Genomic DNA, 62,315 nt, shown 5'->3' with positions numbered 1-62,315 from the left:
GTAACCTGAGAGAATATCTGAGGCAAGACCCAAACTTGTAGCTCTTGCCTTGCTGTGTCCTCCAAATACTGTATGCAGCTTTTAAGCTTGGCTGCCACCTCCTGCCAAGCTTGTGGTTAGTGCCCTGGAGCCCCAAACAGGGCAAATACTCCTTGTACCCACCTCAAGCAGCATGTCTACTTTGCTAGCCATCAGATGCCACTATCATGTGCCTACAAACTTTAGTATTTTGGCATTGGGTTTTACTTCTCTTGCTTGTGATCTGTACCACTTGCTCTCACCCCATACAGCTGACATATTGCTATTTTCAGCTTTCTAAAGGCCCTGAAGAATCTTAGCCCCTTTTTCATTTTCTGTTTGTTGAAGCAACAACTTGCATTTTTACTGTAATAAAAGACTCACATGATTCTAAGTACTTCATTGGGTGTAAAGCGTTTTGAGATGTCTGGTGGTCGTGAAAGGCGCTATATAAATCCAAGTCTTTTTATGGGACTTCAGAGGATTAAAGAAAAAATTGAATGCCAAGCTGCATGAGGTTTTAGGAGTGTCTTAAAGGAGAATTGGAAGTGGAGGGGTAAAAGTGCAGCTGGGAAGACCAATTTGCAGTGCCCATTTTGATGTTTTGCTTGCACTAATTTTGGGCCTCTGGATTCTGTCAAAGTAACAGGTATCTGACATTCAATCTACAGTAAAGCCACCATTTCCTCCAATTAAATACTGGGAAAACTGAAGCCATAATCTCCAGTCTTTACCACTGACTCCATCTCCTTCCCAAGCCCCCGTCTCAGGCTGAACCAGATGGTTTTGCAACCTCAACTGAACTTCCAACCCGATATCCTCTCCTCCATAAATCAGGACGTTTATTTCTCAGCACACCAACTGGCAGTTAGTAATTCTAGTGCAAACAATCCCACTCATTTTCTCTTCAGAAGTAGTTTAGAAACATCTAACCGTATAATCACAATTAAAGAATACATTTGAGACTGTGCATGCTACTAGAAACAAATATTGTAGCAATCAAATATTCCTACCACAAGCTGGCAATTTAGATAAGAATAATTCATTATAGCTACCACAAAAACAGCTGAACATAATTGTTCTAAACTGTGTATGTACTGATCTAACACTTCCAGCATATCAGTGAAAGGCTGGTGGAAGCAGATAGTAACTTTTTCAAAATGGAATTGGATAAATACTTAAAGTAAATATTTGCAGGGCTATGGGGAAAGAGCAGGGGAGTGGGAGTTAATGGACAGATCTTTCAAAGAGCCGGCAGTATGATGGGCCAAATGGCTGCCTTCTGTTGTGTCTGATTCTATGATCAGTGTATAGTAAACTATTACCATATCCAGCAGACAACTTATGTAGTATTCACCAGATCATCTCTACTGCCATCCATTGTTAGCTTGTAGAAAAACACTTCAAATTCATGGCCACATGAATGAATTTGTAAGTGTACAACCACTGCTTGAAAAGGAGGTGGGGTAGCATTGCTGGTTAAGGAGGAAATTAAGGCAATAGTTCGGAAGGACATTAGCTTGGATGATGTGGAATCTATATGGGTAGAGCTGCAGAATACCAAAGGGCAAAAAACGTTAGTGGGAGTTGTGTACAGACCTCCAAACAGTAGTATTGATGTTGGGGAGGGCATCAAACATGAAATTAGGGGTGCGTGCAATAAAGGTGCAGCAGTTATAATGGGTGACTTTAATATGCACATAGATTGGGTTAACCAAACTGGAAGCAATACGGTGGGGGAGGATTTCCTGGAGTGCATAAGGGATGGTTTTTTTAGACCAATATGTCGTGGAACCAACTAGGGGGGAGGCCATCTTAGACTGGGTGTTGTGTAATGAGAGAGGATTAATTAGCAATCTCGTTGTGCGAGACCCCTTCGGGAAGAGTAACCATAATATGGTGGAATTCTGCATTAGGATGGAGAATGAAACAGTTAATTCAGAGACCATGGTCCAGAACTTAAAGAAGGGTAACTTTGAAGGTATGAGGCGTGAATTGGCTAGGATAGATTGGCAAATGATACTGAAGGGGTTGACTGTGGATGGGCAATGGCAGACATTTAGAGACCGCATGGATGAACTACAACAATTGTACATTCCTGTCTGGCGTAAAAATAAAGGGAAGGTGGCTCAACCGTGGCTATCAAGGGAAATCAGGGATAGTATTAAAGCCAAGGAAGTGGCATACAAATTGGCCAGAAATAGCAGCGAACCCAGGGACTGGGAGAAATTTAGAACTCAGCAGAGGAGGACAAAGGGTTTGATTAGGGCAGGGAAAATGGAGTACGAGAAGAAGCTTGCAGGGAACATTAAGACGGATTGCAAAAGTTTCTATAGATATGTAAAGAGAAAAAGGTTAGTAAAGACAAACGTAGGTCCCCTGCAGTCAGAATCAGGGGAAGTCATAACGGGGAACAAAGAAATGGCAGACCAATTGAACAAGTACTTTGGTTCGGTATTCACTGAGGAGGACAAACAACCTTCCGGATATAAAAGGGGTCGGAGGGTCTAGTAAGGAGGAGGAACTGAGGGAAATCCTTATTAGTCGGGAAATTGTGTTGGGGAAATTGATGGGATTGAAGGCCGATAAATCCCCAGGGCCTGATGGACTGCATCCCAGAGTACTTAAGGAGTTGGCCTTGGAAATAGTGGATGCATTGACAGTCATTTTCCAACATTCCATTGACTCTGGATCAGTTCCTATGGAGTGGAGGGTAGCCAATGTAACCCCACTTTTTAAAAAAGGAGGGAGAGAGATAACAGGGAATTATAGACCGGTCAGCCTGACATCGGTAGTGGGTAAAATGATGGAATCAATTATTAAGGATGTCATAGTAATGCATTTGGAAAGAGGTGAATTGATAGGTCCAAGTCAGCATGGATTTGTGAAAGGGAAATCATGCTTGGGAAATCATGCTTGACAAATCTTCTGGAAACATCCTCAAAAAATTCCAGTAGAGTGGACAAGGGAGAACCAGTTGATGTGGTATATTTGGACTTTCAGAAGGCTTTCGACAAGGTCCCACACAAAAGTTAAAGCACATGGGATTGGGGGTAGTGTGCTGACATGGATTGAGAACTGGTTGTCAGACAGGAAGCAAAGAGTAGGAGTAAATGGGGACTTTTCAGAATGGCAGGCAGTGACTAGTGGGGTACCACAAGGTTCTGTGCTGGGGCCCCAGCTGGTTACACTGTATATTAATGATTTAGACGAGGGGATTAAATGTAGTATCTCCAAATTTGCAGATGACACTAAGTTGGGTGACAGTGTGAGCTGCGAGGAGGATGCTATGAAGCTGCAGAGCGACTTGGATAGGTTAGGTGAGTGGGCAAATGCATGGCAGATGAAGTATAATGTGGATAAATGTGAGGTTATCCACTTTGGTGGTAAAAACAGAGAGACAGACTATTATCTGAATGGTGACAGATTAGGAAAAGGGGAGGTGCAATGAGACCTGGGTGTCATGGTACATCAGTCATTGAAGGTTGGCATGCAGGTACAGCAGGCGGTTAAGAAAGCAAATGGCATGTTGGCCTTCATAGCGAGGGGATTTGAGTACAGGGGCAGGGAGGTGTTGCTACAGTTGTACAGGGCCTTGGTGAGGCCACATCTGGAGTATTGTGTACAGTTTTGGTCTCCTAACCTGAGGAAGGACATTCTTGCTATTGAGGGAGTGCAGCGAAGGTTCACCAGACTGATTCCCGGGATGGTGGGACTGACCTATCAAGAAAGACTGGATCAACTGGGCTTGTATTCACTGGAGTTCAGAAGAATGAGAGGGGACCTCATAGAAACGTTTAAAATTCTGACGGGGTTAGACAGGTTAGATGCAAGAAGAATGTTCCCAATGTTGCGGAAGTCCAGAACCAGGGGACACAGTCTAAGGATAAGGGGTAAGCCATTTAGGACCGAGATGAGGAGGAATTTCTTCACCCAGAGAGTGGTGAACCTGTGGAATTCTCTACCACAGAAAGTTGTTGAGGCCAATTCACTAAATATATTCAAAAAGGAGTTAGATGGAGTCCTTACTACTAGGGGGATCAAGGGGTATGGTGAGAAAGCAGGAATGGGGTACTGAAGTTGCATGTTCAGCCATGAACTCATTGAATGGCAGTGCAGGCTAGAAGGGCCGAATGGCCTACTCCTGCACCTATTTTCTATGTTTCAAGTCGGTGTGAGTTCTCTAAACAAACAGACGAATATTTCCTACTTGTCATTTGATTTTTTTTCCCAATTTCCAGAATATTTACATTTGCTTACAATATTGTATGTAGATTAATGGGCATCTTAAATGAATGAGTTTAAAATCTTACATTTAACAACTCCTGTGACTCCTCTCACTTCCTCCAAATAAAAGTGTCACTGAACCCATATGGGTCCTGGCTGTGCCTGCCTTTCATGGGATACGTGGAACATTTTGTTCTGGTCCCCCTCCCTCATACCTTTTTCTGGTCCATTAATGGCTGTATCGGTACCACTTCCTGCTCTTGCCCCGAATTGGAAAATTTCATCAACTGTGCTTCAAATTTCCAACCCTCGCCTTCACATGGCCCATCCGGGACTCTTCCCTTCCTCGACGACTAACTCAATTTCTGAAGATAGGCTGTCAACCAATATCTACTATACGCCCACTGACTTTTCCTCCCATCCGGCTTCGTGTAATGACTATTCCAGTCTCCCAATTTCTCCGTCACATTTGCTCTGACGATCCCACATTCCACACAAGTACTTTCCGATATGTCTTCCTTTTTCCTCAACCGACTATTCCCCTCCACCATGGTTGACAGGGCCCTCGACCGTATCCATCGCATTTCCTGCACTTCTGTTCTCGTTCCCCTTGTACTGATCCTATTTTAAAGTTATAAACTAAGCAGATTTCCTGTTTTCAGAAGCCATCAATCCTTCAGAGGCTATACATTTCACTTCTATTTGGCTTGTTTACAGGGCTGGCAGACAAGAGCAGGCTTTGCTGATGTGAAATGAGAAATGTTCAATAATGGCAGCAAGCAAGACACCCACCATGCTTAAAAAAAATTAAAACCTACAGCGTGTTACATCACTGTTTACTGATTGAAAATCTCAAAGATTGACTACTGTACACAGTTTTCAGAAGCTGTTTTTTTAAAAAAAAGACAGTGAAGGACTTTAGTTTTTAACCAACTAAATGCTCCTCAAAATTTAAAAAAAAGGATGACAATCACCAGCAATACGAATCCTATTAAATAACCTATAAAATGCAAATGTACATCTTTTAAGGATACGGGAACCTAGGATTGTAGGACTCCAGAAGAAGTGGTTTCCAGGCAACCACCAGAGAGTGGGACACATCAGAAAAGGCAGACAAAATATAAACGGCAATTCCGAGGCACTGATCCTAGCGCTTCACTCAATTCCAGAATTTCAATATCCCTGAATCTTTAGGTTTCAAATCCCAGGATCAATAAAATAGCAGAGGGGTCCTCGTGGCATGGGATACCAGGACTGCAAACACTATCAGGAAAACCATTTACAATGATGGGTAATGAGAAACCATGTGTGACTGGAACCACAGTAATGAAGGAGTTTTGGACTGAACCCTGTGGGTCTGTTGGGGGGGAAGGGGGGAAATGGGATAGGTATACTTGTTGTAGCGATGTTTCCACGTTGTCGAGTGGAGAGATTGCACCGGTAACCTCACTCGTTATTACACATTGTGGTACACGGCAATTTCTCATCTGGGTTCCTTCAATATGAAAGCTAATAGTACGACATGCTTGATGGCTCCAGTGAGTATACAACTATTAAAAAAATATTTACATAGTGGGTTTAAACTGTCCCTAATTTAAAAAAAAGGCAAAGTAGCTTTAAGCACAATGATAGCATTAACATGAGATAAATGACTAGTTAGAAAAATTGATTATGTGTGTCTACAGGCTAAAGAAAATACAAGTGTCACTTGTGCCCCATAATGCCTAGATATTAAAGTCAAATTTAGTTGGATAATTCTCCTATAAAGCACCCTAGAACATTTTACTGCATTAAAGGCACTATAGAAATGCAAATTGTTTCTAGAAGAAGAAAATTAATTTGAAAGAGCCAGAGAGAAAAATAAGTAATCAATTTGTGACATTTTAGTAAAAATGCATCTTAAAACACTGATCATTCAAAAAGAACTTGCACCTTCCACATCTGCAGGATGTCCAAAGGTGCTTCAGACTGAATGAAATACTTTTGTAGTAACTGGTTTGTTATGCAAACAAACACAGCAGCCATTTTACACACAGCAAGGTCCCAAAACAGCAAAGGAGACAATTGACCATCGAGTCGGTTTTGGTGTTGTTGCTTGAGGGAGGAAGGTTGGCCAAGACTCTGCATCTCCTCAAATAATTCCATGGGATCTTTTACAACCACCTGAGCAGGCACCTCATTATAGTCCATCAGGACAGGACCTGCCTAGTAAAAAGCAAATGATCTGCCACAGATTTGTTCAACTTAATCAAAATAATCCTCAATGTCAATGTTGGGGTTGAGCAAGTCCTCGCCGTATGCAGAAAGGTCCATCTGATTTAAAATGAGGTTCTCAAAGGTCTCTTCCAAGTCAGCTTCACCAATAAGCACAGCTCCCTTCATTCTCCCATTCTGCATCACTGTTTTCACATACTCCTGGCCTCTGGTGCAGCGCAGTAACAGCTCATGATCTGTCCCCAGACCCTGGCCATTGTAATTTCCAAGCAACACCACCTATCAGATAAGAAAGGAATTAACAACCTGAAATGTTTCTGTCAAGTCAAGTTGAACAGTTATTATAACTGCACTGAGTCCTGACCAGTTAATATAACTGCACTGAGAGACCTGACCACTCCATTGCTATCTTCCTGCAGTCTACAGCTATCTTCCTCACTATCAACCACACACCCAATTTCTGTATCATCTGCCAATTTCTTAATCATGCCCCCTATATTGAAGTCTAAATCATTGATATATACGAGAAAAAGCAAGGGACCCAGTATTGAACCCTGCCGAAACCCCACTGGAAACAGCCTTCCAGTCACAAAAACACCTATCAACCATTACCCTTTGCTTCCTGCCACTGAGCCAATTTTGGATCCAACTTGCCACTTTCCCTTAGATCCTATGAGCTTTTACTTTTCTGACAGTCTGCCACGTGGGATCTTGTCAAAAACCTTGCTAAAATCCATGTAGATTACATCAAATGGGCTACCCTCATTGACCCTCATCGTTACCGCCTCAAAAAATTCAATCAAGTTACTCAGACACGACCCTTCCCTTAAATCCACGCTGACTGTCCTTGATTTATCAATGCCTTTCTAAATGACGATTTATCCTGTCCCTCAGAATCTTTTTCCAATAATTTTTCCATCACTGAGGTTAAGCTGACTGGCCTGTAATTACTCAGTCTATCCCTTTCTCAACAACATTAGCACCACACCTGTAGCCAGAGAGGATTGGAAAATTATGCTCAGAGCCTCCGCTACTTCCTCCCTTACTTCTCTTAACAGCCTGGGATACATTTCATCCGTGCCTGGTGATTTATCTACTTGTAAAGATTTTAAATCCCTTAATACTTTCTCACTATACATTTATATATCCCATTTAATATTTCACACCCTTCCTCCTTAACTACAATGTCTGCATTGTTCCTCTCGTGAAGACAGACACAATGGTTCTTACTGAATCCTTACCCATGACTTCCGCCTCCACACACAGGTTACCTTTTTGGTCTCTAATATGCCCTACTCTTTCCTTAGTTATCCTCTTGCTCGTAATGTATTTATAAAACATCTGACTTTTCCTTACCAATATTTTTTCATGCCCTCTCTTTACTTTCCTAATTTCCTTTTTAATTTCACCCGTGCACTTTATATACTTCTCTAGGCTTTCATGAAACTCTACTCATTTTGTAGCAACTGCTTTCAAGCTTACCTTATAATTGAAGAATTTGGTGACGTGGGCAAATGATTCGAAGCAGAAGTCCAATTCAATCGATTCCCCTGACATTTCTGCTGCTATACACTTTGCTGCATAATATCCCATCTGTCTAGCCTGGGTCCACAGTCGCATCTGTCAGGTCATGCAAACGAAAGAACAAACAATTGCAATCATTCAGGCAAATTGCATTTTCTAAGGTGAATGAAAAATACTGAGACAGATGGCATCTCCTGTACCTGTTGCCAAAGAGCCCGAGGCTCCCAAGATACAGTGCAGACGTCACCAGCAGCAAATATATCTGGGACCGAGGTATGCATCTGCTCATCCACTTTAAGGCCCCCATCTTCTGCCACGTCAAACTATATTAAAAAAGAGAAGTTATTAGAACAGTACCAGCAATATGTAAATGCTTCCAACTGTTTTGAATGAAATGTTTAATTCAGAAACGAGCTCTTAATTTTGAAGTTATTCGTTCTTTAGAACAGGAGGAGTTTATAGCACAGAAGGTGAGCACTTGGCCCATTGTGTCTGTGCTGGCTCTTTGCTAGAAGAATCCTAAACTAATCTCACTTCCCACTTCTCTCCCCGTAGTCCTGGATCTATATCATCTTCAAATATTTATCCACTTTTCCCTTAAAAGGTACAATAGTCTTTGCCTCGCCTACAGTCTAGTCTTAATTTCAAGTTGCTTAAAAAGAAACAAACTTTTTTTATTACACATTTCTGGGATGTGGGCGTCGCTGGCAAGGCCAGCATTTATTGCCCATTCCTAATTGCCCTCGAGAAAGTGGTGGTGAGCCAACTTCTTAAACTGCTGCAGCCATATGGTGAAGGTACCCGCAAGTGCTGGTAGGGAGGGAGTTCCGGGATTTTGACCAAGGAACGGTGATATATTTCCAAGTCAGGATGGTGTGTGACTTGGAGGCGAAGGTATTCCCATGTGCCTGCTGCCATTGTCCTTCTAGGCGCTAGAGATTGCGATTCCGCTGCTGTTGAAGAAGCCTTAGTGAGTTGCTGCATTGCATCTTGTAGATGGTACACATTGCAGCCACGGTGCAGCGGTGGTGGACGGAGTGAATGTTGAAGGTGGTGGATGGGGTGCCAATCAAACGGGCTGCTTTGTCCTGCTTGGTGTCGAGCTTATTGAGTGTTGTTGCAACTGCACTCATCCAGGCAACATAGAAAATAGGCGCTGGAGTAGGCCATTCGGCCCTTCGTGCCTGCACCACCATTCAATGATTTCATGGCTGAACATGCAACTTCAGTACCCCATTCCTACTTTCTCGCCATACCCCTTCATCCCTAAGTGGAAAGTATTCCATCACACTCCTGACGTGCCTTGTAGATGGTGGAAAGGCTTTTTGGGGGGTGGTGGGGGTCAAGAGGTGAGACATTTGATGCAGAATACTCAGCCTCTGACCTGCTCTTGCAGCCACAGTATTTGTGGCTGGTCCAGTTGCATTCATGTAACACCTTTCATGACCTCAGTAGATCCCAAATGCTTTACAGCCAATTAAGTACTTTTTAAGTGTAGTCACAGTTTCAATGTAGGGAAATGCAGCAGCCAATTTGCATATAGCAAACTACCACAAACAGCAATATGATAATGACCGGATATAAACTGATTTTTAATGATGTTGGTTGAGGAATAAATATTGGACACCTCAAGTCAAATTATCTAGTAATTCAAATGTTTTTGCACTAAATTCTCATTTTACATGTTATTTACATACCTTAATTTAAATTACAGGATAATTCAAATCTTTAGTGCAAAAAAGACTTTCAGAAACAGAGCATGGCAAAGCATTCCATGCTTTAACACTAAAGATATTCCTGCCAACTTCTCTCCTCACTCAGTGACCATTTTTAACTGACGACCCTTGGTCACGGACTCAATTAGAAGAGATACTGAAAAAAATTCGGGCCGGTATCACTCACGAGGCACAAGAATTTGCGCCAGAAATTGGGATTACTGCCCCGGAGAGGAAATGGGGCGCTCATTGAAGGGCTCCACTTCCTTTCTAGGGCGGTAGCAGGGCGCACAGCTCGGGAGTGCGGCGCAGCACTACGCACAGGGCCGCATAGATGGGGCTCTTCCCTGAATTAAAGGGAAGGGTCCAAGCTGCATACTCTGCAGCAAAAAAAGGGTCCAACCTCGACCGAGGAGTGGCGGTGCCGTGCCAACAACTCGGCACTCAAGCAGGTTCAGGGGCGTTGCGCATGGTGATAATGTCAGCATCTCTGGGCGCAGCGGAGTTCCACGAGTTTCTGCCGCCACTAAACTCCTGCCAAATTTAGCAATAGTCGTTAGCGGCGCCGCGCATAGTTGCAAAGTCGTTTGCGCCCTGTTACCTGGGGGCGCTAACGGTAGGCGCAAATAACCCAAATTTTGAGTCCATAGTCTTTTCCTACCAAAACCACTCTGAATTTTAGGAACCTACAGGCAATCTGTCTGGCTCTGAATATCCACAAGGTGGTGTGTGTGTGGCTTAACAATCCTTTTTCCCTCCTCTGCAATAGTTTGGATTGCAAATTTCTTGCGAGGAAGTACAAGCACAAACCCACATTGGATCAGTGCAAACTTCTGATCCATCAACGAACTACTTATTTAAATCATTCTCTTTGCTTCACTTCAAAGTCATCTTTATGTTTAGAAGGTAAAACTATAAGAAAAGTATGTGCAAATCCAAGAGGGTTTAAAACTGCACTTTGATATTTGGGATCCTTAAACAATCACTTTCTATATTTGAAAGTAAAAGTAAAAAATAATGCAGAAACACCAACTGACCAAAGTCAATGAGGAATACATGGCCTTCTCCTGTTTATTATGACAGATGCTTCTTGAAAAACAAAATGTTTCAAGATACGCTTCCTCATTATTACGAAGTATTTACAGCACAGAAACAGGCCAAAGCCAATGTTTCTGCTCCACATGAGCCTCCTCCCACATCAAGCAGTGAAAGCTGTTCAACAGTAGGGAGATAGATTCCACTTCTCCTAACTCAGACTGTGTCTGCAGAGAACGTTATGAGCTGTAGTCCTGGTGGGTACGGGTCTGTCACTAGGTGGAGGGGGGGGGGGGGCGGGAAATGAGAATTTCGGGATCATAAATATAATAAATAAATCCAATAGGGAATCTTTACTCAGAACAGTGAGAATTGCTACCACAGGGGAGTGGTTGAGTCAAATAGCAGATACATTTAAGGCGAAGCTAGATAAACACATGAGGGAGAAAGGAATAGAAGGATATGCTGATAGGGTGAGATGAAGTGGGGTGGGAGGAGGCGCGTGTGGAGCATAAACACCAAATGGCCTGTTTCTGTGCTATAAATTCTATGTATTTCATCTCACCCTAAACATATCTTTCCATTCCTTTCTCCCTCATGTACTTAGATACATTTAAGGGGAAGCTCTATGATATTTGATTGTTTGTTCTAAGAGTTAAGGGAGATTTTCACATAGTTTTGCAAGAAGCTGCAATGATGGCAACTGATGCACAAGACACATATTACTGAATATTCATCCGCCCCCCCAAAAAAAATCAATTTTCACTTGTAATATTATACACATTTTTTTTTTAAAAAGCTGCACCCATAATGATTTATGTATGCAACTGCAGCCAGATGGTCATTTCATTTTAGAGTGGAACATCCAAGTATAGCAAACACTCAGTACATCTCATTTGACATCAAGACACCACTCAAGGAAATAGGTAAGTTGGTATGCAATGAGCTACCAAATGGCAGGGTTTTTGTGTATACATGGGGTTGCATAACGGTGGAGTTGCTGGCAATTGGAATGCCTCAAAGATTCTCCCTCCAGTTTCTGAGGGCACAGATTTTTCTCTGACCCACAGCATGCTCTGATAACTAGTTCAGCAACGGATGGCTAACTTTTTTTATACAAATATGCAAAAGCAAAGTCCAACTAACTCGGTGAGAGACTGCATATCGGCAGTTGAAGCTATCTGTAAATCGCTGTCACTGGTATTCAATGGTTGGGAAAATCATGGAAAAGTAGCTAAAATGGCAGCAATGCTTACAGTATCTCCCAAGTTACTGCACTGGAGAGGATCAACACCCCAACTACACCTCTAAAAAGCAGTGCATTATCCACCCCCATCAGTTTTCATGGTTTTGGACTGGACAGAGTGCAGGAGCAACTGATCAGGTGCTCTCTGTAACTTGCTAAACAACAAATTTCACGCAAGATTGCTTTTAACATAGAAAATGTCCCAAAGCATTCCAGAGTGCAGGAGTGAAGAAAAAGACAAACAAAGAGAGGCATGATGGGTTTTCAGAAGGCTATAGCAACATTTGATACAGGACGTTGTACTAAGTTTCCTTGATTATACCGGCTTTCCAAACTCCACATAATTGCATAGCTTGGATGTGATTTCGAGACCAAGGAATTTTAAGAGAGAAAAAAATTGGACCAAGAAATACAACGGCTGCAGAAAATGCACAAGCCTGCTGTGGTGGGAAAAATGGTAAGACTGAAACAAGTTAAACATTCACTGATGCAATGTGACACACAAGAAAAATTGAACTAAACTGCTGAGAACTAAACAGGTTTAAATTACACAGCAGTTCAATATATGGCAAGAAATTTAATTTTGGAAAATGAGAAGTCCCAATTCTTTGTCAGCACTGGGATTCATCCAGTTTGATGAAAGACTGAAGAAATTCGGTTCTCGGCAATAATTATATTTTTTGCGCCAAAATTATCATTATGGCAACGCTATCACTAGGAGGCTGTAAATTCAAGCTCTAATTTGCATAGCGTTAAAATCGGCGTTGCACGAGGATTCGCGGCGCAAACCATGATCCTCACCAACTTTAGTCCAAGGCCAATACCGCTGGAAGTTGGGCCTAGGGAAGGTGGAAAAACACCTGAAAATAAATTGGAAGAAAAAAAAAAAATTCACAAAACATTTACAAGACACGTATCTAGTAAATCGCTGCAGAAGAATTAATAAAAACTTTAACTTACTTTTTTTTTTTGCAGGTCTTCATAGAAATAGAAGTAGAAAGTAATCAAAAGGTGACGTCACAGCCAATGGGGTAAGTGATTGGCTGGTGATTGGTGAGTAGCTTTTCTTTTCTTTTTCATATCAGTAAGTGAACTGTAACATTGTTATTACCAATTTAAGGGTATCTAAGGTTAAGACATGGCAGGAGAGCTCGGCCATGTGATATGCTCCTCCTGTACCATGTGGGAACTCGGGGACACTTCCGGTGTCCCTGGGCGCTACGTGTGTAGGAAGTGTATCCGCCTCGAGCTCTTGACGGTCCGCGTTGCAGAATTGGAGCTGAGGGTGGATTCACTCTGGAGCATCCACGATGCTGAGAATGACGTGAGTATCACGTGTAGTGAGTTGGTCTTACCGCAGGAGAAGGGTCCACAGCCAGATAGGGAATGGAAGACCAGCAGGAAGAGCAGTGCAAGAAAGATAGTGCAGGGGTCCCCTGTGGTCATCCCCCTGCAAAACAGATACACTGCTTTGAGTACTGTTGGGGAGGATGACTCATCAGGGGAGGGCAGCAGCAGCCAAGTTCATGGCACCGTAGGTGGCTCTGCTGCAAAGGAGGGCAGGAAAAAGAGTGGGAGCGCGATAGTGATAGGGGATTCGATGGTGAGGGGAATAGATAGGCGTTTCTGCGGACGCAACCGAGACTCCAGGATGGTATGTTGCCTCCCTGGTGCAAGGGTCAAGGATGTCTCGGAGCGGGTGCAGGACATTCTGAAATGGGAGGGAGAACAGCCAGTTGTCGTGGTGCACATTGGTACCAACGACATAGGTAAAAAAAAGGGATGAGGTCCTACGAAAAGAATTTAAGGAGCTAGGAGCTAAATTAAAAAGTCGGACCTCAAAAGTAGTAATCTCGGGATTGCTACCAGTGCCACGTGCTAGTCAGAATAGGAATCGCAGGATAGCGCAGATGAATACATGGCTTGAGCAGTGGTGCAGCAGGGAGGGATTCAAATTCTTGGGGCATTGGAACCGGTTCTGGGGGAGGTGGGACCAGTACAAACCGGACGGTCTGCACCTGGGCAGGTCCGGAACCAATGTCCTAGGGGGAGTGTTTGCTAGTGCTGTTGGGGAGGAGTTAAACTAATATTGCAGGGGGATGGGAACCTATACAGGGAGACAGAGGGAGACAAAAATGAGGCAAAAGCAAAAGACAGAAAGGAGATGAGGAAAAGTGGAGGGCAGAGAAACCCAAGGCAAAGAACAAAAAGGGCCACTGTACAGCAAAATTCTAAAAGGACAAAGGGTATTAAAAAAGCAAGCCTGAAGGCTTTGTGTCTTAATGCAAGGAGTATCCGCAATAAGGTGGATGAATTAACTGTGCAAATAGATGTTAATAAATATGATGTGATTGGGATTACGGAGACGTGGCTCCAGGATGATCAGGGCTGGGAACTCAACATCCAGGGGTATTCAACATTCAGGAAGGATAGAATAAAAGGAAAAGGAGGTGGGGTAGCATTGCTGGTTAAAGAGGAGATTAATGCAATAGTTAGGAAAGACATTAGCTTGGATGATGTGGAATCTATATGGGTAGAGCTGCAGAACACTAAAAGGCAAAAATCGTTAGTGGGAGTTGTGTACAGACCTCCAAACAGTAGTAGTGATGTTGGGGAGGGCATCAAACAGGAAATTAGGAGTGCATGCAATAAAGGTGCAGCAGTTATAATGGGTGACTTTAATATGCACATAGATTGGGCTAGCCAAACTGGAAGCAATACGGTGGAGGAGGATTTCCTGGAATGCATAAGGGATGGTTTTCTAGACCAATATGTCGAGGAACCAACTAGGGGGGAGGCCATCTTAGACTGGGTGTTGTGTAATGAGAGAGGATTAATTAGCAATCTCATTGTGCGAGGCCCCTTGGGGAAGAGTGACCATAATATGGTGGAATTCTGCATTAGGATGGAGAATGAAACAGTTAATTCAGAGACCATGGTCCAGAACTTAAAGAAGGGTAACTTTGAAGGTATGAGGCATGAATTGGCTAAGATAGATTGGCTAATGATACTTAAGGGGTTGACTGTGGATGGGCAATGGCAGACATTTAGAGACCGCATGGATGAATTACAACAATTGTACATTCCTGTCTGGCGTAAAAATAAAGGGAAGGTGGCTCAACCGTGGCTATCAAGGGAAATCAGGGATAGTATTAAAGCCAAGGAAATGGCATACAAATTGGCCAGAAATAGCAGCGAACCTGGGGACTGGGAGAAATTTAGAACTCAGCAGAGGAGGACAAAGGGTTTGATTAGGGCAGGGAAAATGGAGTACGAGAAGAAGCTTGCAGGGAACATTAAGGCGGATTGCAAAAGTTTCTATAGGTATGTAAAGAGAAAAAGGTTAGTAAAGACAAACGTAGGTCCCCTGCAGTCAGAATCAGGGGAAGTCATAACGGGGAACAAAGAAATGGCAGACCAATTGAACAAGTACTTTGGTTCAGTATTCACTAAGGAGGACACAAACAACCTTCCGGATATAAAAGTGGTCAGAGGGTCTATTAAGGAGGAGGAACTGAGGGAAATCTTTATTAGTCGGGAAATTGTGTTGGGGAAATTGATGGGATTGAAGGCCGATAAATCCCCAGGGCTTGATGGACTGCATCCCAGAGTACTTAAGGAGGTGGCCTTGGAAATAGCGGATGCATTGACAGTCATTTTCCAACATTCCATTGACTCTGGATCAGTTCCTATCGAGTGGAGGGTAGCCAATGTAACCCCACTTTTTAAAAAAGGAGGGAGAGAAAAAGCAGGGAATTATAGACCGGTCAGCCTGACCTCAGTAGTGGGTAAAATGATGGAATCAATTATTAAGGATGTCATAGCAGCGCATTTGGAAAATGGTGACATGATAGGTCCAAGTCAGCATGGATTTGTGAAAGGGAGATCATGCTTGACAAATCTTCTGGAATTTTTTGAGGATGTTTCCAATAAAGTGGACAAAGGAGTACCAGTTGATGTGGTATATTTGGACTTTCAGAAGGCTTTCGACAAGGTCCCACACAGGAGATTAATGTGCAAAGTTAAAGCACATGGGATTGGGGGTAGTGTGCTGACGTGGATTGAGAACTGGTTGTCAGACAGGAAGCAAAGAGTAGGAGTAAATGGGTACTTTTCGGAATGGCAGGCAGTGACTAGTGGGGTACCGCAGGGTTCTGTGCTGGGGCCCCAGCTGTTTACATTGTACATTAATGATTTAGACGAGGGGATTAAATGTAGTATCTCCAAATTTGCGGATGACACTAAGTTGGGTGGCAGTGTGAGCTGCGAGGAGGATGCTATAAGGCTACAGAGTGACTTGGATAGGTTAGGTGAGTGGGCAAATGCGTGGCAGATGAAGTATAATGTGGATAAATGTGAGGTTATCCATTTTGGTGGTAAAAACAGAGAGACAGACTATTATCTGAATGGTGACAGATTAGGAAAAGGGAAGGTGCAACGAGACCTGGGTGTCATGGTACATCAGTCATTGAAGGTTGGCATGCAGGTACAGCAGGCGGTTAAGAAAGCAAATGGCATGTTGGCCTTCATAGCGAGGGGATTTGAGTACAGGGGCAGGGAGGTGTTGCTACAGTTGTACAGGGCCTTGGTGAGGCCACACCTGGAGTATTGTGTACAGTTTTGGTCTCCTAACTTGAGGAAGGACATACTTGCTATTGAGGGAGTGCAGCGAAGATTCACCAGACTGATTCCCGGGATGGTGCGACTGACCTATCAAGAAAGACTGGATCAACTGGGCTTGTATTCACTGGAGTTCAGAAGAGTGAGAGGGGACCTCATAGAAACGTTTAAAATTCTGACGGGTTTGGACAGGTTGGATGCAGGAAGAATGTTCCCAATGTTGGGGAAGTCCAGAACCAGGGGTCACAGTCTAAGGATAAGGGGTAAGCCATTTAGGACCGAGATAAGGAGAAACTTCTTCACCCAGAGAGTGGTGAACCTGTGGAATTCTCTACCACAGGAAGTAGTTGAGGCCAATTCACTAAATATATTCAAAAGGGAGTTAGATGAAGTCCTTACTACTCGGGGGATCAAGGGGTATGGCGTGAAAGCAGGAAGTGGGTACTGAAGTTTCATGTTCAGCCATGAACTCATTGAATGGCGGTGCAGGCTAGAAGGGCTGAATGGCCTGCTCCTGCACCTATTTTCTATGTTTCTATGTTTCTATGTTTCATACTTATCGCTGATCCAAGGAATGCAGCACAGCTTTGTCCTTGCCGTTTTTTTCGTCCTAAATACGGGTGCCCTGAGCCAAGTTTTGCCGAAAGCAATTATTTCGAGTCTTGCATGGCGCTCCTCTTTCCAGCAGTATTTGAAAAGCACTGCCGCAAAACGTCTCTGAATATTCCGCCGACTGGGTTTGTGCCAAAAACGGTGTATTAGCACCAAAAACCTGATCGCAAAATCATCTAATTTCTAGCCTGAGTTTTTTTTTTATATTCCTCATTTCTGAATGTGAATTTTCAACATCAAGAATCTAGATTTGGAAGGGAAAGAGATCCCCTCGATTAAGATTGACGAAAGTTTGGCAACACAATTATTATAATTACAAACTAACCTTCCCAGTGCAAAAAAGCATCTTTATAAATCTGATGAAATACCATCAACCTGAAACGTTTACTCAGTTTCTCTCTCCACAGATGCTGCCTGACCTGCTGAGTATTTCATAAATCTAGTAGTGTGCGCAAGATGGCATAGAATGACAAGATTGATCATTTTCAGATTAGTATTCAGTACTTCACAATGGTTCAGTGAGTTTAGCCCATGAACAGTTGAATTATACAGCCAAGGTATGTGATATTCACTTTGGACAATTTGAGAGTGGCAAGATGTGGGAACTAACATGGTTCCTTTACCACAACCTCTGTCCACCGGTGCACCTGCAGCAGGTGCAAGTATGGGGCAAGCAAAGGCACGTGTCCTCCAAAAAAGGAGGGCAAGAAAAACTGCACAAGAACAAAATCTTTCCTAGAAATTCAAAATTTAATTCTGCAGTTCACATCTGTACATCACCACCAGCACTAATAGAATCTCTGCATTACATAGATTCCAACGGTCATTAGTCATGCAATATTTACTCTCTCCAACTGGAGGATACTACTAAGTTCACTTGTTTAGCATTCAGATTATCAAATATATACGAAGAATTATTATTGAGGTGTCATGCTGAACGTTTATAACATTTCAGTATGGGATTTACATGGAAGACTATCAAATGCAGATCCAGCTTTTCATTTTCCAGGTTATTGATAGGGGCAAGTGATCACACGTGGAAATCAGGGTTATATTATACAAGTCTGATCGCATTCTGCCAAATGATAAGCCCCGACGCGAAAAGGTCACAAACCCCTTCGATCAATTCTTATTCGTCAATGAGGGAAAGTCTCTCAAACGATGAGGACTTTAGCAATTCATTAACGTTTTTGATTATATTAAAACCACATCTGTTTCATTAACTGTGCTACAAAACTAGTTATTTATGAACAAAGTGAAAAATTCAATACCTTCCCACTGTCATTTCCCTGTGCTGACATCAGTATTTTAATGCTCATTTGCTTTTAATTACCAGTCGTCCTGGTTTATCCTTTCCACTGGATAAAGGCCTAGCTGTCAAGCCTGTGTGATGGCTGATGTGCAACGGTCACCACACGTTAAAAACGCACAGGCATCTTCCACGCCTGGAGTTCAGGACTGGAATATCGGCGAAGTCATGCCTTTTTGGTGTAGAAGCAAGTCATCCTTGTTCGAGGGACCACCTATGATGATGATTAATATGTCCTTACGATACAGTACAAATGCACACAATGCCCATACTAGAGAGGTGGTCACTCTGACCAGTAACCTTTATTAGCCAGCACTGAAGTGATGAAGGTGGGTAGAGCTTCCCCTTTTATACCTGAAAGCCCAGGTTAGGAGCGTCTCCCACAAGTTCACCACCTAGTGGTCAGTGTTCTCACAGTGTACAACTTAGGTCAGTTTATACATGGATTACAATGACAGTTGAATACATGACATCACCTCCCCCCCCCCCGCCCCCCCAAAGTCTTATTGGGATCACAAGTTAAGTCTCTCTGGTGGTTTACGCTCCCTTGTAGAGCGCCTGAGTTGGGGCTCCGGTTGTTGGGCGCTGGCCTGAGTGTCTGCAGTGTACGGTGCCTCAGGCCTGTCCGGACTGCCCAGTGACTGGGCTCTCTTCCACTTGGTTCCAGTGTTTGGTCACCTGTGGTGGAGTGAACTCTACATCGTGTTCTTCCTCTGCTTCTTCTATGGGGTTGCTGAACCTCCTTTTTGTTTGATCCACGTGTTTGCGGCAGATTTGTCCATTGGTATGTTTAACTACCAGAATCCCATTCCCCTCTTTGGAAATCACAGTGCCTGCGAGCCATTTGGGCCCTGCAGCGTAGGTGAGAACAAAGACAGGGTCATTGACATCAATACATCGCACCCTCGCATGATAGTCACATTGTGATCGGCGCCTGCTCTCAACAATTTCTTTCATGGTGGGGTGTTTGAGGGATAACCTGGTTTTGAGCGGCCTTTTCATTAGCAGCTCTGCAGGTGGAACCCCTGTGAGCGAGTGTGGTCGGGATCTATTGGCCAACAGGAGGCGTGATAAGCGGCTTTGTAGGGAACCCCCTTGGATTCTGAGCATCCCCTGTTTGATTATCTGCACTACACGTTCCACCTGGCCGTTTGAGGCCGGCTTGAACGGTGCCGTTCTGACATGGTTGATACCATTTCCTGCCATGAAGTCCTGGAATTCAATGCTTGTAAAGCACGGGCCATTGTCACTGACAATGACATCCGGTAGACCATGGACGGCGAACATTGCCCGTAGACTTTCTACCGTGGCAGAGGATGTGCTTGAATTGAGAATGTCACACTCGATCCATTTGGAGTTGGCGTCTACTACAACCATTTTTCCCATGAAAGGACCTGCGTAGTCCATATGTATGCGTGACCATGGCTTGGCGGGCCGGGGCTAAGGGGGGCTTCCCTGGATGCATTGCCCAGCTGGGCACATGTGTTGCACCTGCGAACACAAAGTTCCAGGTCTGCATCTATCCCTGGCTAACAAACATGTGACCTGGCAATTGCCTTCATCATGACAATGCCCGGGTGCTCATTATGGAGTTCCCTGATGAACATCTCTCTGCCCATCTGGGGCATGACTACTCAGTTTCCCCATAGCAGGCAATTGGCCTGAATCGAGTGTTCATCCATGCACCTGTGAAATAGTTTGAATTCCTCAGGGCATGCCCCATACGTGGCTGCCCAGTCCCCATTCAGGACACATTTCTTGACTAAAGACAGTAGCGGGTCTCTATTTGTCCAGACTTTGATCCGACAGGCTGTCACGGGTGAGCCTTCGCTTTCGAAAGCTTTAACAGCCATGACCATCTCAGCAGCATGCTCGGTTGCCCCCTCGGTGGTGGCTAGTGGGAACCTGCTGAGTGCATCGGCGCAGTTTTCAGTGCCCGGTCTGTGCCGAATTGTATAGTCATAGATGGCTAATGTGAGTGCCCACCTTTGTATGCGGGCCGATGCATTTGCATTTATGGCCTTGTTGTCGGCCAAAAGGGACGTTAGGGGTTTGTGATCTGTCTCCAGCTCAAACTTCCTGCCAAAAACAGGTACTGGTGCATTTAAATTTTTTACATTTTTTTTTTAAAAAACAGCATATACACATGTAAGCACTTCTTTTTCTACCATCCCGTAGCCCCGTTGTGCCTGGGACAGACTTCTGGAGGCATAAGCTACCGGCTGTAACTGACCCTTGGCATTAACATGCTGCAACACACACCCGACCCCATAGGACGACGCATCGCACGTTAAAACAAGTTTCTTACATGGGTCATATAGCGTTAACAGATTGTTGGAGCCTAACAAATTTCGTGCTCTATCAAAAGCCCTTTCCTGGCTGTCCCCCCAGACCCATTCGCGACCTTTGCGTAGGAGCACGTGTAGCGGCTCTAACAGCATGCTCAATTTGGGAAGAAAGTTACCAAAATAGTTCAGGAGCCCCAGGAACGAACGCAGCTCCGTCGTGTTACGGGGTCTGGGTGCTCTCTGGATCGCTTCTGTTTTGGATGCAGTAGGCCTGATCCCATCTGCTGCTACCCTCATCCCCCAGGAATTCTACTTTTGGAGCTAGGAAGACGCATTTTGCCTTTCAGTTGCAGAGCTACCTGGTCCAGTCTGCGTAGCACCTCCTCCAGGTTGCGGAGGTGTTCTTCAGTATCATAACCAGTGATGAGGATGTCGTCTTGGAAAACCACTGTCCTTGGAATCGACTTGAGGAGGCTTTCCATATTTCGTTGAAAGATCGCGGCGGCCGAGCAAATCCCAAACGGACATCTGTTGTACTCAAACAACCCCTTGTGTGTCGCAATGGTGGTCAGCTGCTTTGACTCACTCGCCAGCTCCTGGGTCATGTAAGCTGAGGTCAGGTCCAATTTTGAAAAAAGTTTGCCACCGGATAGCATCGCAAAGAGGTCCTCCGCTCTCGGTAGCGGGTATTGGTCTTGGAATGATACCCGATTGATGGTGGCCTTGTAATCGCCACATATCCTGACCGACCCATCCGCCTTGAGCACCGGCACAATCGGGCTCGCCCAGTCACTGAATTCGACTGGCGAGATGATGCCTTCCCTCGGCAGGCGGTCCAATTCGCCTTCTATCTTTTCCCGCATCACGTACGGCTCTGGCCTTGTGGTGTACTGGCCTGGCGTCCAGGTTTATGTGAATCACTACCTTGGTCCCCATGAAAGTGCCAATTCCGGATTGAAATAGTGAGCAAATTTGTCCAGGACCTGTGAGCATGATATTCGCTCCACAGAAGAAATTGCATTGACATCGCCCCATTTCCAGTTCATGACAGCAAGCCATCTCCTCCCCAGCAGTGCGGGACCGACCTCCGGACAATCCAGAGTGGCAACCTATTCTCCAAATCTTTGTGGGTCACGACTACCGTGGCGCTACCTAGCACCGGAATAATCTCCTTTGTATATGTCCGTAACTGTGTGTCAATCGGCAATAATTTTGGCCTCCTGGCCTTGGATGCCCACAACTTGCCGAACTGTTTGATACTCATCAGGGACTGGCTGGCCCCCGTGTCTAGCTCCGTTGATACCGGGATGCCAGTGAGGAGCACTTTCATCATTACCGGTGGCGTCCTGGTGTATGAACTGTATATGTGCTCCACATGAACGCGCTGAACTTCAGCTTCCAGCGATTTCCCCCAGTGTCTATTTGGCCTCGTAGGGCTTACATCGGGCCCATCCTCCTTGTACATCAACCTGGCTGCAGGCTTCCTGCATATACGCGCCAAGTGACCGCTGACGTTGCAATTTCTGCAGGTATATTGCTGATACCTGCAAGCTCTGGCTGTGTTTGCGCCTCCACACCTCCAACATGAGCCATTGTTGGAAACAAAAGGTCCATTACCAGTCAATCATCTCTGACTGTCTCTAACTGCACCATTGACAGGTGTTGATGGTTCCATTACTGGCCGCATTGTCCCGTTCAGCTAGCCATTCTCTGTTAAATTCCCCCTTTGGGTTCGACTACATGCTCGAGCATGTCCGATTGCCCCTGTCTGCCGGGAGAACTGTGTGCCGCATTAACAATGTTGACTTCCTGTCCATTTGCTGCATTTAAACCAAGATTTTTGTCAAACATCATTCTGGTCTCTTCCTCCCTAGAGATAAATGTCTGGGCCATCAAAGCCGCCATTTCCAGGGTCAAGTCTTTGGTCTCAATCAGTTTTCTGAAAACCCCAGCGTGCTTGATGCCCTCAATAAAAAAGTCTCGCAGCATCTCCACTTTGCATGCATCTGGGAACTTATAGGCTCGCCAGTCGCCGGAGGTCTGCCACAAAGTCTGGAACGCTTTGCTCTTCTCACCGTCGGTGCGAGTAAAACCGGTGTCTTGCCATGTACATGCTGCTCGCCGGTTTAAAGTGTTCCCCGATCAACTTACTGAGCTCTTCAAAAGTCTTGTCCGCCAGCTTCTCTGGTGCTAGAAGGTCCTTCATCAGGGAGTACGTCCTGGATCCATAAACCGTCAGGAGATGAGCCCTGCGTTTGTCGGCCGAATCCTGTCCCAGTGACGAAACTTTGCTGTAGCCTCTCAATAAAATCGTCCCAATCATCACCAACACAGTACCTCTCGTCTGTGCTGCTAGTGGCCATGCTTGCGTGCTTTAAATACCAGTTTCTCGTCGCCAATGTGTCCTTACTATACAGTACAAATGCACACGAGGCCCATACTTGAGAGAAGGTCACTCTGTGACCAGTCACCTTTATTAGCCAGCACTGAAGTGATGAAGGTGGGTGGAGCTTCCTCTTTTATACCTGAAAGTCCAGGTTAGGAGAGTCTCCCACAAGTTCACCACCTAGTGGTCAGTGTTCTCACGGTGTACAACTTAGGTCAGTTTATACATGGATTACAATGACAGTTGAATACATGACAATGAGAAACAGATTTTACCATCAGTCTTGAGGGGGAAGAGATGAATTAGTGGTTTCCTCTTAGTGTTCAAATTGAAGGTTAGAAGACTAGAGTACTTTTCACCCAGTGCTCCCATAGGCCAACAACAATACAGCTTGACATAGAATAAACTTCCTGCTCCTGCTACATGATATAATCCCAAATTCAAATGAGCAGGCCCGAATGGAACAAAGAGAAAGTTCCCATGGCGACCATCCTTGTGGCCCAGGTGAAACTAGTAATTCATTTGTCACTTGTAGACTTGTACCCACCAAGAACTGTGTATATACTCATGCGAGGGATGGAGAGGGCATTCTATATTATTGTTTCAAACCAGCCCATAAACCAATACATCTAGAAACAAATTTAAAAAGGATGGATATATGAAGCTGCAGTATTTGGTAAAGCAGCTACAATACGAAATCAGCATTCATAAGGAAGAAATTCCTGTGAAAACATGCCAAAGATAGCCAGCAGGGGGCAGCCTTTAATAAGTTGCCACGGCAAAATTGACCAAATTTGCAAGACAGTTTCCTCCTACCGTAGCTGGACACCAGCAGAGGTCCTGACTTTTTGGCACTACAAAGACTCATTTGTAACATATCAAAAGGCCTAAAACTATTGTTGCAAGTTAGGAAAAAAACAGAAGACAACTTTTGACAAACCAGGAATGATGGATGATTGCAGAGGATACTTGGAAGGCATAACCTTGATGTCATAACTAATCCATGCCAGGAGAAAAACAGAACCAGGGGATGGGTTCAACTTTAATACACCAACCACGACCAGGGCAAGGAAGTCACAAGCTTTTTTTAAAACCAAGACTTGGAGAGCATGTGATTTCTATTAGGTTATGCTGCCACACAATTGTATACATTAGTGTAATCTGTGAAACTGTAACTCTACTACTGAGCTACGGTATGTTATATTAAACTCCAAGTTTGCAATGCTGAGTTATGTCATACTCATTTTTAATCCAGTTAATACGATATTTCTGTAATGATAACTCCAAAAACCATGCGCAGAGTTAGAAAAACAGCGATAGAGGTACATCTCTGGGTTGCTGTTCATTTCTCTATTTCTGGTAAGCCATTTGATTATTTTTAACCAACGCTTCACTTTACTCACACTGCTCGCACTCTTTTATTTAACTATTCATTTTGAGGTTGGTTTAATATAGAGCTCAAACAACCCAAATATATTAGGCATGCTCCAGCAACCCTTCAAGAAATGTCTCCATCTTCTCTCCTCACTTACTAATTTTAAACCCACTGTCACTGAATCCCCAACCAGAAAAAACTGTTTTTTCCCTATTCACCATGTTAATTTTAAAACCGCTCAGCTCCTTGTAGCTGTCTCTGCTCCAGTGGAAATAGGCCAAGTCTTTCCTCATAACTATAGTTTCTCATCTCTAGTACCATTCTGGTGAATTTAAGCTCTGGAACTCCCTGCCTAAACCTCTCAGTCTCTCTACCTCTCTTTCCTCCTTCAAGATGCTCCTTAAAACCTACCTCTTTGACCAAGCTTTTGATCACCTGTCCTAATTTCTACTTATACAGCTCGGTGTCAAATTTTTACTGCATAACACTCCTGTGACGTGCCTTGGCATGTTTCACTACGTTAAAGGCGCTATATAAATACAAGTTGTTGTTGTTGTATGCACTTCAAATGTCCGTTCTATAACGGGACAGCCAAACCAAATGACTACTCCAACTGCAGTCTAACCACTGCGTTGCACAAATGTATCATAACGTTTTTACTCTTGTATCCCATTTATAAAACCCAAAATGCTATTGCACTTTTTCCCGTGGTCTATCTGCACTCACAGGTTGAAGGAATTCACTGTCTGGAGGTCACACTGCAGACATCACACTTTGTTACATGTGAAAACATTCATAAAATGCTGCGTGCTTTCCAACCTACAGTTCAAACCTGAAACTAATAAACACTTTCCAATCTCCCAAGTTGCCTGATAAAAGGATTAAGCTCTGAATGACCTGAATCTGCTCCTGGGAAATCTGCTAACATATGTATAAAACCAGATGCTTACAGTAAATTTTCTCCATCGAACTTCCGAGTGACTATAAAACTGGGGTCAAACTGGGACCCGATGGGCTCAAACCTCATCCACCAAACAGCAAACCACAACATATTAATCAGCAAGTAGGAATGAAAACTGCCAACCATTAAAGTTTAAATATTGACAAATCAAACTGGACAGTCGACAGCTGTCAATAAAATGAGAATGTAAACTAATTTTAAATTCTTCAAAATATTTTTGAATGTTTGTCACTGCAAGCTCACTGGAGTTATCAAATTAACAGTTTTCAAATAAGAAAAAACAAAAAATCTCATTCATCTTACCAATCGAGTTCACTTTGTGTGTCTAAAATGTCTTCATTCACATTTTAAATTATCTGGTCATTATCACATTGCTGTTTGTGAGAGTTGCTGTGGGCAAATTGGCTGCCGCTTTTCCCACATTACAACAGTGACTTCACTCCAAAAGTACTTCATTGACTGTAAAGTGCTTTGCGACATCCAGTGGTCATGAAAGGCACGATATAAATCCAAGTCTTTCTTTTCTTTCTTTTATTCACAGGTCTAATTATTTTGCAACATGCCTAGGGCTTAAATTTTGATTTGTGTCCTTCTTTGTGCCATTTCTTTCCCTCGGCCTTCCTGGACCAATTCTTCCAACAATATTACTACATACCCGTGGCCCTAACTGTACAGTCTGTGCATGTGCTCATTTAATACGGAGTATTTAGGAGAACCTTATTGTGAAAAGCCATATTCTATGTCTCCAATAAAGAAGTTGTGCTGTACCCGATTCTGTGCAGGTGTATGGATAACATAAAGGGACCTGAACACAAAAAAATCCAGACTGACACTCTAGTGCAGTGCTGAGGGAGCACTGCACTGTCGGAGGTGCCGTCTTTCGGATGAGATGTTGAACCAAAGCTCCATCTGCTCTCTCAAGTGGATGTAAAAGATCCCACGGCACTATTTCGAAGAGCAGGGGAGTTATCCCTGGTGTCCTGGCCAATATTTATCCCTCAATCAACATTATCACATTGCTGTTTGTGAGAGCTTACGTGTGTGCAAATTGGCTGCCCGTTTCCTACATTACAACAGTGACTACACTTCAAAAGTACTTCATTGACTGTAAAGCGCTTTGAGACGCCCGGTGGTCGTGAAAGGCACTATATAAATGCAAGGCTTGCATTTTTCTTTCTTTAAACTGGTTCACCTAACCAAATTCTGAGAGCATGAGTTGCCGACAAAGACCTTATTATCCAAAACAAAAACAAAAAAATACTAATTCTAGTTGGATTTAAATTCACATTGAAGAGACCAAATTTTAGGTATTAAAATAGCAGTAATTCCTGTTACCACTAGGAGGAAATGACAATTAAGGTCTGCTCAGGAGGTGTGTGGACATCAAGCAGACTTTCAGTGTTAGCCCAATTGAACTGAATGGTGAAAATCAGGAACAATAAGTGGAAGATTTACTGGTTTTAGAAGTCAGTCATTATGGCACAGAAGGAAACCATTCGGCCCATCGAGTCCATGCCGGATCTCTGTAGAGAAATCCAGTCAGTCCCATTCCCCCCCGCTCTATCCCTGTAGCCCTGCAAGTTTATTTCCCTTAAGCGCCTATCCAATTTCCTTTTGAAATCATTAATCGCCTCCGCTTCCACCACCCTCGTCGGCAGCGAGTTCCAGGTCATTACCACTCGCTGCGTAAAGAAGGTCTTCCTCACATCCCCCCGTATCTCTTGCCCAAAACCTTAAATCTGTGTCCCCTAGTCCTTGCACCTTATCTAAACCAGTCATAATCTTCTACACCTCTATCAAATCTCCCCTCAATCTCTTTTGCTCCGAGAACAACCCCAGCTTCTCCAACCTAACCTTGAAGCTAAAATCTCTCATCCCTGGAACCATTCTGGTAAATCTCCTCTGCACCCTCTCAAGGACCTTCACACCCTTCCTAAAGTGTGGTGACCAGAACAGGATGCAATACTCTAGTTGTGGTCTAACCAGAGCTTTAAAGGTTCAGCATAACTTCCCTGCTTTTGTACTCAATTTATGAAGCCCAAGATCCCATATGCTCTGCGAACTACCTTCAAAGATCTATGCGCATGAATCCCCAGGTCCCTCTGTCCCCGCACACTCTTTAGAACTATGCCATCAAGTCTATATTGCCTCTCTCTATCCCTTCTGCCAAAATGCATCACCTCACACTCGGCTGCATTAAATTCCATCTGCTACTGTCTGCCCATTCTGCTAGCCTATCTAGGTCTTGTTGCAGTTGATTGGTATCATCCTCACTGTTTGCCACACCTCCAAGTATGGTATCATCGGCAAATTTTGAAATTTACTCTGTATTCCAATATCCAAGTCATTTTGATAGATCAAAAAAATCAGTGGTCCCAGCACTGACCCTTGGGGAACACCACAGTCTACCGTCCTCCAGTCTGAAAAACAACCATTCACCACTACTCACTGTTTTCTGTCCTTAAGCCAATTTCTTATCCAAGCTAACACTGACCCTCAATTTTGTTAATCAGCCTTTTATGTGGTACTCTGTCAAACGCTTTCTTAAAATCCATACACAGACAACATCCACTGCACTCCCTTCATCAATCTTCTCTGTTACTTCATCAAAAAATTCAATTAGATTAGTTAAACACGATCTGCCTTTTACAAATCCGTGCTGGCTCTCCTTAATTAACTTAAACCTCTCCAAGTGCCTGTTAATTTTTTCCCTGATTATTGTTTCTAAAACCTTACCCACTACCCATGTTAAACTGACCAGCCTGTAGTTACTAGGGTGTCACATTTGCCATTTTCCAATCCTCTGGTACCTCCCCCGCATCTAGAGAAGATTGGAAGATTATGGCAAGCCCTTCCGCTATCTCCACTCCCACTTCCCTTAGCAACCTGGGATGCAAGCCATCTGGACCAGGCGAATTATCCACTCTAAGCATATCCAGTCTTTCCAGTACATCCTGCCCATCAACCTCTACCAATATTTTGTCAGCATCCTCTTCCTTAGTAAACACTGATACAAAGTACTCATTAAATATTCAGGGTTTGCTCTGTGCCTCTAAGCATATATCACCTTCTTTGTCCCTAATAGGCCCCACCCCGCCTCTTACTACCCGCTTACTATTTACATGTGGGTAGAAGATTTTTGGGTTCCTTTTATGTTAACTGACATTCGATTCTCATCTCTCTCTGCCAGTCTTATTTTCCTCTTCACTTCTCCTCTCAACGTATTGTATTTGGCCTGGTTCTCACTTGAAGAATTCACCTGACATGCATCATATACCCTCTTTTTTTGTTTCATCATATTCTCTATCGCACTCGTCATCCAAGAAGCTCTGGCTTTGGTTCCTTACCTTTTCCCTCTTGTTGAAATGTACCTAGCCTGTACCTGAAACATCTCCTCCTTAAAGATCACCCATTGTTCCGTTAACAGTTTTTCCTGTCAATCTTTGGTTCCACTTTACCCTGGCTAGATCCCCTCTCATCCCATTGAAGTTAGCCCCATTCCAATTTAGAAGTTCCACTTTGGATTGTTCCTTGCTCTTCTCCATTACTAATCTAAACCTTATGATACGATGATTACTCTTACCCAAGTGTACACCCACAGACATTTGGTCCACTTGCCCACCTCATTCCCCAGTACCAGATCCAGCAATGCCTCCTTTCTAGTTGGGCCAAGAACATACTGGTTAAGGAAGCTCTCCTGAACACATTTCAGAAATTCCTCCCCTTCCTTTCCCTTTACTCTAACATTATCCCAATTGAGATTTGGGTAATTAAAGTCTCCCAATATCACCACTCTTCAGTTCTTGCACATCTCTGTGATTTCCCTGCAGATTTGCTCTATCACTCTCTCACTATTTGGAGGTCTATAGAATAGCCCAATAGCGTGATCATACCCTTTTCGCTTCTCAACTCTAACCAAATGGATTCTGTCCTTGCCGCCTCAAGGGCATACTCTCTTTCCAATGTCTTCCCTAATCAGTATTGCCACCTCACACCTCTTTTTTCCTTCCCTATCTTTTCTGAACACCTTGTATCCGTGAATATTAAGTGCCCAGTCCCCATCATTTTTAAGCCACATTTCTGTTATTGCCACTACGTCATATTCCCACACAGCTAATTGTGCTTGTAGCTCACCAACCTTATTTACCACTTTGTGCGTTTACATACCGGCATTCTAAACCTGTCTTTGTATTCCTCATAGTCCTTCTTAGTCTGCTCCTATCGAATATGGTACTACTACTTTCTCTAGTACTATCAAAACACTCTCATTCCTTTATGCACCTTATTCCTCTTTTCTACTTCTATATGCTGGTGCTCACCCCCACTTGCCAATTTAATTTAAACCCTCCCCAACCACACTAGTGAACCTCCCTATGAGGACATTGGTCCCAGTCCTGTTGAGGTGCAACCCGTCCCTTTTGAATAGGTGCCTCCTGTCCCAGAACAGGTCCCAATGCCCCAAGAATCTGAAACCCTCCCTCCTGCACCATGCCTCTAGCCACGCGTTGATCCTCCCTATCGTTCTATTTCTACTCTCGCTGGCGCGTGACACTGGGAGTAATCCAGAGATTACTACCTTTGAGGTCCTTTTTCCCCCTAGCTTGCTCCCTAGCTCCTGAAAATTTAGCTGTAGGACCTCAATGCCCTCTCTATCGTTGGTACCGACATGTACAACTTCTGGCTCATTTCCTTACCCCTGCAGAATATTCTGCACCCTCTCAGTGATGTCCTTTACCCTGGCACCAGGGAGGCAACACACCATGCGGGACTCACCATGATGTTACAGAAACGCCTGTCTGTCCCTCTAACTATGGAATCTCCGATAATGATTGCATTTCTATATACATAGTACAGCAAGGAGGAAGCTTTGGTAGGGTATCAAATTTGAACAGATAGCCCAAGTGGGGGTAAAAAAAAAAATCCACACCTAATTTAACCATTTATACGTCAAGATTTTGACTTATTTCTTACAAAAAAAGTATCTCTGTGTAGAACCTTCTAAACCTAGTTAAAGTATATTTCTGGGTTACAGTTCGGATTTCTAACAGTACTCAAGTGGCTGGATAAACTTATATACTACAGTACTTACAGGATTGTTTGCGACGAATGGTTCAACATTTGGTATTACTCCAGTTGCACTCACTATTAAATCAGAGCCATAGATCTTTCCATTTGTCAACTGTACATAAACAGGCCAAGTTTCTGAAAGGAATGGAAAAGTAAATTCAAATGATCTCTTGTTTGTGAACTTAGATATACCTGGAACCTTCCTCACACAGTACTGCATGAGGCCATAGATGTATCCATTGTCCCATCAAGGGAATAGTCAACTGTCCTCTAATTCGAAGCAAAATTTTTTTAGAGTGTTTTCGGCTGATATTTGTACTGCCCTTTTTCTGTCCTTCTTCACCGGTGTCCTCTCGAGACTCCGCCCCCGATGCCCTCCCGCCCGGAACCGAAAATGGGGCCCTGCAATCAGTCCGACCACGCCTGTTCCCCCGCTTGTTCCCCCGACCGAGCCTGCTCCCCCGCTGGGACCCTGACCGAGCTCAGAGCCTCCCGCTGAGGCCCCGCCCAAGCCTGCTCCGCCCCCTGGGCCCCCGACCGAGCCCAGAGCCTCCCGCTGGGCCCCCTCCCAAGCCTGCTCCTCCCCCTGGGCCCCCGACCGAGCCCCGAGCCCCACGCTGAGCCTGACCGAGCCCCGAGCCTCCCACTGAACCCTGTGCGACCGCGTTTGCTTGTTTTGTAGTGTGATTTTTGCTTGTTTGAGCTACCGAGCCCCTAAGCCTCCGACCTACCGAGCTGCTGACCCTATGACCTATTTGGAGAGTTTTGTGCATTGTAACTGGTTTGTCTTTTGTCAATAAATTTAATTACATTTTTTTACATTATTTCCGTGTCATGTGGGTCGGTGGCTATTGGCAGCTACTAGGGCTGATGGGTTAGCTTTCAAAAAGCAATGAACTTCGGCTGCGGAAGGGATGCACTTGCACTGGGGCAAGGGACTTTAGGGAACCAATCAGCAATAGGTGCAGTGAAATTGGAGGGCCAGAGATAAGGCAGCCATTTTGGCAGTACAAACAGACACATGCTTTCTCCTATTGGTCCAAATACACTGTGCTGGGTTGATTCTGCCCAAACACAGAACCTTATAGTTGGCAGAGAGAGGGAACTTTGGTCAGTTTGGGCTGAATTTGACTGTAAATTCCAGTGGGGAAAGAATAATATACTAATCCACTGTCCTATATAGCTCCATAAATAAAGCATTTCTAACTTGCAATATCCATTATTACCATATTACACTCATTTTCTTTCATTGTTATCGCAGTCAAAACAGTCGGTCAATTTACATCCAGATGATAGTGTTTCATTCACATTTTATACTATTGGAAGACCTCATGCAGTACTAAATGAAGATTGAATACAGTTACGCACGGTTTTTTTATTTTTACACTCTTCAATTATTTATTTGTATCTGGTAGCTGAATGTTAAACACTGATGAACCTGTTTTCCAACTTAACCAAATACAGCATTCATAATCTATATTAGGAATCCTGTTTGTAGTGTCATGCAGTCAGCCAGGGTTGCATCATCACTGGCTCCCAAGACTATGGACTGGAAAATTATCAGAATTTTGAACTGTGATGCTTTCTGCAAGATAGCATCATTAAATACGGAAAACAGGAGTCTTTCTATAGATTACAATAGTTGTCATTCATCACAACAACGGTGCCGTTGTTTTGAAATTGGAAATGTTCTGACAAATACAGAATTACTAAACAGATACTACAAAGTATTTCAGTACTTCAGTGTTAATTTCAGCCTCACCTTTTCTTTATTTAATGACTGAAAAATTAGAACAGTGAACCATGTTTAGTAACCACTGCACATTGGTCTTCATAGTTGGGCTGTCTCTTAATTAGCCACACTTCGAAGTCAGGTTTTCTTTTATTCATTCATGGGATGTGGGCGTCGCTGGCAAGGCCAGCATTTATTGCCCATCCCTAATTGCCCTTGAGCAGATGGTGGTGAGCCATCTTCTTGACCGCTGTAGTCCTTGTGGTGAAGGTACTCCCAGTGCTGCTAGGGAAGGAGTTCCAGGAGTTTGACGCAGCGACGATGAAGGAACGGCGATGAATTTCCAAGTCAGGATGGTGTGTGACTTGGAGGGGAACTTTCAGGTGGTGGTGTTCCCCTGCGCCTGCTGCCCACTTCCTTTTGGTGGTAGAGGTCGCGGGTTTGGCAAGTGCTGTTAAAGAAGCCTTGGCGAGTTGCTGCAGTGCATCTTGTAAATGGTGAACACTGCAGCCACGATGTGCCGGTGGTGGAGGGAGTGAATGTTAAGGTAGTGGATGGGGTGGCGATCAAGCTGACTGCTTTGTCCTGGATGGTGCCGAGTTTCTTGAGTGTTGTTGGAGCTGCACTAATCCAGGCAAGTGGAGAGTATTCCATCACACTCCTGACTTGTGCTTTGTAAATGGTGGAAAGGCTTTGGGGAGTCAGGTGGTGAGTCACTCGCCACGAAATACAGGAGTCACAACATAAGAAAACTTGGGATTAAAACAAAATCAAACAAAACCTCTTCTCTAAATACCTTCATCTATTTTTCCTTTTATTTCTTCAGACACATTTTTAGGGAACGCCAACGATGTTTTCTGTGATGATACAAACTCTTCTTGTAGGTAAATCTTATCAATCGCACACTGGTATTCAACATGGACTCTATGGGATATCTGAAAGAAAGAAAAAGACTTGCATTTATATAGCGCCTTTCACAACGTCAGGACATCCCAAAGTGCTTTATAGCAAATGAAGTGTAGTCACTGTTGTAATGTAGGAAATGCGGCAATGAATTTGCACATAGCAAGGTCCCACAAAAAGCAATGTGAAAATGACCAAATAATTTGTTTTAGTGATGCCGGTTATGGGACAAATATTGGCCAGAACTTCCACATTCTTCTTCGAAATAGCGCCATGGGATATTTTACATCTATCCGAGAGGGCAGACAGGGCCTCAGTTTATCGTCGTCCGAAAGACGGCACCTCAGATAGTGTAGCACTCCCTCAGTACTGTACTGAAGTGTTAGCCTAGATTTTGTGCAAGATAGTGCACAGATTCTGATTTTAAAAACTTGATGATGCAAGAAAAGTCAATCCGCAAAAACAAAAGCATTAGAATCAGCATCGAAACAACGTATTACTTGTTTTGTTCCTTTCAGCTTCATGCCCTCATGCCAGTCCGGGCCCAATGCACTGCCAAGTGCTCCATCTTCAGCAGCACTTTCCTTTTCCTGTTCTAAACCTGCATTTGAAACAACCAGTTTGTAAATGAGCAGCTATCCATTGAGACCATTTACCAGAAAGCAACATTTTTTTTTAATTTAAAAATGATCTTTCAGATATTCTCAGTTTCACACAATGCATTAACTAGTGTTTAACATATTACATGGGGTTGCCAAAGATCAGATTTATTCCAGACATCTTAAAAAAAAAAGCACAGGTCGGTTTCAAGATACTTGGCAGCATTTTTTAAATGATTTCTAAAATAATATACAGAAGTACAGCCTGGGGGAGGGAATGGAACACTTAAGCTCGATATTTTGCTCATTCCTCAATGCACTGTGGTGCTGTAATCAATAAAATTTCTAATTGTTGAAAGTTATCAATGTTAAGCTGCAGGTGACTGCAAGAACAAATGGATTTTCTGTCTAGTTCAGGTGAATTTTATTCCGCAATGGGCTGGGAGAAGAGGAAGAGCAAATATTCTAAAATTAGATGCAAGTCAAATCCGGGATAATGCAGCTTTAACAATGGCTCATTTGCTCTGAAGTTATCTACACATCAGTCACTGTAAAGTGAATCATAAAAGCAGCATCTTTGCAATTACCTTCTGTCGTGTATTTTGTCCTTTTACAAGGGAGAGTAGCCTCAGGCTTATCAGCCTTGAGTTGAGGAATCAAAAATTCAGCCGCTCCTGCATCAAAGAAAGTATTTCCAATAGCTTCATCTTTTATTGCCCAAATTACTTCACATCCTTCGATTTCATAACTAGAAATACAAAGGAGCAATAATTTTAGAACACTCAAAATAAAAATCTTACTGTTGTGCACTGAGTGAGTTCATAAGCCGAGCCTGTTATAGGGTTGTTAAGCATGCACAATGGGCACATCAATGCACAGCATACAATACTTAGCATCCACTGACTAGCATTCAAGTTATCGAGTGGGTTCACTTGCTAAGCAGCATGGGTAAGCTCTGCCTCCATTTGTATGAAATGGACAGTCTCTCAACCAACCACAGCAATGGAAGAGAGATCACAAGACAGATGCATCTTAGTTCACCCATCCAGAAAGAGCCGACACCCCTCCCATCCAATAGTTCCAGGGTCTTGGCCTCCACTACTCTACTCTGAAGTCCATCCCATGTGTTGACCACTGTATTAAATTGCATTTATAAGAACATAAGAATTAGGAACAGGAGTAGGCCATCTAGCCCCTCGAGCCTGCTCCGCCATTCAACAAGATCATGGCTGATCTGGTCGTGGACTCAGCTCCACTTACCCGCCCTCTCCCCGTAACCCTTAATTGCCTTATTGCTTAAAAATCTATCTATCTTTGACTTGAAAACATTCAATGAGCCAGCCTCAACTGCTTCCTTGGGCAGAGAATTCCACAGATTCACAACCCTCTGGGAGAAGAAATTCTTTCTGAACTCGGTTTTAAATTGGCTCCTCCGTATTTTGAGGCTGTGCCCCCTAGTTCTAGTCTCCCCCACCAATGGAAACAACCTCTCTGCCTCTATCTTGTCTATCCCTTTCATGATTTTAAATGTTTCTATAAGATCACCCCTCATCCTTCTGAACTCCAAGGAGTAAAGACCCAGTCTACTCAATCTATCATCATAAGTTAACCCCCTCATTTCTCGAATCAGCCTAGTGAATCGTCTCTGTACCCCTTCCAAAGCTAGTATATCCTTCCTTAAGTAAGGTGACCAAAACTGCACGCAGTACTCCAGGTGCGGCCTTACCAATACCTTATACAGTTGCAGCAACACCTCCCTGCTTTTGTACTCCATCCCTTTCGCAATGAAGGCCAACATTCCATTCACCTGCAAACTAACCTTTTGGGTTTGGGATTCATGCACAAGGACCAAAAAGAGTTTCATATTTAAAAACCAAAAAGAGTTTCATGCACAAGGACCCCCAGGTCCCTCTGCACCGCAGCATGTTGTAATTTCTCCCCATTCAAATAATATTCCCTTTTACTGTTTTTTTTCCCCCAAGGTGGATGACCTCACACTTTCCAACATTGTATTCCATCTGCCAAACCTTAGCCCATTCGCTTAACCTATCCAAATCTCCTTGTAGCCTCTCTGAGTCCTCTACACAACCCGCTTTCCCACTAATCTTAGTGTCATCTGCAAATTTTGTTGCACTACACTCTGTCCCCTCCTCCAGGTCATCTATGTATATTGTAAACAGTTGTGGTCCCAGCACCGATCCCTGTGGCACACCACTAACCACTGATTTCCAACCGGAAAAGGACCCATTTATCCCGGATCTGCTTTCTGTTCGCCAGCCAATTCTCTATCCATGCTAATACATTTCCTCTGACTCCGCGTACCTTTATCTTCTGCAGTAACCTTTTGTGTGGCACCTTATCGAATGCCTTTTGGAAATCTAAATACACCACATCCATCGGTACACCTCTATCCACCATGCTCCTTATATCCTCAAAGAATTCCAGTAAGTTAGTTAAACATGATTTCCCTTAGTTAAACATGATTTCTCCACAAAAAAATTAACAAATTCAGAAGAATTTTGGCAAAAGATGTTAATGCAGAGTAATACAATACTTTCCATTCAGGCAACTTAGGGTCAACATCAAGTACCTCCAGGTCATATGCAACATGACAATGATTCCCTTAATCTACCCCAACAATGAGACTTGGTCTGAAGCTCACAAAAGCACCTTACTGCACCATTATGACCTTTCCCCATTTCCCACACCACCCATCCTGTGGTCTGTCTAAATGAGATTGCCAATTATGGATTGGAATTTGAAGCTGAAGCCCACTCAGAACTGCATAAACTAATTTCACATGGGGCCTTTACAGTCAGATCTAGGAGTCTTTCTGGGCTGAATTTGAGCCCAGAGGTGAAAGACTTGTGTCTAATGTACTATGTATGCCAGTCCTGAGCTTACGTTTCCCCCCACCCACCCATATTTCAAACATTTAAAACTGGCAAAACCAAATTAAAGTATTTTTGTCTACACTTAAACTTTCCACTGATAAGACATACTTACACCAGCTCCAGTGCTATCCCTCCATTCCCCACAACAGTAATCCTTTTGGCTCTAGCTAAACGACTTTGAAATTCCTGCAAAGACAAAAAGAGACTTCAAAATGCACCACCACACTGCAGCATGTTCTGTCCTTTTTCCCCCTCCTCTTTAGTATCAACACAGTAGTTAAAAAAGCAACCTATAATTAACACTTCTCTATCCCAGAGTAGGGTTTGTCTTAATCTGTTCTATATTCGTGCTTCATTTATAGACAGGGATTTCAGTAGGTTTCAGGCTCTGGGCCTGTAAATTTTCTGCTCTGTGCTGACACGAAGTGACTGCCTCCCCTCAGGTACTGTTCACCACCCTTTTGAAATCATTCCCCTCTTCAAAAAAAAATTCCCTCAACACCTCAGTCCTTGTACTCTATGTTTGAATCTCTCCAATCAGGTTTTAGTTCCTGCCACAGCACCAAAACAGTCCTTACCAAAATGACACATGACATCTCTGTGACTATGACCATGGTGCATTATCTCCCCTAGACCTCTTTATAATTGACCATACAAACCTCCTCCTCCAATGACCTTCTCATTTCCACAAGGAGACTTTCTTCACTTTGCTTCACTCTTAACCATCCAATTGTAGCCAGCGCATCTCCTGCATTGGCTTCTCCTCCCGCTCCATTACCTCCAGGGGTCCCAAGGCTCCACCTTCTGGAATTCCTCCACCTCTCGCCCCTTCGCAAAACCCACCCCTTTGACCAAAATTTTGGTTACCCTTCCAAATATCTCCTCCTTTGGCTCAGCGTTATCTTTAATTCCATCTCTGAAGCGCTTTGGGATGTTTAGCTATGATAAAGTCACTATATAAAAATCAGGTTGTTGCTGCAACTATAAAATGCATGAAGATGGTGATAGTGATGGTGGCAGGGGGTGGGGTAAACTGTTAAAAAAATGTGCCATTTTGGCTTATTGAACCGACAAGACTAAGTTTTTTTTTTAAAAAGAGTAGACGTGGACCAATTACACTGGTACTGGCATGACGGGTGAGTGGCCTCCTATTGTGCCTGAATTTCTGATTCTTAATTCCTTCTAATGAGATTTTACAAAAACAAATCTGCTAAGACAATGTTGAGCACTCATTGATGCTCAATACTTCCTGGCAGAGTCAATGATTAGGAACATATTCTTACATAGAATTTGCAGCACAGAAACAGGCCATTCGGCCCATCTGGTCTGTGCGGTCTTTCTGCTCCACACAAGCCTCCTCCCACCCTACTTCATCTAACCCTATCTGCATATCCTTCTATTCTTTTCTCCCTCATATACTTACCTAGCTTCCCCTTAAATGCGTCTATGCTATTTGCCTCAACTACTCCAGGGTTTCTCCTGAATTCTTTATTGGATTTATCAGTGACTATTTTATATTTATGGTCCCTAGTTTTGGACCCCCACAAGTGGAAGCATCTTCTCTACATCTACCCTATCAAACCTCTTCATAATTTTAAAGACCTCTATTCAGCCATGAACTCATTGAATGGCGGTGCAGGCTCGAAGGGCCGAATGGCCTACTCCTGCACCTATTTTCTATGTTTCTATTAAGTCACCGCTCAGCCTTCTCTTTTCCAGAGAAGAGAGCTGGAGCAATATTTCCTGACAGTTATAACCTCTCAGTTTTGATCTCATTCTTGTAAATCTGTGCCTCTGTATGCTTAAGGATTATCTAAATTAAATGTACTTTCTACTAAACCTCAGCATTTAAAAAAAAATTACCCGTGTACAGCATCAAAGTTTACAGAGTTGCTGCCTGATGTATTGCGATGCCAGCTTCCCAGGTGCCCCACACTGCACCACCAAATTTCACCTCCCAAGTCCAATACTGTGCTGCTGCCTTTCTCTGCCCAAGTCCCTGTAACAGCACGTCCCTCATCATGTTCCCAATGCTGAACCCCCGCCCCCCGATCCCCCAAGTCATTTACCCATTCTATACTGGGCCTTGACCCAGATCGAGATATCTGGGTATTCTCCAAGCCTAACCTTCCCTTTTAACACAATAAATAAATTAATTACATAATTACATAATAAACCCGTACTATAGCAGGTGACGGGTTCGAGTCACTTATTTTTAATTGCGTGAATCTTTTAAAATTAGTGCGAAATTTTTTTAAACACAGATTTTTGTTTAATTTTCAAGATAATATTCAATAGTTATGGGAAGTTAATACTAGGCATTTTTGTCAAATTTTGTTTTTAAACTTTATTTCTCAGTAATAAATAAAACAGATTTGAAAGAATAAAGGTCCATTTAAAAAAATATATAAAAGAATATAGGAACTGAAATCCTCTAGATACCAAAGACCAATAACTGAATACTCCATTTGTCATTAGGTATTTAAAATAAAACTATGTATTACATTAAAAAATAAACTTTTCCCCAGCAATAGGAGCCATATAAAAACCATCAAAAGCTATGGGCAAAGGCCTATGGCTAAGTCAAAGGCTCATGTCATTTGAACTCAATGCTTTATCATGTAACATACTATAGCTTAGTTATCAGCCGACATGTTATGCATCAGTAAAGTCACGTTAAAAAAAAAGTGAGGAAAAAAAAAGAACCTTTTCTTCTTTGAACATATTAGATTGTGAAAACTATGGTTTTATTAGAAGTTTGTTATTACCTTTGCACTGTCAGTATCCCGAATTCCTAATACATATGGATTGCCTTTGACTATCAGTTTCGGTCTCCCTCCGGCACATATGCACAGCTTCTCGTAAATATACTCTTTGCCTTCTTCTGTGTGAAGTTTCTGGAAGTAAGTTAAAAAAAATTGTCAAAAAGAAAATGGTAAAAGAGAATCATAGAATCTTACAGCACAGAAGGAGGCCATTCGGCCTGTTGTACACGTGCTGTGCAAGCATTAATTACTTGATTATAAATTTACAGTTGAGATCAGTGTGTTAGAGTGATAGAAATTGATAAGATTAATTTAGGATTCTTAGATAGCTGACAATTTATCAGCATTAGCAAGCCAGTCTGTTAAATAGATTAAAGTCTATGGCCTAGAAATTGACCTCCTTAGCGCCTCCCATTATCGCCTCGGGGGGTCTAACCACTTACCGACCTGACGCAGAGAGATCGATTTCCGCCATATTCGGCAAGGTTTGCAGCAGCGGTACGGTATTACATTACGATCTGCTTCATCCGAAGGTCATGAAGTCATTGCCGTGCAAATCGCCCCAGACCTTTGTTCCTCCCCCTGCAGCATCGCCAGGTGAAAACACCGTCAGCTGCAGGAGGCGTTCCTCGGGAAGCCAGACGCCAAGGAGGCAATGCTTAAAAGCGAGTTGGCCGAGGTAAGTGAAAAAAAATTTGCTATTGCTTGGTTTGATTTTTTTTGCAGCTTTCTCCCCCATGATCAATCAGCCCAGCACTGTGCTGAAGTGCATCAGGCTGATCGAGCCAGATCGCGGCTGCCGTAGGTGTCCAGGTTAAGTTCTTCTTTTGCAGAGCTTCCCTTTAAGGAGCTTTCCAACGCAACATCACTGCACAGCCCATTATGCAGCGCTACACAATTACCACCCCGCCTCCTGCCTCTTGCGCTCCAGGAAGGAAGTGTAGTGCTTGATTTAGTGCTCCACTTCCTACCTTTAGCACAAACGCCAAATTTTTTTAAAATTTGAAAACATTAGCACTTGACACTATGGCTCTAATTGCCAAGTATCTGTTCTTGGTGCATAAAATATTTTTAAATTAATTCTTTCTTACGTGTTGTGCTGCATCCAGTCCTCGAACTGCAGATTGTATCACTTTAACATTGGGATAGTGCTCTTCGAGCATGTGAGTTGGCCTTTCTTCAACCTCAAACTCTTCCAAAGTCCTTGAAACCTTCCAATGCAATAAAAAGGACACATTTTGCAACCCTTCTGATGATAAAGAAGCAAAGGCACAAATGGCTCACAAAAGCAAGCGTTGTTTTTCAGACACTAAATGATACGCACCTGTTTGAAGTTTATCACTGCTTTAATAAGTGGTGATGCTGTAATTAAAAGGATGTCATCTGATGGGAAGAGTCCAGCAAGCTACCAACACAAAAAGAAAACTTCCATCTGTTCAGAACTATTAAACACAGGTCAAAGAAGTGCAACTTCAGTGACTTTCAGCAACCATAACTGTTAGATATATTCACTTTAACAGTCTAAAATACACCTATAAACATGGCTTCATTTCAACAGGGTCTAAAATACACCTATAAATATGGCTTCATTTCCACATCACAGCATACCAGAATCATGTATGTGGTCTCCCACCCCTGCCCCGCCACCTCCCACGCAGCCCCCACCCCGTTTCCTTTCTGTTTCTTCTTAAAAGTTGTTTATCTGTAATATCAGTTCTGACGAATAGTTATGCATGAATGTTAACATTCTTCTTTTCTTTACAGATGGTCCCCAACTTGCCAAGTTTTTTTGAGCACAAATATTGACAGGGGCTCCCCGGGGGAGTGTGTCGATATGGACAGGGGCTCCCCGGGGGAGTGTGTCGATATGGACAGGGACTCCCCGGGGGAGTGTGTCGATATGGACAGGGGCTCCCCGGGGAAGTGTGTCGATATGGACACGGGCTCCCCGGGGGAGTGTGTCGATATGGACAGGGGCTCCCCGGGGGAGTGTGTCGATATGGACAGGGGCTCCCCGGGGGAGTGTGTCGATATGGACAGGGGCTCCCCGGGGGAGTGTGTCGATATGGACAGGGGCTCCCCGGGGGAGTGTGTCGATATGGACAGGGGCTCCCCGGGAGAGTGTGTCGATATGGACAGGGGCTCCCCGGGGGAGTGTGTCGATATGGACAGGGGCTCCCCGGGGGAGTGTGTCGATATGGACAGGGGCTCCCCGGGAGAGTGTGTCGATATGGACAGGGGCTCCCCGGGAGAGTGTGTCGATATGGACAGGGGCTCCCCGGGAGAGTGTGTCGATATGGACAGGGGCTCCCCGGGGGAGTGTGTCGATATGGACAGGGGCTCCCCGGGGGAGTGTGTCGATATGGACAGGGGCTCCCCGGGGGAGTGTGTCGATATGGACAGGGGCTCCCCGGGGGAGTGTGTCGATATGGACAGGGGCTCCCCGGGGGAGTGTGTCGATATGGACAGGGGCTCCCCGGGGGAGTGTGTCGATATGGACAGGGGCTCCCCGGGGGAGTGTGTCGATATGGACAGGGGCTCCCCGGGGGAGTGTGTCGATATGGACAGGGGCTCCCCGGGGGAATGTGTCGATATTGACAAGGACTTGAGAAGAATGAGACCGATGGACCGCAAGAACGTCCACATCACCCACGCCACGACAGGAGCCGACGACTGCTGAACCGACCGCAGCCTAAACCGCTGTCTCATTTCCATCAATGTAGCCTCAAAACAACGGTGGCAATAGAAACGCTGCCGCAGGAAAATCAACGCCGGAGCACTCAAAGACCCTGCTAAGAAAGCCCTATTCAGCCAGCTTTGACAACTTCCAGTGAACCGGAGACACAGAGAGTCCATAGTGCCTGGTCTGCCCTCAAGGCCTTCATAATTAGCACCTGTAAAGAAACGCTTGGTCACTCGACCAGGAAACATCAAGACTGGTTCGACAAGAACGACCAGGAGATCCAGGAGCTGATAAGCCGCAAGCGCAAGTTAATCTTGAACTGGAAACAGCAACACAACTCCAGAGCATAAAAGCAGCTCTATAAACGTCTGAAGGTTGAGGTTTAACATAAAACTCGTGACCTAAAGAACAGATGGTGGGTGGAGAAAGCGCAAGAGATCCAGCAACTAGCCGACAACCACGACGTGCGAGGATTCTTTAGTGTAGTCAAGACCACCTACGGCCCAAGCACCCAAGGTCCTACCCAACTGAGGGCCAAGAACGGAGAGGTACTCGTCAAGGACTGAGAGGCAGTCAGTGCCCGCTGGAAGGAGCACCTCGAAGATCTCCTTAACCGAGACTCTGTCTTCTACAAGAGTGTCCTCGACTCCATCTCGTAGCATGCTACCCACCACCACCTCAGCACAATCCCAGCCCAGCATGAGGTTGAAAAGGCCATCCGACAACTGAAGGCCTCTGGAGCAGATGGAATCCCCGCCAAAGCACTAAAGCATGGCAGAGAAGCACTATTGGCGCGAATCCATGAACTAATTTCTCTTATTTGAGAGGAGGGCATGCCAGGTGATCTCAGCTGTAATCGTGACCATCTTCAAGAAAGATGACAAGTCCAATTCTGTAATTACAGAGGAATTTCACTGCTGTCAGCCAAATGGAAAGTTATTGCAAGAATCCACCCCAATCGCTTTCTCCCAGTGGCTGAAAAGCTCCTTTTAGAGTTGCAATGCGCATTCCGCACCAACGCTCTTCTCGATCTTCCTTGTTGCAATGCTCCAACTCACCCTCAATAAGTTCCCCGCTGAAATGGAACTAATCTACAGAATGGGAAACTGTTCAACCTCCGCCGCCTCCAGTCCAGATCCAAGATAGTCCCATCCTGTGTCAGTGAATCTCAGTATGCAGACGACACTTGCGTTTGCGCACACTTGGAGGTCGAACTCCAAACCATGGTCAATACCTTCACCGAAGCGTACAAGAGCATGGGCCTTAAACTAAACATCTGTAAGACAAAGGTTCTCTACCAACCAACCCCCATCACACAGTACTGCCCTCCCCGGTTATCAAGATCTAGGACGAGGCCTTGGACAACGTGGACCATTTTCCATACCACAGGAGCCTACTGTCAAACAAGGGCAGACGTCAATGGCGAAGTCCAACATCGCCTTCAGTGTGAGGAAGAGGGTGTTTGAAGATCAGGACCTCAAACCTGGCACCAAGCTCATGGTCTACAGAGCAGTAGTGATATACACCCTCCTATATGCTTCAGAGACATGGACTATGCAGGCACCTCAAAGCACTGGAGAAGTACCACCAACGCTGCCTCCACAAGATCCTGGAAATCCATTACCAGAATAGGCACATCATCAGTGTCCTCGCTCAGGCCAACATCCCCAGCATCGAAGCATTGACCACGCTCGATCAGCTCCGATGGACGGGCCACATCATCCGCATGCCCGATATTAGACTCCCAAAACAGGTGCTCTACTCAGAGTTCCGACACAACAAGCGAGCCCCAAGTGGGCAGAGGAAACGCTTCAAGGACACCCTCAAAGGCTCCTTGAAAAATTGCAACATCCCCATCGACACCTGGGAATCCCTGGCCCAAGACCGCTCAAAATGGAGGAGATGTATCCGGGAAGGCACCGTACACCTCGAGTCTCTTTGCCAGGAGCATGCGGAAGCGAAGCACAAACAGCGGAAGGAGCACGCGGCACCCAAGCGCTGTCTGCCCCACCTGCGACAGAGACTCTTGGTCCCGCATTGGACGCATCAGTCACCTGAGAACTCATTAGTGTGGAAGCAAGTCATCCTCGACTCCGAGGGACTGGCTTAGAGATAATGAAAAGTGATCTCATTGAAACATACAAAATTCTTACAGGGTTTGACAGGGTAGAGGCAGGGAAGATGTTTCCCCTGGCTGGGGAGTCTAGAACCAGGGGTTACACTCTCAGAATAAGGGGTCGGCCATTTAGGACTGAGATGAGGAGAAATTTCTTCACTCAGAGGGTGGCGAATCTTTGAAATTCTCTACCCCAGAGGGATGTGGAGGCGCAGTCTTTGAGTATATTCAAGACAGTGATCGATAAATCTGCGCACATTAAGGGAATCAAGGGATATGGGGATAGTGTTGGAAAGTGGAGTTGAGGTAGATGATCAGCCACTCCTGCTCCTATTTCTTATGTTCTTATGTCCCCAGGTGACTGTGTCAATATTAATAGGGGGGCCTCAGGGGTGAGTGTCAATATTGACAGGGGGACCTGGGGGTGACAGTGTTGATATTGATAGGTGGTCAGGGTCATTATTGACAGTGGGTCCCCAGGGATGAGGGTTGATAGCGACAGGGGGTCCCCAGGGGTGAGGATCGATATTGACAGGGGGGCCCCCGGGGGTGAGGATCGATACTGACAGGGCGTGCCTGGGGGTGAGGGTGAATAATGACAGTATCGACCCCCCCGACAGGGGGTCCCCGGGAGAGTGTCGATATAAACAGGGGGTCCCCAGGAGAGTGTTGATATTAACAGGGGGACCCCGAGAGAGTGTATCGATAATGATGGGGGGCCCCGGGGGTCAGTGTCGATATTGACAGGGGGTCACCGGGGGAATGTCTCAATAATGACAGGGGTCCGCCGGAATAATGTCGATAATGACAGGGGGTCCCTGAGATAATGTCAATAATGACAGAGGGTCCCCAGGATAGTGTCGATATTGACAGGAGGGTCCAAGGGGGTAAGGGTCAATAGTGACGGGGGTCCCCAGGGGTCCTGGTCAATATTGACAGCGGTTCCCCAGGGATCCTGGTCAATATTGACAGGGGGTCCCTGGGAGTGAGGGTCCATCGTGACAGAGGTGCCCGGGAGTGAGAGTCGATAGTGACAGGGGGTCCCCGGGGGTGGGGGTCGATAGTGACAGGGGGTCCCCGGGGGTGAGGGTCGATAGTGACAGGGGGTCCCCGGGGGTGGGGGTCGATAGTGACAAAGGGTCGCCGGGGGTGGGGGTTCGATAGTGAGAGGGTCAATAGTGACAGGGGATCCCCATGGGGGAGGGTCGATAGTGACAGGGGGTCCCCGGAGGTGAGGGTTGATAGTGACAGGGGGGCCCCAGGGGTTGGGGTGAAGTGACAGGGGGGCCCCAGGGGTGAGGGTCGATAGTGACAGGTGGTCCCCGGGAATGAGGGTCGATAGTGACAGGGGAACCATGGGAATGAGGGTCGATAGTGACAGCGGTCCCCGGGAATGAGAGTCGATAGTGACGGTGGTCACCAGGGGGGGGTCGATGGTGACAGGGGGGTCCCCGGGGGGGGGGGGAGAGCGTCGATAGTGACAGGGGGTCCCGGGGGGGGGGGGGGGGGGGGCGTCGATTGTGACGGGGTCTCCAGGGGTGAGGGTCGATAGTGACAGGGGGTCCCCAGGAATGAGGGTCGATAGTGACAGGGGAATCACGGGAATGAGGGTCGATCTTAACAGGGGAACCATGGAAACAAAGAAATGGCAGACCAATTGAACAAGTACTTTGGTTCAGTATTCACTAAGGAGGACACAAACAACCTTACGGATATAAAAAGGGTCAGAGGGTCTAGTAAGGAGGAGGAACTGAGGGAAATCTTTATTAGTCGGGAAATTGTGTTGGGGAAATTGATGGAATTGAAGGCCGATAAATCCCCAGGGCCTGATGGACTGCATCCCAGAGTACTTAAGGAGGTGGCCTTGGAAATAGCGGATGCATTGACAGTCATTTTCCAACATTCCATTGACTCTGGATCAGTTCCTATCGAGTGGAGGGTAGCCAATGTAACCCCACTTTTTAAAAAAGGAGGGAGAGAGAAAACAGGGAATTATAGACCGGTCAGCCTGACCTCAGTAGTGGGTAAAATGATGGAATCAATTATTAAGGATGTCATAGCAGCGCATTTGGAAAATGGTGACATGATAGGTCCAAGTCAGCATGGATTTGTGAAAGGGAAATCATGCTTGACAAATCTTCTGGAATTTTTTGAGGATGTTTCCAGTAAACTGGACAAAGGAGAACCAGTTGATGTGGTATATTTGGACTTTCAGAAGGCTTTCGACAAGGTCCCACACAAGAGATTAATGTGCAAAGTTAAAGCACATGGGATTGGGGGTAGTGTGCTGACGTGGATTGAGAACTGGTTGTCAGACAGGAAGCAAAGAGTAGGAGTAAATGGGTACTTTTCAGAATGGCAGGCAGTGACTAATGGGGTACCGCAAGGTTCTGTGCTGGGGCCCCAGCTGTTTACATTGTACATTAATGATTTAGACGAGGGGATTAAATGTAGTATCTCCAAATTTGCGGATGACACTAAGTTGGGTGGCAGTGTGAGCTGCGAGGAGGATGCTATGAGGCTGCAGAGTGACTTGGATAGGTTAGGAGTGGGCAAATGCATGGCAGATGAAGTATAATGTGGATAAATGTGAGGTTATCCACTTTGGTGGTAAAAACAGAGAGACAGACTATTATCTGAATGGTGACAGAATAGGAAAAGTGAAGGTGCAACGAGACCTGGGTGTCATGGTACATCAGTCATTGAAGGTTGGCATGCAGGTACAGCAGGCGGTTAAGAAAGCAAATGGCATGTTGGCCTTCATAGCGAGGGGATTCGAGTACAGGGGCAGGGAGATGTTGCTACAGTTGTACAGGGCCTTGGTGAGGCCACACCTGGAGTATTGTGTACAGTTTTGGTCTCCTAACTTGAGGAAGGACATTCTTGCTATTGAGGGAGTGCAGCGAAGATTCACCAGACTGATTCCCGGGATGGTGGGACTGACCTATCAAGAAAGACTGGATCAACTGGGCTTGTATTCACTGGAGTTCAGAAAAATGAGAGGGGACCTCATAGAAACGTTTAAAATTCTGACGGGTTTAGACAGGTTAGATGCAGGAAGAATGTTCCCAATGTTGGGGAAGTCCAGAACCAGGGGGTCACAGTCTAAGGATAAGGGGTAAGCCATTTAGGACCGAGATGAGGAGAAACTTCTTCACCCAGAGAGTGGTGAACCTGTGGAATTCTCTACTGCAGAAAGTAGTTGAGGCCAATTCACTAAATATATTCAAAAGGGAGCTAGATGAAGTCCTTACTACTCGGGGAATCAAGGTGTATGGCGAGAAAGCAGGAATGGGGTACTGAAGTTTCATGTTCAGCCATGAACTCATTGAATGGCGGTGCAGGCTAGAAGGGCTGAATGGCCTGCTCCCGCACCGAGTTTCTATGTTTCTATGAATGAGGGTTGATAGTGACAGGGAAACCACGGGAATGAGGGTCGATAGTGACAGGGGGTCCCCAGGAATGAGACGGGGGTCACCGAGGGGGGGGTCAATGGAGACAGGGGGGTCCCCGGGGGGGAGCATCGATAGTGACGGGGTCTCCAGAGGTGAGAGTCGATAGTGACAGGGGGTCCGCGGGAATGAGTCGATAGTGATGGGGGTCCCCGGGAATGAGAGTCGATAGTGATGGGGGTCCCCGGGGGGGTGGGGTGGGGGGGTGAGGGTCGATAGTGACAGGGGGACCCCGGGGGGTGAGGGTCGATAGTGACAGGGGAACCCCGGGGGCGAGGGTCGATAGTGACAGGGGGACCCCGGGGGCGAGGGTCGATAGTGACAGGGGGACCCCGGGGGTGAGGGTCGATAGTGACAGGGGGACCCCGGGGGTGAGGGTCGATACTGACAGGGGGACCCCGGGGGTGAGGGTCGATAGTGACAGGGGGACCCCGGGGGTGAGGGTCGATAGTGACAGGGGGACCCCGGGGGTGAGGGTCGATAGTGACAGGGGGACCCCGGGGGTGAGGGTCGATAGTGACAGGGGGACCCCGGGGGTGAGGGTCGATAGTGACAGGGGGACCCCGGGGGTGAGGGTCGATAGTGACAGGGGGACCCCGGGGGTGAGGGTCGATAGTGACAGGGGAACCCCGGGGGTGAGGTTCGATAGTGACAGGGGGACCCCGGGGGTGAGGGTCGATAGTGACAGGGGGACCCCGGGGGTGAGGGTCGATAGTGACAGGGGGACCCCGGTGGTGAGGGTCGATAGTGACAGGGGGACCCCGGGGGTGAGGGTCGATAGTGACAGGGGGATCCCGGGGGTGAGGGTCGATAGTGACAGGGGGACCCCGGGGGTGAGGGTCGATAGTGACAGGGGGTCCCCGGGGGTGGGGGTCGATAGTGACAAAGGGTCGCCGGGGGTGGGGGTTCGATAGTGAGAGGGTCAATAGTGACAGGGGATCCCCATGGGGGAGGGTCGATAGTGACAGTGGGTCCCCGGAGGTGAGGGTTGATAGTGACAGGGGGGCCCCAGGGGTTGGGGTGAAGTGACAGGGGGACCCCAGGGGTGAGGGTCGATAGTGACAGGTGGTCCCCGGGGGTGAGGGTCGATAGTGACAGGTAGTCCCCGGGAATGAGGGTCGATAGTGACAGGGGAACCATGGGAATGAGGGTCGATAGTGACAGCGGTCCCCGGGAATGAGAGTCGATAGTGACGGTGGTCACCAGGGGGGGGGTCGATGGTGACAGGGGGGTCCCCGGGGGGGGGGGAAGAGCGTCGATAGTGACAGGGGGTCCCGGGGGGGCGTCGATTGTGACGGGGTCTCCAGGGGTGAGGGTCGATAGTGACAGGGGGTCCCCAGGAATGAGGGTCGATAGTGACAGGGGAACCACGGGAATGAGGGTCGATCTTAACAGGGGAACCATGGAAACAAAGAAATGGCAGACCAATTGAACAAGTACTTTGGTTCAGTATTCACTAAGGAGGACACAAACAACCTTACGGATATAAAAAGGGTCAGAGGGTCTAGTAAGGAGGAGGAACTGAGGGAAATCTTTATTAGTCGGGAAATTGTGTTGGGGAAATTGATGGAATTGAAGGCCGATAAATCCCCAGGGCCTGATGGACTGCATCCCAGAGTACTTAAGGAGGTGGCCTTGGAAATAGCGGATGCATTGACAGTCATTTTCCAACATTCCATTGACTCTGGATCAGTTCCTATCGAGTGGAGGGTAGCCAATGTAACCCCACTTTTTAAAAAAGGAGGGAGAGAGAAAACAGGGAATTATAGACCGGTCAGCCTGACCTCAGTAGTGATGGAATCAATTATTAAGGCTGTCATAGCAGCGCATTTGGAAAATGGTGACATGATAGGTCCAAGTCAGCATGGATTTGTGAAAGGGAAATCATGCTTGACAAATCTTCTGGAATTTTTTGAGGATGTTTCCAGTAAACTGGACAAAGGAGAACCAGTTGATGTGGTATATTTGGACTTTCAGAAGGCTTTCGACAAGGTCCCACACAAGAGATTAATGTGCAAAGTTAAAGCACATGGGATTGGGGGTAGTGTGCTGACGTGGATTGAGAACTGGTTGTCAGACAGGAAGCAAAGAGTAGGAGTAAATGGGTACTTTTCAGAATGGCAGGCAGTGACTAATGGGGTACCGCAAGGTTCTGTGCTGGGGCCCCAGCTGTTTACATTGTACATTAATGATTTAGACGAGGGGATTAAATGTAGTATCTCCAAATTTGCGGATGACACTAAGTTGGGTGGCAGTGTGAGCTGCGAGGAGGATGCTATGAGGCTGCAGAGTGACTTGGATAGGTTAGGAGTGGGCAAATGCATGGCAGATGAAGTATAATGTGGATAAATGTGAGGTTATCCACTTTGGTGGTAAAAACAGAGAGACAGACTATTATCTGAATGGTGACAGAATAGGAAAAGTGAAGGTGCAACGAGACCTGGGTGTCATGGTACATCAGTCATTGAAGGTTGGCATGCAGGTACAGCAGGCGGTTAAGAAAGCAAATGGCATGTTGGCCTTCATAGCGAGGGGATTCGAGTACAGGGGCAGGGAGGTGTTGCTACAGTTGTACAGGGCCTTGGTGAGGCCACACCTGGAGTATTGTGTACAGTTTTGGTCTCCTAACTTGAGGAAGGACATTCTTGCTATTGAGGGAGTGCAGCGAAGATTCACCAGACTGATTCCCGGGATGGTGGGACTGACCTATCAAGAAAGACTGGATCAACTGGGCTTGTATTCACTGGAGTTCAGAAAAATGAGAGGGGACCTCATAGAAACGTTTAAAATTCTGACGGGTTTAGACAGGTTAGATGCAGGAAGAATGTTCCCAATGTTGGGGAAGTCCAGAACCAGGGGGTCACAGTGTAAGGATAAGGGGTAAGCCATTTAGGACCGGAGATGAGGAGAAACTTCTTCACCCAGAGAGTGCTGAACCTGTGAATTCTCTACTGCAAAAAGTAGTTGAGGCCAATTCACTAAATATATTCAAAAGGGAGTTAGATGAAGTCCTTACTACTCGGGGGATCAAGGTGTATGGCGAGAAAGCAGGAATGGGGTACTGAAGTTTCATGTTCAGCCATGAACTCATTGAATGGCGGTGCAGGCTAGAAGGGCTGAATAGCCTGCTCCTGCACCGAGTTTCTATGTTTCTATGAATGAGGGTTGATAGTGACAGGGAAACCACGGGAATGAGGGTCGATAGTGACAGGGGGTCCCCAGGAATGAGACGGGGGTCACCGAGGGGGGGGGGGTCAATGGAGACAGGGGGGGCCCCGGGGGGGAGCATCGATAGTGACGGGGTCTCCAGAGGTGAGAGTCTATAGTGACAGGGGGTCCGCGGGAATGAGAGTCGATAGTGATGGGGGTCCCCGGGGGGGGGGTGGGGGGGGTGGGGAGGGTGAGGGTCGATAGTGACAGGAGGACCCCGGGGGGTGAGGGTCGATAGTGACAGGGGGACCCCGGGGGCGAGGGTCGATGGTGACAGGGGGACCCCGGGGGCGAGGGTCGATGGTGACAGGGGGACCCCGGGGGCGAGGGTCGATGGTGACAGGGGGACCCCGGGGGCGAGGGTCGATGGTGACAGGGGGACCCCGGGGGCGAGGGTCGATGGTGACAGGGGGACCCCGGGGGCGAGGGTCGATGGTGACAGGGGGACCCCGGGGGCGAGGGTCGATGGTGACAGGGGGACCCCGGGGGCGAGGGTCGATGGTGACAGGGGGACCCCGGGGGCGAGGGTCGATCGTGACAGGGGGACCCCGGGGGTGAGGGTCGATAGTGACAGGGGGACCCCGGGGGTGAGGGTCGATAGTGACAGGGGGACCCCGGGGGTGAGGGTCGATAGTGACAGGAGGACCCCGGGGGTGAGGGTCGATAGTGACAGGGGGACCCCGGGGGTGAGGGTCGATAGTGACAGGGGGACCCCGGGGGTGAGGGTCGATAGTGACAGGGGGACCCCGGGGGTGAGGGTCGATAGTGACAGGGGGACCCCGGGGGTGAGGGTCGATAGTGACAGGGGGACCCCGGGGGTGAGGGTCGATAGTGACAGGGGAACCCCGGGGGTGAGGGTCGATCGTGACAGGAGGACCCCGGGGGTGAGGGTCGATAGTGACAGGAGGACCCCGGGGGTGAGGGTCGATGGTGACAGGGGGACCCCGGGGGTGAGGGTCGATAGTGACAGGAGGACCCCGGGGGTGAGGGTCGATGGTGACAGGGGAACCCCGGGGGTGAGGGTCGATAGTGACAGGGGGACCCCGGGGGTGAGGGTCGATGGTGACAGGAGGACCCCGGGGGTGAGGGTCGATGGTGACAGGGGGTCTCCGGGGGTGAGGGTCGATAGTGACAGGGGGACCCCGGGGGTGAGGGTCGATAGTGACAGGGGGACCCCGGGGGTGAGGGTCGATGGTGACAGGGGGTCTCCGGGGGTGAGGGTCGATAGTGACAGGGGGACCCCGGGGGTGAGGGTCGATGGTGACAGGGGGAGCCTGTCCCCGGTGTCCATGGGCCGCCGCCCTCACACCCGGCCCGGCCCGGCCGCTCGCTCACTCACTCACTCACCTGCTCGGTGCAAGTCACTCCTGCGACGCCGCCTCCCACCACGACGAAGCGGGCTCGGGTCGATCCTGGGCCCGTCGCCATGACAGCGCCGCGAGCCGCTCCAACCGAAACTTTTTGGCAAAATTAACACAGAGCGCACATTCACACGCGCGGCTCCCGCAAGCAGCCCGGAAATAGCGTCACCAGCAACGCGAGCCCCGCCCCCCTCCCCGTGCAACTCTCAGCACCACACGCCACCACTGCGCATGCGCCGCTTTCCAACCCATCCCACGTGGGAGATTTTTGCAAGTCTCCTGGACCAGGGACAAGTGGCTCAGCTGAGCATCTCATTCCCACTTCACTGCTAGTGCAGTGGGGTTAGCACCAGTCCACCTTTTAAATGGATTTTTGCATCCCTCCACAGGCTGCTTCCTGGATATTTATTGGGGCAGAAAAAAAATTCCGCCTTCTATGTTTCACTTTCATACAAAAAACACATCTTGCAAAAATAAATTGAGAATAAGATTGTGAAGAGTTTTAACAAATACATCTGGATTTCTCTGCCCTGCAAAAGGTTGTGGATGCCGGGACAATTGGTGCTTTCATGGCTGAGATAGATTTTTGTGGGGTAAGGGCGCAAAGGTGGGTAAATGGGGTTGAGGTACAGATCAGGCATGATCTAATTGAATAGCGGAGCAGGCTCGAGGGGCTGAATAGCCTACTCCTGCTTCTAATGTTCCTAAATACAGTACTAAACCCATTTCCATCTGGCACCCAAACTTCACCATGGAGATATGTGTGTACGGTATTCTATAGATTGATATAATTTGTACACTGACATCTTTCCCTATTAGAAATTCCCATATCCGTATTTAAATGCAGTGCTGTGGGAGACAAATATCTTCCTGACTGGTGAATAAGTTGAGTGCTTTTCGTGAGGGTGACTAGCCAGCTTTGTCAGTTTGCAGACATTGAGTCAACAATTCCATGAATTGAAAGCAGTCTTATTTTATTTTGGTTCTCTAAACTGCGTGTTTTAACCATGTAACTTCAAAAATCTCTGAAATGAACTTTGCATATGGGAATTTATAATAGGGAAAGTTGTCAGTGTGCAAATTATATCAATATATAGAATCACTGTGTTCATTTTACTGATAGTCTTAGCAAGTTGCATTTATATGTCGCCATTAACATAGAAAAACATTCCATAGCGCTTCATAGAGGCCTAATCAGGAAAAATGGAGCTGAGCCAAAGAAGGAGATATTAGGAAAGGATGACCAAAAGACTTGTGAAAGAGGTGAATTTTAAGGAGGGCTTTAAAGGAGGAGAGGGAGGTAGAATGGTTTAGGGAGAGTATTATAGAGCGGTGGGCCTCGGTTGCTAAAGGCATGGCTGTTATTGGTGGGGTGAAGGGTGGGGATTGCCCATACTTAACAAGGCACCACCAACCATTGCTGCAGATGATGACAGAATTACCTAACCAAGATCAGGGGACCAGTTTTCTCATGGTCTTGGTCAGCAGGGAAGCAGATCCAGAGGTGTGCTGTTTGCTGTAAGGACACCTATGCCTGCCATGCAACAGTGGGCTGGAACCTGTAGGAATAGTAACGGTCAGCTATGCTGTGAAACCTGGCTGTATCTCCTTAAAGCTATGCTGCAATGCTGACCCATTGTGAAAGTGCTCTGGAATTTCAAAGACATCAAAGAGAGAGTATGAGAATAGATTGGCAGCTATCATAAAAGGGAATCCAAAAATCTTCCACTGGCATATAACTAGTAAACGGGTGGTAAGAGGAGGGGCGGGGCCGATTTGGTACCAAATTGGAGACCAAGGCATGGAAGTAGAGGACATGGCTGAGGTACTAAAAGAGTACTTTGCATCTGTCCTTACCAAGGAAGAAACTGCTAACCAAGTCATAGTGAAAGAGGAGGTAGTTGAGATAATGGATAGGATAAAAATTGATAAGGAGGAGATACTGGATAAGCTGGCTGTACTTAAAGTAGATAAGTCACCAGGACCGGATGGGATGCATCATAGGATGCCGAAGGAAGTAAAGGTGAAAATTGCAGAGGTACTGGCCATAATCTTCCAATCCTCCTTAGATACGGGGTGGAGCCAGAGGACTGGAGAATTGCAAATGTTACTGACTTGTTCAAAAAAGGGTGTAAGGATAAACCCAGCAAAAACAGGCCAGTTAGTTTAACCTCGGTAATTGGGAAGCTTTTAGAAATGATAATTCGGGACAAAATTAACAGTCACTTGGACAAGTGTGGATTAATTAAGGAAAGCCAGCACAGATTTGTTAAAGTCAAATCGTGTTTCACTAACTTGATTGAGTTTTTTGATGAAGTAGCAGAGAGGTTTGATGAGGGCAATGCGGTTGATGTGGTGTACATGGATTTTCAAAAGGCATTTGTTAAAGTGCTACATAATAGGCTTGCCAGCAAAGTTGAAGCCCATGGAATAAAAGGGACAGTGGCAGCAAGGATAAGAAATTGGGTAAGTGACACAAAACAGAGAGTCGTGGTGAATGGTTCTTTATTGGACTGGTGGAAGGTACCCAGATGTTATCCCTAGGGGTTGGTGCTAGGACCACTGAGTTTCTTGATATATATTAATGATTTGGGTGTACAGGGCACAATTTCAAAATTTGCAGATGACACAAAATTTGGAAGTATAGTGAACAGTGAAGAGGATAGTAATAGACTTCAAGAGGACATAGACATTGTGGTGGAATGGGCAGATGAAATTTAACACAGAAAAGTGTGAAGTGATACATTTTGGTAGGAAGAACGAGGAGAGACAATATAAACTAAAGGGTACAATCCTAAAGGGTGCAGGACCAGAGATACCTGGAGGTATATGTGCATAAATCATTGAAGGTGGCAGGGCAGGTTGAGAAAGCAGTTAAAAAAGCATATGGGATCCTGGGCTTCATAAATAGAGGCTTAGAGTATTAATGCAAGGAAGTTATGATAAATCTTTATAAAACACTGGTTCGGCCTCACCCGGAGTATTGTGTCCAATTCTGGGCACCGCACTTTAGGAAGGATGTGAAGGCCTTAGAGAGGATGCAGAAAAGATTTACAAAAATGGTTCCAGGGATGAGGGACTTCGGTTACGTGGCTAGACTGGAGAAGCTGGGGTTGTTGTCCCTACAGTAGAGAAGGTTGAGAAGAGATTTGATAGAAGTGTTCAAAATAATGAGTGGTCGAGACAAAGTAGGTAGAGAGAAACTGTTCCCATTGGCAGAAGGGTCGAGAACCAGAGGACACAGATTTAAGGTGATTGGCAGAAGAACCAAAGGTGACATGAGGAAAAACCTTTTTATGCGGAGAGTGGTTAGGATCTAGAATGCACTGCCTGAAAGGGTGGTGGAGGCTCAATCGCGGCTTTCAACGAGAATTGTTTAAGTACCTGAAGGAATTTTCTTTACAGGGCTACGGGGAAAGGACAGGGGAGTGGGACTAGCTGAAGTGCTCTTGCAGAGAACCGACATGGACTCAACGGGCCGAATGACCTCCTTCTGTGCTGTAATTCTCTTCGCAAGCACCTCGTGCAGCATAATCTAGACTTCAGCAGCCATGAAACGGGTGTCAGGATGCTCTGTCACATCTTCCTGTGAGGATATTGGTCTCGTCTCTGTTTGGGTGCTGTCTGTTTTGCCTCCATTACTCTTATCCGTGTTACTCACTCAGTGCGAAGAACCTCCTGATATCAGCCATTTACTAGTTTGAACCTGTGACCTTGGTCCGCTTCTCATAATTTAATTTAAAGTACAGTTCACTCCTGCCCCAGAACCAGTCCCTTAGACCCAGTAGAGAGAGGGGTCTTCCATTGCATTAGTGTGGGCTGGATTCAAACACAGACTCCTGAGGTAACAGACCTGTGTCTGCAGATTGGCAAGAATGCTTTCTCTCTCGGTGCTAAATTGAAAAGCAAAGAAGAATGAGAGGTGATCTTATTGAGACATATAAGATACTGAGGGGACTCGACAAGGTAGATGCAGAGAGGATGTTTCCACTTGTGAGGGAACCTAGAACTAGGGGGCATAGTTTAAGAATAAGGGGTCACCCATTTAGAACTGAGACGAGGAGAAATTTCTTCTCTCAGAGGGTCGTCAATCTGTGGAATTCTCTACCCTATGGAGGCTGGGTCATTGAATATATTTAAAGTGGAGATAGACAGATTTTTGAATGATAAGGGAGTCAAGGGTTATGGGGAACAGACGGGGAAGTGGAGCTGAGCCCAAGATCAGGTCAGTCATGATCTTATTGAATGGCGGAGCAGGCTCGAAGGGCCGAATGGCTTACTTCTGCTCCTATTTCTTATGTTCTTATATTAGAGTACTGACAGAGACTCAGCTGAAGCTTCTGGTCCGGGTGCAAACACTTCTTCCAAATTGGGCTCAACCTTTTTGTTCAAATTGACCTCAACCCATTCTCCCTGTTTGAACGCAATCCCTTCTTTTGGCTTGTGCTCTAAACCTTCTTGCAACTTGTGGTCAATCCCTTCTTCAGCAGGAATGTCCACAGCTCCATACTGGTGAGCTGTCACTTATCCATAACTGGTTTGTTCTCCCAAAGCAAAACATGTCCCTGGTTTCACTGCAGCTGATTAGCTATCTCCACCAACAAATTAATGATTGTCAGAGAGTCCACCTGCCCTAGATCAACATCAGTATCAGGAGTCCTTTTACTGGATTTGTGCTACTTCATTCTCACGCCAGGAGTTTCTCTGACTGTTATGTCTTTAATCTGAATGACTCCATGAGGTTTAGTATTGTACTTGAGCTGTTGTGCCCTTAGTCCCATTTATTGTAACTCCAGAGTGAGGCACAAGCATGGTGGGCAGCTTTATACTAGGCCCTGCACACCTATGCAGGTGACCCTCAGGTCTCCCACCGCATTGCCCTCTGGTGGCACACCTTATGTGACGATACAGTTAGTATACATGGTCTACATACATGACATCACTCCCCCCCCCAAGTCTTTAATGCAAATTGACTTGTACATTGATGGTGACCTGGGCTTTGCTCTTCCTGGTTGACCATTGGAGGGTCGCTTCTAGCTTGGGTGGGTTGGTAGTGAGATTTGTTGCCAATGGAGATCCCAGTGGTTTCTGGTTGTGAGTCCATGACTACTTAATTCCCCCCCCCCCACACAGAGATCTTGCTAATGGCCCATTACATGCAAGTTGCATTCAAGTTCATCACATGGGTTTTACATTTACATCTTGGTACATTTGTTGGGTGGATGACAGTTGCATTTCTTTTTGTGTGGTACATTTACCTGATCAGTACAGGTATATCAGTACAAGTACACAAGGACAGTCTAGTTCCAGCACGGCCGGATGAGATCCGGGTCGTCTGGTGGCAGCGCAGTGCCCCATGCTAGTGGGTCTGTGGGCGAGATGAGCTAATTTTGGTCGAGTTACCGGAGCTCAGGGCTCTTGCAGTTATTCCTTGTGTCGGGCAGGCCCAAAGACAGCTGATGTGTCTGTGACCTCCCTGTCCTTTTCATTTGCACAGTGTCGCTGCTGCTCCCTGGGAAGCGGTCTGAGCGAGTGAGCATTACGTCTAAGTGACGGTGGGGCTGCCTCATCTTGTCTAGCAGGTCGCCAGGGACTGCTGACTCGCTTTCCTTGAGGGCACCATTGTGAGCACTCTCTAGTTTGGGATCCTGGCTGGTCCAGGTCCCGTTCGGAGGAGCCATTGTGGGTGACCCTTCACTCTTGGGCATTGCCATGGTCGCGAGTCAGTTTGTGGGCTGCGCCTTTTCCACCCAGGTGGTGGGCGACGGTAGCCGACTGCGAGCAGTGGCGCACTTTACTGTTTCTGTCCCATTGAGGTTCATGCCATCGGGTGCCTGCAAAGTTAAACCAAACTGAGGCAGGGTATCGCTACCGTTGCCTCTGCCCTCCGGGGATGATTTACTCTGTGGCTTGTCTACTTCTGTCAGCTGTGGGACACTTTATGATGCATCATTCTGGTCCCGGGGATGCAGGCTACAGCATTGGGTAGCCTGCTGGACCGGTATACGACCGTTAGAATCTATATGGGTAGAGCTGTAGAACACCAAAGAGCAAAAATCGTTAGTGGGAGTTGTGTACAGACCTCCAAAAGTAGTAGTGATGTTGGGGAGGGCATCAAACAGGAAATTAGGGGTGCATGCAATAAAGGTGCAGCAGTTATCATGGGTGTCTTTAATATGCATATAGATTGGGCTAACCAAACTGGAAGCAATACGGTGGAGGAGGATTTCCTGGAGTGCATAAGGGATGGTTTTTTAGACCAATATGTCGTGGAACCAACTAGGGGGGAGGCCATCTTAGACTGGGTGTTGTGTAATGAGAGAGGATTAATTAGCAATCTCGTTGTGCGAGGCCCCTTGGGGAAGAGTGAACATAATATGGTGGAATTCTACATTAGGATGGAGAATGAAACAGTTAATTCAGAGACCATGGTCCAGAACTTAAAGAAGGGTAACTTTGAAGGTATGAGGCATGAATTGGCTAGGATAGATTGGCGAATGATACTTAAGGGGTTGACAGTGGATGGGCAATGGCAGACATTTTGAGACCGCATGGATGAACTACAACAATTGTACATCCCTGTCTAGCGTAAAAATAAAAAAGGGAAGGTGGCTCAACTGTGGCTATCAAGGGAAATCAGGGATAGTATTAAAGCCAAGGAAGTGGCATACAAATTGGCCAGAAATAGCAGCGAACCCAGGGACTGGGAGAAATTTAGAACTCAGCAGAGGAGGACAAAGGGTTTGATTAGGACAGGGAAAATAGAGTACAAGAGGAAGCTTGCAGGGAACATTAAGACAGACTGCAAAAGTTTCGATAGATATGTAAAGAGAAAAAGGTTAGTCAAGACAAACATAGGTCCCCTGCAGTCAAAATCAGGGGAATTCATAACGGGAAACAAAGAAATGGCAGACCAATTGAACAAGTACTTTGGTTTGGTATTCACTAAGGAGGACACAAACAACCTTCCGGATATAAAAGGGGTCAGAGGGTCTAGTAAGAAGGAGGAACTGAGGGAAATCCTTATTAGTCGGGAAATTGTGTTGGGGAAATTGATGGGATTGAAAGCCGATAAATCCCCAGGGCCTGATGGACTGCATCCCAGTGTACTTAAGGAGGTGACCTTGGAAATAGCGGATGCATTGACAGTCATTTTCCAACATTCCATAGACTCTGGATCAGTTCCTATCGAGTGGAGGGTAGCCAATGTAACCCCACTTTTTAAAAAAGGAGGGAGAGAGAAAACAGGGAATTATAGACCGGTCAGCCTGACATCGGTAGTGGGTAAAATGATGGAATCAATTATTAAGGATGTCATAGCAGCGCATTTGGAAAGAGGTGACATGATAGGTCCAAATCAGCATGGATTTGTGAAAGGGAAATCATGCTTGACAAATCTTCTGGAATTTTTTGAGGATGTTTCCAGTAGAGTGGACAAGGGAGAACCAGTTGATGTGGTGTATTTGGACTTTCAGAAGGCTTTCGACAAGGTCCCACACAAGAGATTAATGTGCAAAGTTAAAGCACATGGGATTGGGGGTAGTGTGCTGACGTGGATTGAGATCTGGTTGGCAGACAGGAAGCAAAGAGTAGGAGTAAATGGGTACTTTTCAGAATGGCAGGCAGTGACTAGTGGGGTACCGCAAGGTTCTGTGCTGGGGCCCCAGCTGTTTACATTGTACATTAATGATTTAGACGAGGGGATTAAATGTAGTATCTCCAAATTTGCGGACGACACTAAGTTGGATGGCAGTGTGAGCTGCGAGGAGGATGCTATGAGGCTGCAGAGTGACTTGGATAGGTTAGGTGAGTGGGAAAATGCATGGCAGATGAAGTATAATGTGGATAAATGTGAGGTTATACATTTTGGTGGTAAAAACAGAGAGACAGACTATTATCTGAATGGTGACAGATTAGGAAAAGGGGAGGTGCAACGAGACCTGCGTGTCATGGTACATCAGTCATTGAAGGTTGGCTTGCAGGTACAGCATGCGGTTAAGAAACCAAATGGCATGTTGGCCTTCATAGCGAAGGGATTTGAGTACAGGGGCAGGGAGGTGTTACTACAGTTGTACAGGGCCTTGGTGAGGCCACACCTGGAGTATTGTGTACAGTTTTGGTCTCCTAACTTGAGGAAGGACATTCTTGCTATTGAGGGAGTGCAGCGAAGGTTCACCAGACTGATTCCCAGGATGGCGGGACTGACATATCAAGAAAGACTGGATCAACTGGGCTTGTATTCACTGGAGTTCAGAAAAATGAGAGGGGATCTCATAGAAACGTTTAAAATTCTGACGTGTTTAGACTACTAGGGGAATCAAGAGGTATGGTGAGAAAGCAGGAATGGGGTACTGAAGTTGCATGTTCAGCCATGAACTCATTGAATGGCGTTGCAGGCTAGAAGGGCCGAATGGCCTACTCCTGCACCTATTTTCTATGTTTCTATGTTTCTATGACAGGTTAGATGCAGGAAAAATTTTCCCAATATTGGGTAAGTCCAGAACCAGGGGTCACAGTCTAAGGATAAGGGGTAAGCCATTTAGGACCGAGATGAGGAGAAACTTCTTCACCCAGAGAGTGGTGAACTTGTGGAATTCTCTACCACAGAAAGTTGTTAAGGCCAATTCACTAAATATATTCAAAAAGAAGTTAGATGTAGCGCTTACTACTAGGGGGATCAAAGGGCATGGCGAGAAAGCAGGAATGGAGTACTGAAGTTGCATGTTCAGCCATGAACTCATTGAATGGCGGTGCAGGCTCGAAGGGCCGAATGGCCTACTCCTGCACCTATTTGCTATGTTTCTATGTTTCTATGTTAGGGTGTTCGCCCGCTACATTGGTTGATTGCAATTTGCACCCGACATTGCTTAATAATATTTTGCTCGTTACAGCTGGACTTTTATATTTGTTACCAATTTCAAGCAGTTCATTCAAAAATGGCGGGTTGTTGGCCTCCTTTAAAATGGCCTTACTACATTTACCCCAATCGTCTTCCTTGCATGGAACCACGTGTCGTTGCTCCATTAGCGCTGCACCTCGTGGTTTGGATGCCATCTTTTCCCTGTACACGATGTCAACTGCCGCGATCCTCTTTCCCAGGGATTCTGCCACTGAAGCTGGGAAGGCGCCCTCGGATCTAATCTTCCTCCCCAGGAGTTCTGCCACTGAAACCGGGAAGGTGCGTTCGGGTCGTCTCGGCCAGATTATCGCCACGCAGTCGTGATGAGTGGTTTGTCCCTCGGGGGCTGCATGAATCTGCTCTCCGGTGCCTGGTCCAACCGAAGGTGGGGGCTTGCGCTGCCTCTGAGCACGGGGGGCGTCGATTGCTGGAGGGTGAAGTCTTCCCAGTTCCAATGAATCTTCCCCAATCATCTTCTTCCAAGTAGCGTTGATCCATCACCTGAAACAATCCACAATGGTAAATTGTGCACCGCGCCATCATGGGATACACTTACATCTGCACTACTAACAACTGATATCAGTTCCTTTATGTCGGTGCGCAGCTTTGCCTGAACCGGGACCAGCTTGGGTCATTCAGCTTAATCATTCCATAGCCTCTCAAATGACTGATTCGCCCCCGTGTCCACTTCCAATGAAGACTGGAACTATTGTATATGTAAGCACTCTGTTAATGACTCCACGAGGCAGGAGTATGGTACTTAAATTGTGTAGACTGTAGTCAGTCCTTTATTGCAGCTGCAAGAGTGAGGACACCAAGAGGTGAGCTCCCTTTTATACTGGGTTGCCTGCAGTGTGCAGCTGACCCTTAGGTCTCCAGCAGCAGCACCCTCTGGTGTACAGGTAAGGTGTGTACAGGGTAAAGGTACATTCAGTGTTACAGTACATCATAACATTGTACGCATGCATACATAACAACACTCCCTTCTAAGCATTTTTCAAGTCCTTCTTGCCATGACCTGGGGAGGTGATCAGTAGTGGGTGTGGGAGGTTGTGGTGAGGGTTGTGTGAGTGCCAGGTGTGATCCCTGTGCTTGAGGCTGGCC

The 62,315-nt window shown here is 46.0% G+C and overlaps 1 protein-coding gene across 1 annotated transcript; it reads right to left on the bottom strand.

Annotated features, from left to right (window-relative positions):
• Window positions 1–6,113: 6,113 nt before the first annotated feature.
• pyroxd1 (pyridine nucleotide-disulphide oxidoreductase domain 1) lies at window positions 6,114–52,474 on the bottom strand. Its single transcript, XM_070896682.1, has 12 exons — window positions 52,299–52,474; window positions 40,815–40,895; window positions 40,582–40,701; window positions 39,494–39,622; window positions 36,838–36,911; window positions 34,419–34,579; window positions 33,733–33,833; window positions 33,126–33,264; window positions 30,620–30,732; window positions 8,184–8,306; window positions 7,942–8,079; window positions 6,114–6,738 (listed from the first exon to the last, which is right to left on the bottom strand). Exons 1-12 carry the CDS (start codon window positions 52,377–52,379, stop codon window positions 6,490–6,492), a joined length of 1,509 nt encoding a protein of 502 aa, XP_070752783.1. The 5' UTR covers window positions 52,380–52,474; the 3' UTR covers window positions 6,114–6,489.
• Between the last annotated feature and the right edge of the window lie 9,841 nt (window positions 52,475–62,315).

Source organism: Pristiophorus japonicus, chromosome 13 (assembly GCF_044704955.1).
Source record: "Pristiophorus japonicus isolate sPriJap1 chromosome 13, sPriJap1.hap1, whole genome shotgun sequence".
NCBI lineage: Eukaryota > Metazoa > Chordata > Chondrichthyes > Pristiophoridae > Pristiophorus > Pristiophorus japonicus.
This window is presented reverse-complemented; position numbering and strand designations above follow the sequence as displayed.

Bases quoted from the DNA above. Each gene is read 5' to 3' on its own strand.
- pyroxd1 (XM_070896682.1), bottom strand. From the start codon at position 52,379: ATGGCGACGGGCCCAGGATCGACCCGAGCCCGCTTCGTCGTGGTGGGA. The intron at 39,623-40,581 runs GTAAGAAAGAAT...ACTTACTTCCAG, and splicing joins GACTGGATGCAGCACAACAC to AAACTTCACACAGAAGAAGG. The intron at 33,834-34,418 runs GTAATTGCAAAG...TTTCAAATGCAG, and splicing joins GACAAAATACACGACAGAAG to GTTTAGAACAGGAAAAGGAA.